At 46.7% G+C, this 72,089-nt stretch overlaps 2 protein-coding genes across 2 annotated transcripts; both read right to left on the minus strand.

The window, feature by feature from the left end:
- Positions 1-22,223: 22,223 nt before the first annotated feature.
- Sec3 (exocyst complex component Sec3) lies at positions 22,224-46,828 on the minus strand. Its single transcript, XM_050192474.3, has 7 exons — positions 46,360-46,828; positions 44,286-44,469; positions 40,224-40,421; positions 33,615-33,794; positions 30,858-31,811; positions 24,454-24,669; positions 22,224-23,035 (listed from the first exon to the last, which is right to left on the minus strand). The coding sequence occupies exons 1-7, from the start codon at positions 46,653-46,655 to the stop codon at positions 22,526-22,528; spliced, it is 2,538 nt and encodes an 845-aa protein (XP_050048431.1). The 5' UTR covers positions 46,656-46,828; the 3' UTR covers positions 22,224-22,525.
- A 5,437-nt stretch (positions 46,829-52,265) lies between these two features.
- Positions 52,266-53,895, minus strand: LOC126543677 (uncharacterized). Its single transcript, XM_050190785.2, has one exon. The coding sequence runs from the start codon at positions 53,868-53,870 to the stop codon at positions 52,680-52,682; it is 1,191 nt and encodes a 396-aa protein (XP_050046742.1). The 5' UTR covers positions 53,871-53,895; the 3' UTR covers positions 52,266-52,679.
- Between the last annotated feature and the right edge of the window lie 18,194 nt (positions 53,896-72,089).

Consider the following 72,089-nt stretch of genomic DNA (forward strand, 5'->3'; position numbering starts at 1 on the left):
TACCTTTTACTCCACGAAATCCAATGATCCTGTGTCCGTTTATTAGTCGTCTGAATTCGTGTGAGCGCGTGCCTTAGCAGGGAGGGTGAGGCTTGCACCGAAGCAACGCTAGTTTCCGGAGAAATGATTCTAGCTGTTTGGGCCCGAGTTCTAATGGGCATTAGGCTTACCATTTTTTTCACGCAAAACCCAATTATCGTATATCCGTTTATTCGTCGTTTAAATTCGCGTGAGCACGTGCATCAGGCTGGAGAGTGCTGCTTGCGCCGAACGAACGCTTTCCAGGGGAATGATTGTGGCTGGCTGGGCCGAAATTCTGATGGGCTATAGGCTTACCTTTTTTTTCCTTCGTTGAAGGCACTTCGTGCATATCAGTTTATTCATTCTGCAAATTGGCGGCACCGCGTGCATAAGTAGCGTTGGTGTTGCATGCGCCGACCCATTGCTCTCCAGAATGGGTGACTGCACTTGGCGCACCAACAGTGTACCAGGCTATATTGTTATCTTTTCATTTTTTTCACGAAAGCTAATTTGCCCATGTTCCTTCACATGATAATTGGATATGCATAAATAACTTTCGTGTAAAAAGAAAGATGAACCTGTAGACTGTTGCAAAGTCGGCGCGCCAGGGCCAGCCACTTCTCTTGTAATCGATGGTTTCGCGAATACATTCTAATGGATGGATGGATGCAAAACTTTAATGAAGGTCCTGAGGTACGCGACTCAGCGCGCTGCGGGCCGCTCCCACGTTGGGACAGTCAAGCCATGCCCGACCGCCGCATCGTGGGCCCTCTGGACAGCCCCGGCATCGGGGCTCTGGATAGCGGAGAGCCACTTGTCCTCATTGATTTGTTCTGTGCCTCGTAACGAGGGGCAACGCCAGAGCATATGGTCTAGGCTAGCGATGTCATTGCAGTGCCTGCAAGAACTAGTGGCATAGGTGTCGGGATAAAGCTTGCGGAATAAAGCCGGGCTGGGATACGAGCCTGTTTGCAATAATCTGAGGGTCAATGCCTGCAATCTATTTAACTTCTTGTGTGGAAGGGGAAAGTCTCTCCTGCCGAGATAGAAGTGCTGCGCAATTTCATTGTATGTGGTCGGTTGATCTCTGTTCTCCACCACTGCGGGCCGGCGTTGGAGTTCTCCATGGTCGCGGAAAGCGAGACCTCGCGCCTTGGAGTGGGCCAGCTCATTGAGGTTTGTGGGGCCTCCCATGATGGATCCCATGTGAGCCGGGAACCACGTGAGAGTGTGGGTGGCGATGCTTTTGCCGTCGAGGATGCGACAGGCTTCCTTGTACACAGCGCCAACGCTGAAGGCGCGGATGGCTGCCCTGGAGTCGCTGAAGATATTGGCATGTTTGTCGTCCAGGAGGGCCAAGGCAATGGCCACTTGCACGGCCGCACGCGACGACGTGCTTCGTACCAAAGCGGCGTTAACGGTCGAACCCCTGTGGTTGATCGACACTACCGCGAAATTGTTGCTGTTGCCATACTGGGCCGCGTCAACGAAGCAGCTGCCGCCAGGGAGTTCTGTCGCGCGGCGTAGGAGCGCCACCGCCCTGCCTTCCTTCTTTCTACGTTGCGCTGGGGATGCATATTGCGCGGGGCGGGCGATATGATGATGCTACTTTCTGCTCTTTCGGAAGGCCCTGATAGGCGTCTTCGGCAGTGGCCGGGGGGCTCTTTCTTGTGCTTCTTGTGCCCTTTCTTGTGCTTCTGCAATTTCTTCCAGGATATTATGAATACCCAACTGCAGGAGTCGGTCGGTGCGTGTGAAGTTTGGTAGTTCGAGCGCGCTCTTGATCCCTCTCCTTATCATGGCATTTAGCTTGTCTCGCTCGGCCCTCTTCCAGACGTGCATGGCCGCTACGTACGTGAAATGGCATAACAAGAAAGCGTGGACTAGCCTTATCACATTCTCTTCGCTCAAGCCTCTCCTTCTGTTAGCTACCCGCCTGATTAGACCGCTGACGCTATCGGTCTTCTTTGCCAGTTTGTGGATGGTGATGCTATTCGTGCCCACCCCCTCGAGTGTCATTCCCAAGATTTGAATGGACGCGACTTTCGGAATGGGATCTCCGCACTTGGCGTAGAGATTAGTGTCAATTTCAGTGGGGGTTTCCAGTTCTGTGGCTTGCGTCCCTTTCTAGTTGTGCTGTAGAGAAGGAGCTCCGATTTCTTTGGGGAGCACCGGAGTCCTGTGTCGGTTAGAAAGCGCTCCGTAGTGTCGACAGCTTCCTGGAGAGCGGCTTCAACTTGTGCGTCACTGCCACCTGCGCACCAGACAGTGATGTCGTCTGCGTAGATCATGTGACCAATGCCCTGGACCTTGCCTAGGTACCTTGAGAGGTCGACCATTGCGATGTTAAAGAGGAGTGGTGAGATGACTGACCCCTGAGGGGTGCCTCTTCTGCTCAGCTCCATTTTCTGCGGTTCCCAATCTCCAGCCTTGAGGATGGCGCATCGTTTGCTCAAGAAAGATCTGATGAAGGCATGGAAGGACGAGCCTAGGTCGAGTTTGGAGATGGCGTCGAGAACAAACTCGTGACGGATGTTATCAAAGGCCTTCTCCAGCTCCAAACCAAGGATGGCTCTCGTGTCCCGAGTGCAGCGTTCCAGGATTTGTATCTTGATAAGCTTCATGGCGTCCTGGGTGGAGAGGCCTGGCCTGAAGCCTATTATGTTGCGAGGGAAAAGGTCGTTGGTCTCGATATACTCGGCAATTCTGTTATGGATGGCGTGCTCGGCCACATTTCCTACACATGACGTCAGTGAGATGTGGCGAAGGTTGTCCAAGCTCGGCGGTTTACCGGGCTTTGGGATTAGTATGACCTTCGCCAACTTCCATTCTTCCGGTACAATTCCCTCCTCCCAAATCCGATTTATCTCATCTGTGAGAAACTCGATCGATGCGTCCTCTAGGTTTCTGAGAGCCTTGTTGTTAATGTGGTCCGGGCCGGGCGCTGACCTACCATTGAGGTCGTGTAGGGCGCGACGGATTTCACTGACTTTGAAAGGCTCGTCCACGCGGAGTTCGGCTTCCCTTTGTATACTGGGTATGCCGCATCATCAGCCACAGTTTTGAGCGGCAGGTCCTTCTTAGCTAGCATCTCCAGCACGTCCTTTTCCGAAGACGACTTGGCTTCGTGGAGCGCTTTAGCGAGGACACTTCTCTGGTTTGACTTGGTGCCGGAGTCGTCAAGCAAGTGTTTGAGAAGATTCCACTTGCCTCCCGTGCGCATCTGCCCGTCGATTGAATTGCAAATTTCGTCCCATTGCTGCCTAGACAGGCCTAGGCAGTGCTGGTCGATCTGCTTGTTGATCTCGGCTATCTTTTTTCTGAGCTTGCGATTTAAGCGTTGGCTTTTCCACCTCTCGAGAAGTGATTGCTTGGCCTCGAGAAGGTGGGCTAGCCTGCTACCCATTTTGTCTGTTTGTAGATCCGTCTCTATGGTTTTGGTGGTGGAGCATACATCTTTCAGAATTAATGCGCACCACTGGACGACTCTCCGGCTTTTCTCCACGGGCGGCGCGGGCCTTGCGAACCTCACGGAATTTGTCCCAGTGAGGGACCGAGAAGGCCTTCTTTCTTTTCTGCTCCACTTGTAAGCTGGTGACCGTGATGTAGTGATCGCTACGGAGGTCTATGAGCAGGTTCGACCACATGGCTGAGCCAGCGTTTTTAACAAAGGCGAGATCTGGGACAGAGTCCCTGGCCGAGGAGGCGCCACGTCTGGTGGGAAAGGCTGGGTCCGTCGATAGAGAGAGCCCCGCATCTCCCGCCTCCTGCCACAGGCTTCTGCCCTTGACCGTGTCGTGCGTGTAGTTCCACGCGTGAAAGGGGGCGTTGAAATCGCCGGCCACAACCAGTGGAGAGTTTCCGGCGAGTTTCGTTGCCCTAGTGATGATGGTGTTGAAACGTTGTCTGTGATCGCTCGGGCTGCTATATACATTAAGTATAAAAATGCTGGAGATGTTGGATTGACTTGGGATGACTTCTACTAGGGAGGACTCCGTCTTGATAAGCCGGACCCCTAGATCGTGTGCGACGAAAGTGAACTTGCTGCAGACTAATGTGCAGATTCCTCTGCCGTTCCCACGGAGAGCAAGAGCTTTGTATCCCTGGAGTGAAACCTGATCGGTCATTGTTTCTTGCAATAATATAACATGTGGCTTTTCTTTATGAGTGCGAACAAACTGTGTTGTGTGCGCGCGAAACCAAGCACGCGTGTTATCGCGTGCTGTCTGCGCATGCTCTCTGCTCGGCTATCTCTTATCGGGTAGCCCGTGCTGGTTTTAAAAGACCGCTCGCACGGGCCCACCGCGCGCAGTATGTAACCTGTTGGCTGCCTGCCAAGTAACAGGAATAAACGTTCTTTCGACGCTACGTCTACGCCGCCCAGTTCTTGGATGCCAGACATGACATATTGGCGACGAGGATGGGACCACCGCCGTACGGAATTCGCAGTGTGAAGAACCTGGCCTCTGTGTAAAAGCTTCCCGCCACGAAGATTTCCCTGCGGTGAAATTCCTGAAACTGGCATCACGGCAGCCGAAACTTCCAAGTGAGTCATGAGTCACATCGGCCACATTGAACCTTTCGACGAGACCACGAGTGACTGGCGCTCGTACGAGGAAAGGTTGAAAGCCTATCTTTTGGTCAACGATGTTCCAGTAGCAAAGAAGGTTCCTGCGTTCCTGAGTCTCATCGGCGCGAAGACCTACGCGCTGCTCAAGTCGCTGACGGCACCGGACGCACCGTCGTCACGAGATTTTGACAGTCTCCTGAAACTCCTGAGCGATCACCTGGCACCGCAGTCGTCTGTCATCGCAGAGCGTGCTAAATTTTACAAGCGGTCACAGCGAAGCGGTGAGTCCATTACCGAATTTGTCGCGGAACTTCGAAGGCTGGTGCAGAGTTGCGAATTTGGAAGTTTCTTGGATGAAGCGCTCCGGGACTGTTTCGTTTGCGGCCTGCTCCGCGAGGACATTCAGCGTGTGTTGTTCACGGAAGACAAAAAGCTAACCTTCCAAAAGGCCGTAGATAGAGCTCTTGCCATGGAAACTGCAACGATTAGCGCGGCGTTCACGCATAACAGCGCATCCCCGGCGTACGAAGTGAATAAGGTTCGAGGCGAAAAGCAGTCTGTGATGTCGGCAAGCTGCTTCCGTTGCGGGTCACCCAATCACTCTAGCGAAGCATGCCCTCATATCGGCGATACATGTTACAATTGTAACCGAAAAGGGCATATTCAACGCGCCTGCAGGAAAGGAAAAAAAGCTAGGGAGGCAAAGCTCCGGAAACGTGTGAAGATGCTCACGTCCGTCCGAAACGAGTCGTCTGTCTCACTTAAATCATTCAACGCAGACCCATTTACTGTACCCGTGAACGTTGACGGTGTCCTACTGACGATGGAGCTTGACACCGGCGCAGCCGTATCCGTCATATCATGGCGCGAATTCCAGAGGTTGTTTCCACGTAAGCGACTTCAGCCAGCATCGTTAAAGCTGCGCACGTATACTGGGGCCATAGTAAAACCGAAGGGTCTGGCGAAAGTCGTCGTGCGCCACAACGACCAGTGCGTGGAGCTTCCCCTGTACGTCGTGGACTCTACAGGACCGGCACTCCTCGGCAGAGAATGGTTGCAAGATATTCGTTTGGATTGGAAGAACCTAGTTTTTTTTAATCACCTGGGTCTCTCTCGAGAAATATCAAAGCACTGGCAAGAAAAGCTGGAAGCCATGCTAGAAAGCCATTCCGAACTTTTCAAGGATGAGCTAGGTACCATCACGGAAGAGCAGGCCGAGCTTGTCCTTCGCGAAGGGTCACAGCCGAAGTTTGTAAAGGCAAGAAGCGTTCCCTTTGCTCTGCAACGTGCAGTAGAAGCGGAACTTGTGAAAATGGAGAAGCTTGGCATCATAACGCCTGTTGCTACAAGCGAATACGCAACGCCCTTGGTACCGGTAGTGAAGAGGGATGGAAGCCTCCGACTGTGTGGCGATTATAAAACCACCGTCAATCCCTGTCTAGAAGTAGACCGCTACCCGCTACCTCGGATAGATGACCTTCTCGCAGCGCTTGCAGGAGGGGAGGAATTTTCGAAGATTGACCTGAGTAGGGCCTACCAGCAGGTAGTTATGGCGGAAGGCTCCCGGAAACTACTGACGATAAACACGCATAAGGGCTTGTATACTATGAACCGTCTGGCTTTCGGCATTTCGTCCGCCCCAAGCATATTTCAAAGAATTATGGACAACATGCTGAAAGGGTTGGAAGGAGTCAGTTGCTACCTTGACGACATCCTGGTCACAGGCAAGACCAAGCGAGAGCACTTCCGTAACTTGGAAGCCGTCTTGTCAAGATTGCAGGAACGCGGTGTGCGCATCCGGCGCGATAAGTGCTCGTTCTTTCAACGAGAGCTCCGTTATCTGGGCCACGTCATCAACGCCGAGGGTGTTTGCGCATCGCCTGAAAAGGTACTGGCACTACTAAATGCGCCTGCTCCAAAAGACAAGCAGCAACTGCAGTCATTCCTTGGGATGGTCAATTATTACGGCAAGTTTGTTCAGCGTCTCTCGACTTTGGCACAGCCGTTGTACAGGCTGCTAAAGCAAACAACGGAGTGGACGTGGGATGCGTCATGCCAGCTTGCTTTCACGGAGATAAAAGCAGCTATGGCTTCCCCTCCAGTTCTTGCCCATTATGATCCGAAGCGACCGCTTCAACTTGCCTGCGACGCATCTCAGTACGGTATAGGCGCAGTTCTTTCGCAGAAAATGATAAATGGATCAGTTCGACCGGTTGCCTACGCATCCCGTACCTTGTCAAGTGCCGAAAAGAACTACAGTCAGATCGAGAAAGAAGCCCTTGCCCTCGTATTCGGCGTAAAGAAGTTTCACTTCTACGTCTACGGTAGGTTCTTCACGCTTGTGACTGACCATAAACCACTGCAAACAATTCTCGGCCCGAAAACAGGCATTCCTGCGATGGCAGCTGCCCGCATGCAGCGTTGGGCGCTGACGCTGTCAGCCTACAACTATGCTCTTGAATTCAAGAAATCTTCCGATAATGCGGAAGCAGACTGTTTATCGCGCTTGCCGTTCGACAGCAGCGAAAAGCAATCAGAAGAAGAAAGCGAAATTTTTTATTCGCTTCGTTTGGAAACGCTGCCTGTCACAGGCCAAGACATCGCTCGTGAAACGAGGCGTGATCCATTACTAAGCAAGGTACTGAACTTCACAAGTGCTGGCTGGCCGTCGCATGTCGCTGAGAAGGAGTTGAAACATTTCTTCGACAAGCGTTTGGAGCTCACAGTTCATCAAGGGTGTTTAATGTACGGCATGAGAGTAGTTGTGCCTTCAAAACACCGAGCCTTCTTGCTTGAGGAACTTCATCAGGGTCATCCCGGTATCGTAAGATGCAAAGAACTCGCGAGGAGCTACGTCTGGTGGCCTGGTATCGACGCGGACCTAGAGCAACACGTGAAGAAATGTGAAGAGTGTCAACAGCAACGGAACGAACCAGCACCGGCTCCGCTTCATCCATGGTCATGGCCGACTTCGCCGTGGCAAAGAGTTCACTTGGATTTTGCTGGACCCATGAAAGACAAAATGTTCCTTGTTGCTGTGGACGCACACTCAAAATGGCCGGAAGTTTATGTCATGCAGAGGACTACGGCGTACCACACAATTCAGTGTCTCCAAGACCTGTTCTCGCGTTTTGGCGTACCCGAGACCATCGTGACCGACAACGGACCACAGTTCGTTTCCGAAGAATTCAAGAGCTTCGTCAAAGGCTTCGGTGGTCGTCATATCGTGAGTGCAGCGTACCATCCAAGCACGAATGGCCTTGCGGAGAGATTTGTACAGACAATGAAATCTGCGTTGCGGAAAGGACGACCACAAGACTCCTTGCAGGCAACCTTACAGACGTTCCTGGTGACGTACCGTAACACGCCGCATGCGACTACTAGAGAAACTCCAGCAAACCTTTTCATAGGTAGACGACTGCGCACGAGACTCGACGCAGTCAAGCCTTCTGTCGGGGGAAGAGTGGCTCAGCAACAGCTCTCCGATATGGTGCGACGCAAGGCACGTGAGCGACTTTTCAACATCAATGATGAGGTCCTCGTGAGGAATTACAGAGGTCCTGAGAAATGGGTCCCTGGCACTATCATTCAGCAGTCTGGCCCCGTTTCATACAAGGTTCGCGTTAGAACGAATCATGGGGTGCTCATTTGGCGTCGTCATCAAGACCAGCTACTGCTCAGCATCGACAGCTCAAAGCAGAGCATCACGGAAGATTTTATTCCAGACTTCAGGGATTCTGAGAGCGCCAACGAGCCATTTCCAGCTGCGGCCCCTGCGGCAACGACCGACCCTCCAGGGGAGCGACGCTATCCACAGAGGGACCGGCGACCTCCTGACAGATATCAGCCATAGCATTAGTTGCATTGTATAATGTGGCAAAAGGACTTTGTGCTCATTAGGAGGAAGGAGATGTTGTGTGCGCGCGAAACCAAGCACGCGTGTTATCGCGTGCTGTCTGCGCATGCTCTCTGCTCGGCTATCTCTTATCGGGTAGCCCGTGCTGGTTTTAAAAGACCGCTCGCACGGGCCCACCGCGCGCAGTATGTAACCTGTTGGCTGCCTGCCAAGTAACAGGAATAAACGTTCTTTCGACGCTACGTCTACGCCGCCCAGTTCTTGGATGCCAGACATGACAAACTGCTGCAGGGTACATCTTTTATGGTGGAGTCCCCTGCAGTTCCACTGCCAAATCCTAAATTGGGTGTGTGGCCCCATCACTGCTGTATAGAGCACCTTCCGGCGTTGCTACTAGGGTCTCGAGGGAGATGGTTCTATTAATCGGTCCGGGGATGTGCAGTGGTGGCGGCGTAGGTACCGACGCGCCATCCGGGAAGTAAACGGGATGTACGTGGGTCGACGTCCTGATGTCCGTTTCCTGCACCTTGGACTCTTCTCTGGCATTCTGTTTTCTAAGCATTGAATTTGGACGTTTTGCTCGTCTAACTTCTGATCCACGAACAAGAGTCGCTGATCCACTGCAGATAGTCGTTCATTAATCTTCTTGATCTCGAAGCAGATGGAATTCAACATTTCTCTGACTTCGGACTTGGCTTTAGCCTATACATTATCGGGCATGCTGGGAACGGCCTTTCGTTTCGCTGGGTTGCCCGAGTGGCTTGCATCCACGACCATGGAAACGTCTGCTGTTTGAGGAGAGGGGGCCCCCGAGGGGCATGAACTAGGGACTGGAATGGGTTGAGGTCCCCGAAGGGGATGGGGCGAGGGGGTACCTGAGGGGGTTGAACTAGGGACTGGAACGTGGTGAGGTTGATTAGCCTTTCTGAGCTCTGCTATTCCGGCTCGCATTAACTCGATTACGCTGCGCATCTCGGCATTTTCTTTCCTAAGCTGAGCTATTTCAGAGGAACCATGCTATGGCGCCGCACCCCCCGTTACCTTTTCGGCAGTTCTCGCTCCACTCCGCACCCTGTCTGCCCAGGTGGCGCCTTGTTTCCCAGGACCGGCTGTCTCCTCGAACCGGACCCTGTTCTGTGGGCCCCGGGACCTGGACCTAGAACGGCTCCTGGACCTGGACCGGGAACGGCTTCTGGACCTCGAGCGGCTTCTCGAGCGGGAGCGCCGGCTCGAAGATCTAGCCGGTTCGCTTCCGGCGCATGTCTGTGCTGGTGACGGGTCTAGATTCCTGGATTCCGCATTTCTTTCCCTTCTCCTCCGTCGAACGATGTACGGGAGTTGGAATCTTTGCTTGCAAATCTTGTCCGCTGTGGCGTGCGGGCCCCCGCAGAGGCCGCAAGTAGGCGAGCAGGTGTGGTTGTCGTCGGGGTTGTTGGCCCCACATTTCCTGCATAGTTTGTCCTCCGGCGTTGGGCAGACGTCGGCTCTGTGGCCTAGTCTACCGCAGGCATAGCAGCAGTCGTGCTGCCTGGGGTACAAGGAGCACTTGACTAGCGCCGAGCCGTAGAAAACGAAGTTAGGGACCTTGTAGCCGTCGAAAACGATGACTGCCGTTTCGCTATTCTTGATTCGCTTGGCTCCCAGGGCTAAGGGATTTCTCTCGTTGAGGATACTTCTGTCCAGGTCGGCCTGGCTCTCCGACACATCAATTTGACGTATGACACCCTTGCACATGGCGTGCGGCGCGGCTTCGTAAGTGCTGAGTTCGTATTGCTTGATTCCCAGAGGGATGCAATTAATTTTTAGATAAGCATCTGCGTTATCGCGAGACGCGGTGCTGAGGACGATAATATTTTGTGTTGCGTTGGGGCAGACGACGTCGTGGCTAGCTTGCTCGGACGCGAGTCCTGCCGCGGCGGCGACGGCCCGACCAAGCCTTGCGGAGCCCGTTTTCTGAACATCCAGACCACCCCTGGGGCGGGCGATAATCTTCCAGTGTTCCTTCGGGAGCTGAGGCATTCGCGACGACTTGATGATCTTGTGCTTTAGGCTAATGGGCTTCCTGCTGCCAGTGAGACGCTCGCGGTGCCCTTCGCTGCTTGCCGCTTCACGGGTGCTGTCGCGACGCGACACACACAGGACATTTTTCTAGGCAGCGGAGGAGCGCTAGCCATGCTCCGCACCAAATTCTTCCGGAGGAAGATCGTCTCCTTGCATTACAACAACCATTCCCTCTGTCATGACGAGGCGGTATTAACCCTGCCCGGCGAACGCTGGTTAGGCCTTGCCGTCAGACTGAGGGGAGCGCAATGTCACGGAAGCAGCTCGAAAAACCGAAGGCCACCCACCGTGGAAAAGTTCGTATTCGTGGGTTCCTCTTTTCCTTATGCATCCGCTGGTGCACAAATCATCGAGATTAAGATGAATTGTTCTCTGAAAATATCTAAGAAAGCAGGAGCCGATTTGGGCACGACCTTACTACTCGGCTTCTTCTTCCTCGGTTTTGATTGCGTAACGTGATCATTGCATACGTACAAAGGGGGCGCATGGTGCACATCGTTTTACTAGAATATGTGGTATAGAAGGCCATCTAGTCAAGTAGGGAAATCTGTGCCATGTGGTGCCACTTAGTTTGGGCAGACAGTCTATTTATGATGCGTGACGTGAATCCCTGAAAAATTTCTTCTTTGGGAATGTACGTGCAAAGCGGCTCCAAATGCAAGCAGAAAATAAGGGATGATGGACCACACGGGACAGCCTTGTGTTGGCGATAATAAAAGCAAAATCGAATCTGAGAGCAAGCCATTTACTATCAGCCTCGTCGAACTATTAGTGTAGCAGATTCTGACACCATGATGAAGCTGGGATCTAATATTAATGTGTTCTTGTACACTAAATAATCAGTGACTTACCTTGTCAAACAGCTTTGCCAAATTAAGCTGCACCACTGGCAGGAACGAAATCTGTCAATGTTCAGTCGCACTGAAGTTCGCGTGCTCTTAGTTGCCCATCTCACGTATGTACTGCAAGTGTTGCACTTGAGAAGAGGTTTATTGGCGGCTCCTAACGCAAAGGCGCAGCGACCGGGAACGGCGAGACAGCCCGAAGCACTGTCCAAAAAGACGACAGTAATTAACAGCGCGAGCAGAGGAGAGCCGCGCGTTGGCGATGCGGCTGTGCCGTCAGGCGCGTCTTCTTCTTCACAATCTCCCCCCGGACAAAAAGAGCCATCCTGGCGCCTTAAAAATCAGGAGGCAGAGGGTCGTGGTAGGGCTTGAGACGCGAGACGTGGACAATGTCACGTCCACGCCGGCGCAAGTCTTCAGGTGGTGACAGTGGCTCAATTAGAAAATTCACCGGAGATGTTTGCTCCAAAACTCGGTAAGGCCCTTCGAATTTTGGGACGAGTTTCGAGGATAACCCCGGAGTCTGGAAAGGGACAGACAACCACACAAGAACGCCTGGAGCGTAGGTCGTGTTTGGAAGCGTGTCGGTGCGGTTTTCTTTCTGGCGCTGCTGTTGCTCTGCCGTAAAGGAGCGCGCTAGCTGGCGGCATTCTTCGGCTTGCCGGGCGACGTCGGACACAGGTAAACACTCGGAGGCGTCAGAACGGTATGGAAAAAGCGTGTCGATGGTATGCGTAGGCTCGCGGCCATACAGGAGGAAGGAAGGTGAAAATCCCGTAGTGGCCTGGATCGCGGTGTTGTACGCGAACGTGATGAATGGAAGGATGCGGTCCCAGTTACCATGATCAGATGCCACGTACATCGACAGCATGTCACCAAGTGTGCGGTTAAATCGCTCTGTGAGCCCGTAAGTCTGGGGATGGTATGCCGTGCTTGTCCGATAAATAATACGGCATTCCGAGAGCAAACTTTCGACGACTTCGGAGAGGAAGGCGCGACCTCGATCGCTGAGGAGTTCTCGAGGTGCGCCGTGTCGAAGCACGAAGCGATGTAGGACGAAAAGGGCTTCATCCCGCGCTGTAGCACTTGGTAAAGCAGCAGTTTCGGCGTAGCGTGTCAAATGGTCAACAGCAACTACGATCCACCGATTGCCGTCTGGCGTCATAGGAAGCGGGCCGTATAGGTCGATGCCGACGCGATCGAAGGGTGTGGCAGGGCACGGGAGCGGCTGCAAGGCACCAGACGGGCGTAAAGGCGACGATTTGCGGCGTTGACAGAGTCAAGACAGCACCGAACAAACTTTTGTACAAAATTGTACATGCCGCGCCAGTAGTAGCGGTGGCGAATTCGTTCGTACGTCTTGAAGACTCCGGCGTGGCCACACTGCGGATCGTTGTGGAAAGCGGCACATATTTGTGACCTTAAGCTGCGGGGAATCACCAGAAGCCACCGCCGGCCTTCAGGAGAGTAATTGCGTCGGTGGAGCAGCTGGTCACGAATGGCAAAATGAACTGCTTGGCGTCGGAGGGTTCGGGATACAGGGACGGTCGATGATCCAGATAGATAGTCGAAAAGAGAAGCGATCCATGGGTCACGACGTTGTGCGGTGGCAAAGGAGTCCATGTCGAGAGATGACATGGAGTGTGCGGAAGTTGTTCCGCAGGCTGAGTCTAGAGGTAAAGGTGAACGAGACAGGGCGTGTGCATGGGAGTGTGTTCGCCCGCTGCGGCATACGACGCGAATATCATACTCCTGGATGCGTAATGCCCAACGGGCTAGGCGGCCAGAGGGACCTTTCAAGTTGGCAAGCCAACAAAGCGCGTGGTGATCTGTGACCAAGTTGAATGGGCGCCCGTACAGGTATGGTCGGAACTTGCCAAGTGCCCATACTAAGGCCAAGCACTCTTTTTCGGTCACGCTGTAATCGGCCTCAGGTTTCGTGAGCGTGCGATTCGCATAGGCGACTACGTATTCAGAGTAGCCGGGCTTTCGTTGGGCGAGGACGGCGCCGAGACCGACCCCGCTGGCATCTGTGTACCTCAGTTGCAGCTGACGGGTCGAAATGGCGAAGAATAGGAATAGGTGGGGAGGTGAGAAGACGACGTAGTGTAGCAAAGGCGGAGTCACATGCAGGGGACCAGGAGGAGAGGGTGGTGTCACCGCGCAGAAGCTGAGTCAATGGCGCCATGAGCGATGCGAAATTCCGAACAAAGCGCCGGAAATATGAGCATAGGCCCACAAAGCTTAGAAGTTCTTTGATGGTCTGAGGCTTCGGAAACTCAGCGAATGCTCGAAGTTTTGCAGGATCGGGTAGAACGCCGTGCTTGGACACAACGTGGCCTAAAATGGTGAGCTCTCGCGCGGCGAAGCGGCACTTCTTGAGGTTGAGTTGGAGGCCAGCTTTCGTTAGACAGGTCAAAACAAGTCTGAGGCGGAGCAGGTGAGTCGGAAAATCAGGCGAGAAAACCACGACATCGTCGAGGTAACACAGACATATAGACCACTTGAGGCCACGCAGCGTGTTGTCCATGAGTCGTTCAAAGGTGGCAGGGGCGTTACAAAGCCCGAACGGCATTACGTTAAATTCATATAAGCCGTCAGGCGTAATGAATGCGGTTTTCTGGCAATCGGCTGCGGCCATCGGTGCCTGCCAGTACCCTGAACGCAAGTCAAGGGACGAGAAGAATTCTGCTCCCTGAAGACTGTCGAGGGCGTCATCGATGCGCGGCAAAGGATAGACGTCTTTGCGCGTTACCTTATTTAGCCGACGGTAGTCGACGCAAAAGCGAATAGACCCGTCCTTCTTGCGAACGAGAACGACAGGAGATGCCCAGGGACTGTGCGAAGGTTGAATAACGTCACGGCGCAGCATATCTTCGACTTGGGTGGTAATGACACAACGCTCTTCGGCAGAGACGCGGTACGGTCGTTGACGTAACGGCTGATGTGAACCGGTGTCAATGTAGTGCTGCACTTCCGACGTGCGGCCCAAGTGAGGTTGGGAAACGTCGAATGAACTTCTAAAGTGGTGCAGGAGATCAAGAAGGTCGGCGCGTTCGGCAGGTGTGAGGGTATCGGCGATGGCACTCGAGAATGCATCCCTGGACGTCTCCTCAAGAGCGGAAATCGATGATGACTGGCCGGAGTCGACATCAAAAGAGTCTCCGGGGACGTCAACCAAAGACGAAGAGCCGAAGAGTTCCACGAAGCCAAGGCATTCACCAACGAGCAACGTAATAGGCGCATAGAGGGGATTGCAAAAGTATATATTGCTGCAGCCGCCGGCCATGTCAAGTGTTGCGAAGGGTAGTGGGAGAGATTTACGGCTCATGAAGACGTCGGACGGTGTGAAGAGGACCGTTGCATCAGTGATATGGCATCGCAAGAGACGGGTACGAGGGCGAAGGAGCCAGGTGGAATATCTGTGTCCTCGCTCACGGTAAGTTTAGTAGGGCGGTCACAATCTGCGTGCAAGGGTGCGTCACAAGGGGAAAATTCAACTTCGGCGCGTGCGCAGTCGATCAAGGCTTTATGACTGGATAAGAAGTCCCATCCGAGGATGACGTCATGTGAGCAGGTAGGAAGAACAATACACTCGACGATGTAAACAATGCCGTGAATAAGCACACGTACAGTACAGGCTGCATGCGGAGTGACGTGCTGCGCGCTTGCCGAAGAAGACGCGCCTCACGGCACAGCCGCATCGCCAACGCGCGGCTCGGCTCCGCTCGCGCTGTTGATTACTGTCGTCTTTTTGGACAGTGTTTCGGGCTGTCTCGCCGTTCCCGGTCGCTGCGCCTTTGCGTTAGGAGCCGCCAATAAACCTCTTCTCAATTGGTGGAGGTGCGGGGTACTCAAACCCCGTCGCTTGAAACCCTGGAGCTGCGATCAAGAACGCTATCGCCCGCCATGACTGACAGCTCATCCCAAACGGCGCCGACGCCTCAGTCCGTCACTTGCACCGGCGTTCCACGACAACGAGGCCCCCAGATCTTCAGCGGTGCAGACGACGAAAACGTAGAAGACTGGTTGGCGTCGTATGAACGGGTGAGCGCGCACAACAAGTGGGATGATCCAGCGAAGTTAACCCACGTCATCTTTTATCTGGCTGGTGTTGCCCAACTCTGGTTTCACCACCACGAAAGTGACCTACCCACATGGTCAATCTTCAAGACAACCTTTACGGAAGTGTTCGGCCGACCCGCTGTTGGCAAGCTGCGCGCTGAACAACGCTTGCGCGCCCGAGCACAGCAGACGACAGTAATCAACAGCGCGAGCGGAGCCGAGCCGCGCGTTGGCGATGCGGCTGTGCCGTGAGGCGTCTTCTTCTTCACACACTGCTCACTCCTGCGACCGCAAACACTGTGTCGTGTATTTGCAACACCGTGGATCAATGCGGCGCGATAATCTCTTCCTCCCCTTTGAACGAGGTGGCGAAAGATTAGTCCATCTCTTCGTCAGGCAAATTGTCTTTCTTTTTCTTGAGATGTGGATCACCCGTTCTTGTGCAAAATCTTGCAGCACCGATTAGTTATCTTCCTTATCTAGTAGTGTCATCAGCTCTCGATCTTCCAAAAGCTTCTTGGAGCTTTCTCAAGGAGGTTGTCGACACACTTTTCTTAAGGACCAGGTTCAGCCTAGAATACATTTTGACTGCGAGTCGCCAAGCGATTTCTGCTGCACAAGTGGGCGCACTTTTTCCGGATCCCTCGTGCTGAGCACCTTATATACGCAAGCCATACCAGGATGTGCTTAGGCAGTTTCAGAGAATGGATATATACCCTGGAATGAGAACCTTTTTCGACAAATCAGACTCAAACACTTTCTGTTAAAACCCGATTAAATTCGAGGGGCTGCTTTGTAAGGTGGTCAAGTGTCGACTATGTGTGCTGAAACCACAGATCACTGTTTTGCAGACTGTAGAGATGCTATATTTTTGGTGGACATTCTCTAATGAACAATTGGGACACATAGACATCATGCCTTACTTATTAGGGTTCTGCCATTTAGCAGTGCTGGTGGTCCTCCATATGAAATGTTCGTGCTTCTGGTTTATACAGTCTTCGGAGATTTAGACTATGCGATTGACATGCCAAAAGTCCGTGATATAGTACTAGATCCCCCTTCCTGAAACCGCGTCTCATGTAAGAAACGTCTATGCTGCACAAGAACTGCTTCTGGACTGACTGCAGTTATTAGACGCACATGTTCAACTGAGTTTTGATTGAGTGTGCAGCAATGACATCTTTGTAGCGTGTCATATTCTGTTTTGTTTCCAAGTGTAAAAAATGCAACTGTGGCCTAATGGTTGGGGCATTGAGCTGTTGCAGTGGGAGGCCGAGGTTCATATCCCGCTGCTGGAAGCACTGTATTCCGTTATCAAGTTAATACGAATCTACTCGCCGAGAACTCTGCCAGCAACCTACCGACCCAGGCAGAACTATAGATCAGTAGTAAAGAAAGCTTTTCATGAAAGAAACACCCCGTATACAAATAATATAACATTACCAATTAAGTAATCACAGCTATGTACGGATATTAGCACACCAATTTTCCACCCCTGAGCCCCCAATAACACAAGGGACAACCCTAACATCTGCTGTCAAAATATATTCATCACGTTAAGTTGCCTGTGTACACAAAATCGCGACCTTTGATATGTGTGTGCCTGCAAACAAAAAAAAAAGTACTTACAGCTTTTTTGCTTAAATACAAATTCTACACCTGTACACCCAGAAAAAAATTTTGGCAAGCTTGAAAATGCCTTAAATAATTCGCTATACTTTTTTACGAGACAGTTTCAGTTTTGTTTTCCAGCAAGTGTATGTGTCAACATGACATTTCAACGTTATGGCACTAGTGAGCTTGCTAGGGGTTTGTTATGCTGCCACATCGGGTTGCACAAAAAATACCAGCATAACAGATGATTGAGCAACCCAGAGTAAGTGCGAAAGATACAATTCCTGGGCATTGTTCGTATCATGTCCCAGAAGCTTGCAGATACATCCAGATATCTACAAATGCTTGTAAATATACGTAAACCTATGGGTCAGTAGATTGCCTGCAGATTCCCTCTATGACCTCTCAGTCACAAAAGTGTACCCAGGAAAATCTTCATGCTGTGGCTGTCCGACTATTCTTGGTGCATAAGTGTACAAAGTTGTGATTACTTGGTTCAGGGTGGACATTTCAAACTATATTGCAGTTTTGCTAAATGTGAGTAAATGTGACAGCTGGGATAGTTATGGAGTCCCTGCCACTGTAGACCTTCTTTCTTAACTTTGGATTTGTTTCATTCTGGAAGAGCTCTCAGAATAGCGGTCTCGTAAAAACAAAACTGCACAATATGCAACCCTTAAACCCACAATTAGGTGATCTTACAGGTGAAAACCAAGCAACACATTGAAATCTGCTTTCATTATGTAGATTTGGCCACTCCGCATTCTACATCGGAGCTGCACAAGAAGTCTGCAAGAAAGTCTTTATTACATCTTTGAAAAACCCTGCACAGACTTCTGTGTACAATACCCTTTTCTTTGGCAAGTACATGCTCGCTCAATATCTTTAACAAGATTACTGTGTCACTCCACAGAAAGTGGTACGAAATACAGGCTCACCAACTATTCTTTTTGGGCATCAGTAGGCCAACAGATGAGCCAACACTTTCCTATATTCCATAAAGAACATTGATTGCTGGTCTTACCAGCATATCCTGCAAAATAAAATTAATACTGTACTAGCCATTCACACAGGCACATACACAACGGTCTCCCTGGTCTCCATAATCCACAATGTACCACCTGCCGAGCGCCCCGGACCGATCTTTTCCACTGTTTGTGGAGCTGCCCCACGCCCCCATCGTGGTAGAGCCTATTCCCAACCCTTACTTTTTGTTGTGGGAGACCGCTCTTTGGGCCACTTGCTCGGATGACCAGCTCTGGCTGGTGGACCGTGCTTGCCTAGAGATGTCGGCCAGGGGGCTCCCGGATGTCTAGGGGCCCAAGCACATTTAAATAGATCCAATAAAGTTTTATCCATCCTACACAATGCATTAAAACTGTCACACTTTAATATACAAGTGCTGAAGATTATGGCTTACCAGCCTTATATTTAAGAGAACACCCCGACACAAAGTAGGCTCTGACTTTTCTATTCCAATACGATTTCATTGCATTTAAGAAAATAAAGTTCTACCAAATGCTAGAAGAATTTTCATTCAGGGTCCCGCATATTCTATCAAAACCTCAGAATATCAGCAAATAAAAAGACAATATGCATCAAGTTCTACAAACGTGTAAAGCTTCATTCAATACAGCTATTGGAAGTTCTATAAGTTGCATCTATTAGAGGTTAACAGCTTACATGCAATTGGTACTTCGTTTACAATAATTCTGCAGAAGTTCTACCAAGCAATTGCTGGTAAGACAATGACAGGTGACATATAATTTATGTCTGACACCTCAATAGATGCAGTTTGCATAACTCTGATATCTACCTTTGTCAATTTACAGTCATAAAATAAACTCATTTTCTTCCCAATTTTTAGCAACCTTCATAAAAACATTGGCCCAAGTAAAGAATATGATCGGAGCCATTGGTATATCTGAATTTTTGCTTTAAGCGCAACAAAATTATTCAAAATCAGCTCACTGGGTGCTAAGATCAATGACTTCTTTGTCCCTGTGCATTTCGATATTTAAAACCTACAGTAATGCTTTCCTTTAGGCTTAAATTGGTCAGTACCATGGGGGCCAGCACCCAGATGATTATTTGCAGCTTGTGATCAATCATGTGCCTCTTGACAATGCTGTTGGCCAAGCATTAGGGGCATTTCTAAAACAGCAATGAAATACTATCAGAATGAAACATCAATAGCAAGCAATATGCAACTGTATTGGCTATAAACCTTTAGTAGTAGGGGCAAGGTGTGTTAGGTGTAAGCAGTGCCCAAAATCCACTTTCACCCCATGATTTACTTTGACTGACTGCAGAGTCATGCAATTCTTCTTAAGCGGAAACTTTAGCTCGGGCGCATCAGTCTAAATACATGTAAAAGGAGAATTAATTTTTCTCAGCAACCAATGCACCAAATTTGGTGAAGTTTGTAGCATTTAAAAGAAAAACTTAATTTAGTGATTGTTGGTTTCGAATTTTTGATTTAGGCTGTCAATTTTTTATTAAAAAGTGGTAAATATCGGAAATTTTCAGTAAATGAAACTATCAAGTTTACAACTCTGCAACTCAGCAATGAAAAATGATATCACAATTATGTAAATTGCATCTAATAGTGTATCTAAAATGGCAAAATTGATATGTTGCACATGAATCTAAAAAAACTCAGTAATATGGAAACATAGCTTTTGCAGAACCCTTGCACACAATGTAACAAATTGACATACCCAATTTGTCCATTTTCAATGGTCTAGGAGAACCACGATATCTGTTTCTGATGCAGAGCTATTAATTTGTAAACTTCACGCTTCTATCTTTTTTTCGAACTTTCAAATTTTTGAAAATCTTTCTAGCAAAATTCAGGCCCTCAATCAATATTCCCCTTTCAACAGCCACTATATTTTAACTTTCTCTCTCAAATGCAACAAATTTAATTAAAATTGGTCCAGAGGTTATCTCAGAAAAACGTTTTTGCATTTTTCATGTATTTGAATAGGCCGCGTCGGAGTCGGGCCCGAGCTAAAGCTTCCTTTTAAGACAATGGCCTACTGTCAAATACCGCAATTACATGCAACAGAAAGATACAAGTCAGAATCTTGAATTTCATGTGACACATCTTGTACAATGACATAGCATTCAGCTTAAGCTATAGAAAGCACACACTCTCACACCCTCTAAAGAAGCACTTCAATTCCAGTTTTTGTAGTTGTTACAGCATATTTCCGAAGGCAGCTCTCAAGGTGGGACTTGAGCACAGAAGCCCACAACATGCAAAGGCCACCAGTGAAAGTAAGCCATACTCCACCTGACCTATTTCACACAGCATAGTGGAAGCTACAGAGTGCAGCAGAAAATCAGCAATGAAAATCTGCCTGCACGTCTTGGAGAAATGAGGACGACTTGCCCATTGTGTTAATTCAGCCAGCACCACAACAAATGAAGCAGCAGCAGCAGGCAACAATCGAGCCCCTCTTCTGCTGTTTCTAGATGGTTGCTGTAACCCATCACTTTCAGTGCATTTCTCAAAGTTGGTGAGTGACAGGGTATGACCAAAAAATGAGGTCAGGGTATTGTCCACTGTCAATTAAAAGGTCATGAACAGTTCTCAGCAGCAAGTTAAACTAGCAACTCAAGCAACTTGTGCTGATACATACTCTCATTCCACAATAAAGGCTTCGCAAACTAGCCATAGATTGCCGTTTTCATTCTATAGGTGCTTATAAACTTTGGGATACTTGGATTACTGAAGGCTGCAGCAAATGACTGTCTTTGCCATATTTGCTGTCAATCCTGCTCGGTTTCTGTCTGCACGCTGATAACTCTCACCCTTTACATGCCCTCAAGTTTCATGCGGTCCTTCATTAGATAAAAAAATCTGCATTTGAGCACTTGCCTCTTGCTGCACTATGCCACACTGCAATTGTAAACCAGCAACAGGGTCAAAGTTGCACAAAAGCTATCAATGATGCACAGCTGCTAAAATCGCAAAGGTTTCTATCCCCCTCCCTTTCTTTCCACCCTCTTGATGTACTTATGCATTACCTTACGAAGCTCTCAGTATATTATTGCGAGCTGGTAGCTTCAAAACCAAAGGTAGCTGAATAACTTTCATCTCTGACTGGCATCACCTACACAGGGGTATGCTCCCAGTGCAAACCGGGCCTTAGAAGAAATGCGTTTGCACGAGGCATTGTCCATGTCCCCTGTTGAGGTTTGTGGGCTGCTGGCATCCCGTAGGCCTCAAATCTCATCCCAAAAGATGCCACGGCTCAAGTAGCACAGGTAAACTGTTAAGCTGTGACTTGAAAAAAAATATGACCATAAGAGGCGTTGTCTACATCTTCTGTTGAGATACATCGGATCTTGAAATCTCCACATGACATCATGCCTCAAAGCGCGCCGGCTTGCTGTTATCTAGGAAGTGCTAGAGATCTAGCCTGCGTAACCACGCCATTACCCACTTTGCACTTGAGCTTTTAATGCATTCCAGCTTCACATTTCATATGGCCACACAAATTTCAATATGACAGAGTTATTATATGTAATGTTTCTTGTCTAAATATATTCCAAAGGATCGCCTTGTCTCTGGACAGTTCAGGAAGAACAGAACAGCCACACTGTGTTTAAGACTTCACAAGTATGCAAGAACTACTTCCAGTTCATTTGCATGCTAATGAACTGGTAACATGCAAAGTTCGTGGCAATGTTCTTGTGCCCCAATACTTAGGTATTCACAAAGTGTCAAAATATTTTCACTAAGCCATAGCCTCAATCGATCTGCTTCGAGATTATGATCACTTTCACAAGATTTCACACGACTTAGCACCAGATACATCAGTGCCTTCAGGTAATAGCATTTCTCACACTGCGAAAAGCACGCTGCAGCTAGTCTAGTCTAGCTAGTCTGCCAATGTGAATAGTGCCGAGCCACATGAACTGTCACAGATGTGCTCGGGTCCCCGAAAGTTATCGACTGAGAATACCGCTTCAGACGTCAGCCACGACAGTGCATCATTGAAGCACTCCTCCAGCAATACTCCTCTAGCAATACTTCGTCTAGTGCAACCTGGCTCTTGGAGCACCAAAACAATTCTATTTCACTAAAAAAGCCCCCCCCCCCCCCCCCCCCCCCCCCAGTGCAGGTAACACAGCAAACTTAACTTCACATGGCCATATCTCACCCTGTAATATACATAAATAAGGCTTAGTTCTTGTTTATTCAAAGCATCAAAAACTCATTTCTTATTGTCGCAGTAACCCAGTTCAACCTATCTTGCGGTGCCAGTGAAACATCATTCAATATCACAATTAGATGCAAACAATACGTACAATTCAATTTCAGCTTTCAATCGACACCTTTGGTACGAGGCAATAACAATTAGCTTAATGGCCATACATGCACTCTTTCATGCTTCCTCCACAGAAGTGTTCTAAATGAGCATGTCTCCCCCGTGGAAGTCCATTTAAAGTGCACAATCTTGTGTCACATTGAAAAGGCCATTAGTGGGAACGAGCAATGTCCGAAAAGAAAGCGAGGATGTCATCTATCGTGAACTCGAGGGTAATCATGGACCCCGGGTAGCAGCGCTGCACCAACGCCTCGAGTGACTTGTACTGGCGGATGAATTCGTCCTGCATCGAGTGCCACACCACTTGTAGCAGGCTGCTGCTCTCGTCTGAGAGGTGCTTCTCGACCTTGCGGTACAGGGCCTCCAGTCCGCGCTTCACCTCTTTTCCCGGGTACTCTTTGATCACTTTGCGCAGCTCCTGCTTGCTGAATGCCAGCTGGTATCCCACCTCCTCCTCCTTGACGCCCTGCGCCACTTTGCTCTGGACGCCCTCAAAGAACAGGTTCAGTTTCTCCAGGGGCCGGCCGAAGTAGTGCGTCACGTAGGCCTGCAGCGCCTCACTGTAGCGCTGCTTCGCCTCGCGACGCTCAGCCTCGAGGCAGCTAATCTTGAGTTGGTAGAGCAACGTGTACAGCTGGTGGAAGTTCTCTAGTCGAACAACCTGCAGAGATCGTACGTAACATAGCGCTCTTTGGGCAACTGCTTCAAGGTGCACTAAAAAGCACATTGAGTGAATCCTTTGTGCAAATGCAAATCATTTAATTAAGACGGCTTGCAGCCTAATAACTCACTTCGTATATATTTGCAATCGCGTTAAAACGATGTAGTTCTTTTTCTTTTTGCACAGTTTAGTGGGACAGTAGAGATTTGATGCAGCTTACAATATGCTGATTTAGGAAAAAACAGAAAAAATCAAGGTTGTTCCAGCTTAGAAGCCAAAATGGAAGACAGCACTGCAAGAAAAAAAATGGTTGTGCAGCTGGCAAGCCAGCCAGGTGGCAACCCTACCAATATATGATTACAATGTGTTAAGGCGTAAACCAAAGTGGAATACGACAAGAGCACTCTTTCCTGACCTCGTGATAATTCCCCTTGGTTCGCGTCTTAGCATATCGTAATAAAGTACAAGTAGCGATACAAAATATGATTGCAATGAAACAACTTATCGGGTTTTTGCTGTCTTTTCACAGAGCTTGCTCTTATGCTGTCAACTTTCTAAAGCCATTTTACATTCAAAATGACAAAATTGCCTTGCTAGCGCTCTGTCCTGTCCCACCCTTTTTTCCGTTTGACTTGTTTGTGCTATAACTATGTCACAGTATGAATTTTCCTACATCCAAACTGCAGTGCACAAAGCTGGGCTAGTTGGCATTGCATGACTCCTGAAGTGCAAGGTAGCGCAGCAGGACAAACCTATTACGGAGACAAAACAGTTCTTATATTGTTTCCCTGCTAGCCCTCGTCTTGCTGCACAATCTTGTACTTCTGAACACATACAAGCGCCAAGGGCCATATTCTGGGTCAGTCATTTTCAGGGATACTTTCACTTTTGCGTAACATGGGCTCTGATCTCACTGGTGTAACTGGCATTCTGTTCACTCGTTTAGCCAGTCAGCGTCAACTGAAAGTGAAATCCCTCAAAAGTGACTGAACCAGAACAGTGCCCTGGTCTACACTGCTTCCTTTATTTGTCAGCTTTCCTGAAGACTGCTCTGGAATAGTATTCCACAATGTGACATTTCCTGGACCTGCTTACGGTTCTAAACAAGAACTCCAACTGGCAAGCAATGTGACGCGCTGCTAAGAGTTACCTCACCTATGAAGCACAAAACTATTCTTTAAAGCACCACTTTTTTAGCCCAACAACAAAATAAGATCTTGGCACGCACTACTATATGCAAAGCACCTTTCTTGGAGACATTGGCCATTTCAAACACTATTTAGCGGATGATGGGAGATCATCTTTATCTTATCGATCAAAGTCAACAACTTGCAAGGAAGTAACCAAGCACACATGAAATTTAAGGCAGAGTTTTGGAGCTAGTTTGATTGATGGACTTTGGTGGTAAGCATCCTCACCTCAGGGGGCGTTCTTTGGTGCTCAAGGGCGATGCGGCCGATGGCGTCAAACATGGCACGAACCAGGCGTGTGTACCACTTGTCGAGGTCGGCACGACGCTCGGATTGGCGAAAGATGGCCTCTGCTTGCTTGGCGAATTCTTCAAAGTGGTTGAGGAAAGGCAGGAGGCCACACTTGGAGCGCTTCGGTGCCTTGGCCTCTTCTACTGCCCGCACCTGGACGACAAGGAAACGATGCAACAAGGCTACATGCGTCGACTGCTGCTGGAACCATCATAATCTCATCATACCATCATTCTGCTGGTTAACTACTGCAAAACTGTGACTTATTTACATACAAAGTTCTGTTAACCTGCCAGATTTGTCACAATGAAGTCAAATAGCCCCCGTGCATGTTTCATTAACATCTACTTAACAAACCCTGCTTTAAAAGGTGGCCTTACCTCAGCATCTCCTATCTAAATGCATGGGAATGAAGAAATTGCTTTTCTCGGCTACCACATCAATGAATTTCATGAATTTTTGTTGCTTTATCACCATCACTTTATTAACAAAGATGCTTAAAAACTGCGAAACTGAAGAAACTGACGTACCAAGTTTTCAGCTCTGTAAGTAAAACTGTTGCTGGGCTAGTTGGTTCATGCTTGAATTAGTAAAGGCAAGGCGCAGAAGACCAGGACTCAAGATGAAACACAAACGACAGGACCGGCACCCAGAGTGTCGCCGGTCCTGTCGTTTGTGTTTCATCTTGAGTCCTGGTCTTCTGCACCTTGCCTTTACTAATTCAGCTCTGTAACTTAGTAATCAATAATGATATCACAATTCTGCAAACTGCATCTACATATTAACACTTTGTTGAACAATGGGATATATCGGCCCACTTTTCAGGTCAAGTTCACTGCACCACAGTGGTGAAATGTATGAACTACCATTTAACTTCTCGATGGAGCTATGTTTTTGAAGCTCTTTAAAACATTATTTATGCATGTAGTATTTTCCTATCAATCAACAAGGCAGGACAAGTTTGCAGATTGTTCTCTTACTCTTCCTTTTCCACTCTGTTTAGTTATTACTTTAGCCTTTCTTCAAGCCACCACCGTCACAAATGAGGACTCGTTTGATCGAATTTAATTTCTTGCACTAGACTAGAGACATAGCAAAAGCCCAAGGCCATTTTTTCCCACATTCATTCAGTGAAAACAACTCAAGGCAAGCTTTCATGATAGATCTGTGCTATGATTTCGCTGAGGCTAGGCATCTGAATTTGCCATAACCACACCTACAAACTATCCAATAGACTATCCAATACAAGATATTAGAAACGTCAAGCAACATCTAACAACTTGTCACAAAGCACCATATGCCAGTTTGTTGACGTATGGCATGGCAAAATGAAATAGCTCACTTGACAGCAAAGCTACATCCATAGCTGCTTTCACCTTTGTTTTGTGGTGTCCTCCCACTGCCGTTTGCTGTCATACGTGAAGCAACTGACCCACGGCAGCTACCTAAGAATGTTTTTTTCAGAAGTGGGTGCAACAAAATGATCAAATCAAATCCGCATGCTAAGCAGTAGCCTACACTGCTGAGCAGGTTATGATGCTAGCACTTAACAGTACAGCACTTAACTCGCACCTCATTTCGTCATGTCTACTGCGACTAGCACAATGCACAAATGTATAGCCTTCAAGTTTTTCAAAGAAGTGCGTGTTTTCAAGAGCGATACTAGGAAGCCTTGAATGAGGATGCTAGTAGAAATTCAAGGCATAACAGCGCTACTTCCTGAACGAGGACAAAAAGGATGAAGAAGACAACAGAGGTAAGCTAAACCTTCTCTTAGGTGCCAGCTTTTTTTTTTTTTCATACATGTCTTGCTGCAGAGGTCTACATTTAAGGTTTAAATGTGAAATTCCAAGTTGCCACAGTGACATCTGCAACTACTTCATACCTAAGTCAGCTCAAGACCCACCCTTGAAAGTATTGAGCACTTTACCAATGACAAAAGTGGCCCAAATATGACAAAGCACCTTGACATCTGCAACATCACACTGACGTATGGTTGTGCACATCCCATCTAATACGACGATACAGGAGAAACTGCAACCTCAGAGGCGGACGCGTGAGAGTAGCTGCCAGCTCTCCTCATGACACCGTCCCTCTGTCAGGAAAAGAAAAGTGTTCTTTTGCTTCTGGAAAGTTCAGACTGGTTTTCAGACTCTCTCCTAGCCTCCTTTTTTTTTCCCTCACATTCACTCCCCCTCATTGTCCATTTTCTTTCCACCTCTTCCTGTCACTCGACCGCCACCTGCTTTTGACCCTGCCCCCCTCTCCGTTGCTGTCTCATTAGTCTCTCTTTCTTCACGTTTTCTATCAGCAGCGCGGCAGCAGCAGCAAGTGAAGGATCTTCGTGCTGTCTGTCACATCAAGGCAAATTGAGAGGTGACTTCGCTCCCATTGCCAGACGCGTATCACGTACACGACCAACAGTGTTTTCGGTGCTGTGCCAAGTTAACTATCTTCGTACGTGCCAAGAGCACTGTTGACCAGCATACTTCAATGCCTTCATTGCCAAGTCTTGCGAAAGTGAAACTATCTCCGAAAGAGATCACCTGAAAATACAGCCCTAATATGTATATGGAAAGCATGAAAGCATGCACAACAATCAAAATGATTAGCCACCAGAAGACATGCAGATCGCATTGGATATGCGCGTTCACGGATGCAGTTCGGAGCTTTGTTTGTGCACAAGCACACAAGACTTCTCACGCGTCTGTCAAGGGGTTTCAGGTAATGGGCTGGTCATAGTCTCATACCGACGCTACTGGCTGCCAGCTCAGACAAGGACGATGCCATAAATGCTGCTGTGTATGTGCCTACATTCACAGATGTGCTGCATAGAATCAATGAGATTCAAATATTTGTCTGTGCAAGCAACAAGGCCGTAGTTGGCCTTCTTGTGGATATTGCTGCACTTGAAACAGCTTTTGTTGCGTGGCTCAAAAGAGGCCTATAAAAATATCAACAAATTTTTTTAAAGTCTGTAAATGAAAAAAAAAAACATTTTGGCAAGCTGGAGGATGCAGATCATGGTAAACGGTATGCCAAAAACTTTTTCCAACAAAGCGTGATTGACACCTGCTATGCAGCATTCCTTTCACATTTACTTCTTTGGCAGCTTTGGTTTCAGAGTGCTGCAGAGTTATTAGCCTTTAGCTTAAAAAAGTCCTGAACAATCCTTCGGGCTTGGTGTAAAAACAGTCCACAGATATCAGTCACAGACACAGCTGTGAACATCTCAGCCAAATTTTGCAATTGCGTGTGGCACATGGAGCTATCAAGCACAGTGCGAGGTCACCTTTTATTAGGATACCAATTATATGGACACTCCAGGGGCCTTTTGCCCTCGGCGTCGCCATGATGTTCCGTATCAATTCCAAGAACGGTAACACTGTTGTCGCATGCTGTATGCTGTATCTGCGAGTGAAAGTGCACAAGGGGAGCTGCTGATTGCGGCTAAATCTGGCGTGTGCAAGGAAGAAAAGCTGAGGAGAAACACGCAGTCTTCTGTCTCACAAAAGGCCGTGGCGGGATGAGAGGAAGGGGAGAGGGTGGCGTTGTTCTCAGACAGCAACTGCGTATTTCACCAACGACTGCGGCTCAATCTCGCACGTGCGCAAGGGAGGAAAGTGGGGAGGCAGGAGGGAGGGGTGGCAGCATTATACTCCAGCAGCAACTACATACTTCGTGCGGCTGAACGCACCCTATCTTGAAAGCGACCTGCAGACTGCTCATACCTTAATGTGTGCCGTGTTCTCGTCGCTCAGTTTGTCTTGAAGTGATAAACAGCACGACGGTCATTTAACTCGCTCCTGCTGCGCACTTCCTCACGCCAGCATTTTGACAGCAAATGTCCGCGGTAATCAAGTGTGATGTGTTCATGTTTGCCTGTCCATGCTGACAACATGCTTGTTAATTTAGCTTGTAAGCTAATGTTTCCAAGTTTATACAGCCGATAAAACTACTATCTTTACTTCGTATATTTAGCTGACCGCTAGTTTGCTATCGCAACTGATGCTTCGCCTTTCGAGCAAAACTGACTTTTTTCATTGAAACAATTCGCTGCTATTAGCAATGGCACTGACTCCACCTTTGTAATTTTCGCCAATGGCTTCGAAGCTCGGAAAGTACAATGCACTGCATAAAGCATGGTCCCAAAAGTCAGCTTCGCCTCAATACAGCAGAATTACGCAGTGAAGCATATGCAAAGTATTATGGTGAGACTGACGCGTACCATGAGTGGGAAGGGCAATTGTCACGGGACATGGTATGTACTCCTTAATTAAACACACATGCATCCGCCATCTGCTATCATGGTATGAGCCCCAATATGGCTAATAAATGTACTGACAAGCCTTTAGAACTATTCCGGAAGTGCCTGTGGCAATTTGAATCCTTGAGGACAGCTAAAGGCATGCATTCATTTATTCGGACTGCACAAATTTTTGGGCGATTTTGCGGGCCCTAGGGAGTTTAATAAATAAGCTGAAGTAAGCTAAAATTTGCATTTCAAATTTCAATACTAGTTACGTTCTTCCGTTAGTATGACTATCATCTGCTAACGCTCGACTATGCCCGCACACGTAGGAATGAAGCCTTGGCCAAACTGCTTATCGATGTTATAGCCATTGGGTCTTGCTAATTTCTATTATTGTAGAACACGCAACTGGCCTCGAACTTTGTGAAACTTAAGGTCAGGGTACACTTTCCAGTGCATGCTCACTCCTGGTCACTCCTGGTCACTCCTGCCTAGACACCTTCGCAGACTTCACTTCATAGTGAGCTATTGTGCAAAGTGTGCAAGTGTGACGTGGATACTGTGCATCAGACAATCTTGTGCAGGACACAGCTCGTCTGCACCAAGTAACACGGCCAGACTGGAGCACATGAGTGCAAGCGTGCACTCCAGCCCTGTCGTGCACATAGTTAACCACTACAGTTGTATGTAGATGCACCTGCAGCATACTATGACCACCACAGAGTACCAAGATGGGCCCGCTCACTGAGAGAAACAGCGTGCTCTGATTGACATCTGTGGGTGACGTGACCAAAGACGCGAGCGCCAACACCTGATGAACAAGTCATCAGCTTCCCTACTTGCACACTCTCGAGGAGTGTCACCATCATGCTTGAAGTTTGTTACATTGGGAATCCTTTCAATGCGTGTATGAAGTGCGACATTCATCACATAGCTGATGTGTGCACTGCCGATCTACTTGCATGAGCAAACATGAAGATGAACTTTGTTCGACCCTCGGAAATTGTGTAATTGTCGTGGAGATAAGTGCAAGTGCAAAAGGAAACACTATTCCTGTCATTCAATGTCAGAACAGCCATGCATAGTTATCTAGTACACTGTAGCACAGGAAAGGGATGATGCACCGTGAACTCAACCATGAGCTGAGGGATAGCCTCTAAGCTTGGTCCGTCGTAGGCACCGAAATCAGAAGTAGTGGCATCTATGTGAACATCTAAACTCAAAATAGAAGCATTGTGGGCGCCGCCCCGCTCCAGCGTATCTTTCGCGATGCAAGAAATTGAAGAAAGACAGGGAATATCCTGTAGGGGATCAAAGGCAATCTTTGATTGCCAATTGCACTGCTTCTGCTGAAGACATTGAAGTACTTTTTGCAGCAATGTATTTCTAAAATGAGTGTATTTTGCCGTCAAATGCATTTCTCGATTTCGATAAAAAGTGGTTCAGGACTCCTTTAAATCAAAGCACCTCGCACCTCATACGCACAAAACGGTGTATTATAGGCATAATTTTTGTTGGGCTGCACATGCCCGTATGGTCCCCGAGAAACTTGCATAATCCAGGTTCCCCTTTACTTATAACCCTTTCTGTGTATGGCACTAACCTGCATGCGAAACCAAACGTGTGTAACTGCAACACACCATTTTCTATGCAAACACAACACTTTGTAATGTACAGTCCCTACCTTCTGCCACAGCAATCTTGCACTATTCACTCTGTGAAGATATTGTGAAATCCATGACGTTACTGATAGCTGTGATACTGCACTTAGGGTGCAAAATTCCAAAATAAATGCCCGGCATTTATTTTTTTCTACAAACAAACCGTTTTTTCTTTAGAAGTGCACATGCAGCCTTGAAGGTGCAATCTACAAGACTATAATAGTTTAGTGCTGTAGCAGCTTAGTTGAACTGAATATTGTTGGCCATTTAGTATGCTATCATGGAATGATGAAAAAGAAGAATGCATCTTTCTTGTTTGTTTTCTGTCAATCTGCAAAAGTATACTATAAGCCATGGCTGCTTGTGTCTGCTCTTTAGTTCGCTTCTTTCCAGGTCAGCAAACCACCACACATGCTCAGGGTACCTACCTTGTCAGCCATGTATCTGTCGAAGTTACGTTTGGCTTGCACTACCACGGTGCCGAAGGCCATGCTGAGGAAAGAACCGGTGTCCTGCGCCGACATGACATGCTGGTTGAGCCGCACCAGCAGGTGCATTGAGTACACCCCATCCAACTTGTCATACGTCTCAAGAAAGTTCTGCAGCTTGGCCTCCAGCGTCGGGAAGAGGGCTGACATCATGCGGCGGAGCTCCTCGTTGATCTGACGCTCCTTGCGGTGAACCGAAGCCAAGGCTTCGTCTGAGGCGGCCCGTACAGGCGTCGAGTACCCAATGCCCGCCGCTGCTGGCTGGCTGCTCACGGAGCCAGGAAGCCGCGCTGAGCCAAGCCCGAAGAAGGCCGCACAAAACTGCTGCTCGGCCAGGCAAACAGGCTCCAGCATGCTGAGCAGACGCTCCAGAACTGCATCGAAGCGATTCTCCATCGGTTCCGTTGTCTCCGCCTGCTGGATGCTTGATAACCGTCGGTCCAGCGTGCCCGTCATGGGCTTTGAGGTGAGCCTGTCCTTGGCCTGCTCAAAGAAGATGTGGAGCTCTCGTTCATAGAGCTTGCTCATAGTGTTGATGTAGTTCTTCTGGAGCTGTGCAAATCGCGTTGGGTCAGGCGCCCGCGAGAGCCATAGCATCAGCTCGCTGTAGGGTCGCAGTTCATTGTGGCAGCCCGTGTGCTTGACAAGTGTCACCTCACCGCACTGGCTTGTTTCCGAGGCTAACCTCAGGAACAGCTTGTTGAGGTGGTGTGACAGCGTGGTGCTGAACTTGTCCCGCAGCTTCTCCAGGAGCTTCGTCTGCTCCTGGACGGCAGCCATCTTGGACAGGCCTGGGCGGGTCTGTGCGCTGCAGGCCTCCTCGAGAGCCCGGGCAGCTGCAGTGCAGGCACGAATGCCATCCTGGCTGGACAAGTCTCCATTAAGAAGGGCTACCTGCAATGATGCCAAGTAATGTGCTGATCTAGCAATGCCGTATCTCGATCGTTTAGAGCAGGAATGACATTAGAAATAATGTGGCGAGATTAGCAGCATGAATGCACTCAGACCTAATGGCAGTTGTCATGCAGCGTTGCAAAGTAAAAAAAATTGGCAACTTTCTTAGCATCAGAATAGTCACAAATGATGCCAATGATTCATTTCTGAGGAAATTTACTCATTTACGAAGTTCGTTGCAATGAGACACCACAAGACCAAATTGTGTGGTCAGTACACAATTTCAAAACTGCTGAATATTCATTTTTGTTCTAATATAAGAGATGACAATACTTGTTGGAGGCTCAAGCAGAGAGACTGACGCAAGTGAGGATTGTTCCGAATCATTCTGCTGCAGGAAAGGTCTAGTTCTTTCACAATGGCAGGAGTTTCTGAGCAAAATTACAGGGCAAATACCTTCTGCTTAATAATTTCCAGTAATCCGATAATGATTCCTCGCTCTGAGGTAGCCCACATACAATTTTTTTTAACCTCAATTCAGGCAAAGCAATTTACTATTTTCTCAGTGTGATCACATCTGCATCCCCTTAAAAGATTGTGTAGTGTCACAGTATCATACTTTTCTTCGATGAGCGCAACACTCGCATACATCTGGTAATGTGCTGCTCCCTCCTTTGGCTATAGTCATTGTCACGGCACAATAGACAACTGAAAGCAGTCATTTCAAGTTTCAAGCTCCTCAGCTCCACCCAGTTGTAAAAATTGGAGGATGCTTAAGCTTCGACTTTAAGAGTGGAATGCAAAAGCATTCAATGATCCCTAGCTGCTTCTCACGCCTCCTGACAACTGCAGCTTATGTGACCATAATGTTCACCTGGAAACGCTGGTGGCGAACGCTATGCACGAAGGCAAGCTTTAAGGTTCTTTCTTTTTTCTTCTTCTCTGCCTCTGCGTGGAGGCAAGCACCAAAAAGATGGTGGTGCAAGGAACTGAGCAGGGCATGTCACTTTATGAACGGTAGAAACGCTGGAAAAGGGGTTTGTGTTTGAGTTTCCGCGTAACAGAATTATGTTTTCTCCTTTATTAAAATTACAATCCGATGCGATAATTTCTGTGGGTTGTGTGCAAGTTGTACTTTACAATTTTTCAGGCGCATTTTACATTGAAAAATTCAATTAGTTCAGCAACGTCTGTGTGCCTGCATGGCTCTGTAGGCATGGGTTGGAATGATTTTTCCCTCATGAGCCGCCCGAGTCGGTGCCGGCCGTGAACACTGGATTTTTTGCAAGATGGGGCCTTAAAAGCTATCGCATTCAAAGTATTACATGCACATATCAAATGCAACCAAACTTCAATATAAAAAACACAGTCATAACAAATTATCAGGTATAAGTAAGGTACCCTTACGTCAGCTGTGACTTCGCTACAACAAGGTTCAATGGCTAATCTATTAAATAACCCCTCTTTCATCACCAACCGGACCTCACACAACTTTTAGAAGCGAATATAGCTTTATTTGGCTTTTTCAGCCATTGTTGTAGTCAGCTAGTGGTGAACCTCAGAAGGAATGATGTTAGGTCATTAGTTTGCTTGTTCATTCGTTTGTTTGGGCTATTTCTTTACATTACAGTCAATGGTTCCTGCATAATTTTCTTTTTGGCTTTGTTTAGAAAAAAATACTCAATATTCAATTCAATATCCTCATATCATTTTTCGCAAATATATGTATTCAATTCCATTCGAAAAGTTCACTATTCAAACACCCTTAGTAAACCATCAATCATGAGAGGTCGCTGCTCTGACCTGGTGCGCATGCGGCAGGTCGAGCTGATTAACGAGAGTCTCCAGCTCGTGCAGGAGGCGGACGTTGTTCTCGTTCTGCACGTGCAGCAGGGCATCCTTCTCCTCCATTCGCAGCACGCTGTCACGGACAGTGCGCAGCAGATGCTCGTATGCATCCAGACGGCGTTCAAGGCGGCACACCTGTCAAGGAAGACATGCGCGTGATAAGCGCACAACGCAAGTCTAATGTAGTTACTGCTACGGATGTGGTGAATGTCCTCAAGCGCCAGGGCTGCATTCTATGGGGCTCTGGAGTCTAGGCAGCACGTGCTCGGCATTGTCTGCAAGCAGCGCACAAGACCCTAAGAATGCAACGGCCGTATGTTCCGCTATCTAAGCTCTGCACCAGCATACAAGCATTGCGCGCGTTGACTCAGCTATTGTTCACTTGGCGCATTCACAGTCAATTCAGCGTCTGCATTCTCCCTCTCAGCTAACTTGCAAAACTGTCTAATTCTTTTAAAGGGTCCCTAAAAGTACCTAACTATAGTGCCTAGATATAGAGTTCTGTTTAAACGGATACTACAGTGAAACATCAAATCAGTTTAGAATTATGAATTATTGTTTCAAAACCCCATTATCATTAATTTTGCTGTAACAGACTGACTACGGCGTAGTAGAGAACACAATGATCAAAGTCCCACTTTTTTACTTTCATGGCAAAATCATAACAACATGACATAGTCGACACCAAAGCGTCTTTTCGCATCTTGGGCCATTGCAGCTCAATGAAATTTCTTAAATTGGTAAGAGCAGTCTCAGCCTCATTTTTATTACAGTGAAGTTAGTTCATCTTTGCCAATAAATACTTAAGTAGGCAAGTGCAGTTTACTGAACAAATATCACCTAAACTCACAATGTGACAGCAACCTCTTGCAGGGAATTGCAAAGCAGCAGCGGCACCTGCATTTCGTATTTGTGCTTTCCTGGCTAGCTAAGCCGCTTGTCACAGAAAGAGTGGCTTGTATTTCACCACGAAAAGTAAACTTGCATACATACCGTACGTGGTAGGGAAGGCGGGAAAATAGCTGTGCAACTACAGCTTGACTAGCCCCCTAGAAACCAGGTTAACAACATGGCAACATACACATAATACAAAATGTGGGATTACATAACATAATCGCAGCAAATTCCAAATAAAAAAAACTGTCAAACAAAACAGATCCAATGGAAGAACATCATCAATAACGCATTCTTTGATTATGTGGCATAAAACTATATGCATTAGTTTATACTTAGTAAGTGTGTTTGAAGGACAGTAAGCCAATAGACAGGTTTAGTTTAGCGTACGCTATACCACTGCGTATGCTATAATATAGCGGGTCATTACTGCGCATGCACAGAACGCTAAACGACCCATAGCATACGCACGCTATTTTTCAGATTTAGCGTTAGCGTCTTTTCATGGTATGAGTAGTATGCGGGAAACATGGCGGCAGTCCCAGCTGCCCGCTTCGAAATGAATTCGTTGTTGCTTTTGTAAAATGCACTTCGTTCGTAGCAAATGACTGTAAACAGCTTTCGCTTAGTCTCAGGCCGCTTCGACGACAGAGTTTTATGGATAACCTTGTGGAGTATTCGAGATCACTTCTCGTTTCGAACAAGTCAAAGCCTAACAAAAGAAACCTTCAAGATGACAGTGCCATCTATCGGTAAAGTCGGGAGATAGACGCGACCACAACATAAGGCCTCAAAGATTGGAAGATCTCACAAGCCAACTAAAATTGTAATAAATCTGCACTTCTTAGTATACGCTGTACTACAGCATATAGCATATGCAAATATAGCGCACACTATACTATTATATAAAGTTTATCTATACTATTATGTAAAGTTTATCTTATAAAGTTTATCGTAAGGACTGGCGCTCTAGGGGTGGTGGTGTAGCGATTTTAATTAAAGATAGCGTTCAGGATGTTTTGCTGGATGACATTATCGACCTCAAATGCCTGCGTGTCAAAGTCTCTTACTGGGGTCGCAATCTGACATTATACGCTTTTTATAGACCTCCGTATGCCTCACCAGATATATTAGAGAGACTGAATATAGAAATGTCCATGCATGAAAGAAACAAAATTATTCCGCTTGGTTATTTTAACTTGCCGGGAGTAGATTGGGAACGCCTTATTGCCAGTAGTCAACATAGCAAACATGTGAACATTATGTTTGAAATTATGTTACGACACAACTTGATGCAAGTAGTCCATGAACTAACTCGTGTACAAAATGCATCCAGCTCGGTGTTAGACTTGGTATCTCTCAGTCAAGATTTCTTTGATTATAATGTGCAAGTCGAGCAAGGGCTCTCCGATCACCATATCGTAAACATATCGCTACCGCTAGTACCTCTAGATAAGTATAAACAGCCGTCTGTGCTCTACTTTAAAGATTTTTCTAATGCCAATGACACAAGGGTTGTCGAATACATGCAAACCTGTTTGGTTGATTTCGATAGCAGCAATATTCAATTACTTTGGAACAAGTTCAAGAAAATGTGTCGTTATTGTCTGGTTAACTTCGTCCCAGACAAACTAAAGAAAGTTAACAAACAAACGCCTTGGATGAATCGGAAAATCATCCATTTGAAATGCAGAATAAAAAGATTTAAAAGGAAGCATGTGGGGCAGTGCAACAAATTACGAGAGATGCAAGACAATCTTGCATGTGCACTTCACACCGCGAAAGATTATTATTTCAAGATATCACTTCCTAACTTCATAAAGAATGATCCTGGTAAGTCTGGCAGTACATAAAAGAAATGAAGCCAGTTTCGCAAATATCAGTTGACGGGAAGGCGATTACAGATCGGAGCGCTATTTCTCAGCACTTCAACAATTACTTTCAAAGTGTGTTCTCTGGTTCTACGGTGAGCGCACGATGTCACACTGCATGCTGATGTAAATTGTCATACTGATGTCCATTTAATGGATGTAAATTTTATATCTTATGCTGGTGTATTTAATATGCTGCTTAACTTGAAAACAAAGAGCTCATGTGGTCTGGACGAAATTCCTAACGTATTTCTCAAGCGATATGCTGAAATTCTTGCCAAATTTCTTGTGATTTTATTCCGTGTCTCACTCATGACAGCGCAATTGCCAAATGACTGGAAGACTGCCCGGGTTGTTCCTGTGTTTAAGAAAAGCAACCGGTTACTTATGCAGAATTATCAACCGATATCACCAACCTCCCTTTGCTGCAAACTTGTAGAACATATAATTGCAAATTGTATGCAGTTGCTGACTGATTTTCCGGACTCCAAAAATTCAGACATGCTCGATTATTCGTACTGCTTCGCGGCACCACCATTCTCCCCATGGACCATAATGGATAACAACTGCCAAAAGTTCAGACACCTTGCAACCTCCCGTCTGATTTTTTGGACACTCCTTGAGCCAACTCAATCGAGAGCACCATGCACCGACTCTGACCGGTGCATAGTTCGATTTGCTGTACGCCATTTTTGTTTTGAACGGAGCCTCCTTGCTCCCCCACGAAGTGGCGCTACTGCAAATCCCCGCTCATCATCATTGTTTCTGCCTGGTTCAATAGAGTGGCTCTACAGCAGTTCCGGTTTCAGCTTAGTAAGCCATGTCAAGACAATCCAGCAGCTGATTTGTTTCTTCGCGCACGATGCTGCGAATCGGGCACATTTTTCGTTTGTGCTACTGCTGTCAGCATGGTGGTGTTTGCTTTGTGTGCTGTGTCAAGGTTGCGGTGATGCAACGCAGCATACGGAAACATCGCGTCAAGTGTCTAATGGCGCCGACAGTGCCCGTACAGACTGTGCTGGGGAATGCCGGCAAGCGGGTGCCGGGAGGCCTAAGATTTGTCACCTTCTGATGTGCTCCCTACTGACACAGAAAATGTTCTGCCGAGACCTGCACAGTGGTTGCATTGCGATTCCGGACACCGTCTCATTTGACAGTTTCACAGGTGGTGACACTGCTGTACTGACATGCGCAGAACTCGACGACGGCGAGATCATTCGTCAGGCTTCTGCTGCACCTCCGGACGATGACTCCAAGTGAGAAGATGACGCACCATGTGCTACGCTGCCGTCGCATGCGAAGCATGCACAAGCAGTGACTGTGCTTTCAGCCGCCTATAGTGACCGTACGACCCTCCCCGAGATTCAGGCTTATCTGGTCGCATGTTAACGGAACAGCGTGCAACAGCGCATTCACGATTTCTTCAAGCCTACTGCCGAGCCCGAATAAGTGAGTGGAAATAAAAAATTTCATTTTTTTTTGTTTTCTTAATCTGCTTTTTCGGACACCTGTTTATTCGGACATTTCCGCAGTCCCTGTGAAGTCCGAATAAACAGTCGGCGAATGTACACAAATTTTTGGAAAATAATGCTGCATTAACCGAGTACCAACACGGCTTCCGAAAAGGGTATTCTACGGTAACCCAACTGATAACGGTAGTTCACTCATTCGCTTTATCTCTTGATCGTAACGGCCAAATAGACGTAATATTTCTTGACTTTAGTAAAGCTTTTGATAAGGTCCCGCATGATAAACTAATTTTAAAGCTTAGAATCCTTGGCATCCCTGAAATCTCGTCAACTGGATTTCCGCGTACCTGACTAACAGGATGCAACACACTGACACTGGAGGACAGCTTCCTGGCAGTCTCCCAGTCCCGTCAGGGGTACCACAGGGTAGTGTAATGGGCCCCCTGCTCTTCTTGGTTTATATTAACGATATTGTAAATGTAATAACTCCTGGTGTGCCAATCCAGCTGTTTGCAGATAACTGCGTTTTGTTCAAAGAAATTTTTTGTTCCGATGATCAGATTGAGCTCAATAACAACCTGAATAATATATTGAAGTGGTGCAAAGATTGGGGGATGGTTGTTAACACCGACAAAACTGTTTTCCTCCCTATAACACGTAAAAACACACCTCTGCCTTTTACTTACAGACTTGGCCCGTCGTCACTGAAAAAAGTCGACAATTACAAATACTTAGGTGTTACATTAACAACAAATTTATCCTGGAATATACATGTTAGCAATATTTGTTCCTCTGCCTTTCGAAAGCTCTGCTTCCTGAAACATAACTTCAAACCACCCCAAGCAATGTTAAACTACTGTTATAATTCCTTAATCAGACCCAAATTAGAATATGCCAGTGCAGTATGGGACCTGTATACTCAAATAAACATTAAGTGTCTTGAAAGAATACAGAAGAAAGCAGTCCGGTTTATTTATAACAAATTCTCACGAACTAACTCTCCATCCGAAATAATGATAGCCAATGACATTCCCCTTCTTAAAATGCGTCGAAAACAGTTCCGAATCGACTTCCTTTCACTACTTCTTAACCATAATCTTGCGATAGATCCATCACCGTATCTATCACCCTTACTAACCAGACCCACAAGGTACCATCAGCCTAACTCTTTAACACCTTATTTTGCTAGAACTGACATTTATAAGTATTCCTATTTTCTGCGCATAGTCTTAGATTGGAATGAATTAATCCAGACATCTTCTTAGTCTCTCCTACCGCACCGAAGTATCACTGTTGCACCATTTCACATCTGTTATTGTAGCACTATTATTACACTAATCTTTAAACAGATTCCATTGTTGACATTTTGTGTTTTACTATCTCTGTTATTTCTTCAAACAGTTTGTACGGTCGTTTTTTGTATTGTGACTGTTTTTTTAAAACTACCCTCCTGCTTGGACCCAAGGGTCTGCAGTATGTAAAAAATAAATAAATAAATAAATAACTGTGTAATGTTTGAAACCAGTAATTGGTACATTACAGAATAAAGTAGTTTTCAGTGTGCCAGTAGAGGCTGGACATGGTATAGTGGCACAAGTTGGAAACATTTTGTAATTATTTGAAATGACATTTTGGGGTTCTACGTGCCAAGTTGACAATACGATTATGAGGCATAGCATACTGGGAGGCTATGAATTATTTTTGGCCACGCACGTTTCTTTAACCCCTTCTTTGTCTTGGACGAGTTGGGTTCATCCATAGGTTTCTGGTAAGAAATGGCCAAAGACGAGCTCACCTCATCTGTGGCACTTCGCATTTTTTTAGCAATACCATGGACAAGCCTATCTTTGTCTCAGTGATTAATCGGGATTTGGGTACATGGCAGCACATAATCCATCAGACAGGGCAAGTAAATTTATTTTTTTCAGAGGAGGTAGAACATGTAACTGGTGCTTCTAAAAAATATTTTGGCCATTTTTGGTCACAACTGGGATAACAGCACAGCAAAGAAGGAGTTAATGTGCACCTGAATCTAAGTACAAGAGCATCGTTGCATTTTTTCCCAAATCAAAATGTGGCCACTGTGGCCGGAATCAAACCCATGGCATCGCGTTCAGGAGTGCAATGCCATAGCCACTAAGTTACCACGGCGGGTAACATTTTGTAGAAAAGTAATTTATTCGGCACTTCATTTTTTGAAAGATATTAGGTAAGTTACAAATGCAGCTGTAATTGTTTTAGCTTTTCTCTTTAATGTCCCTCTAGGCCACATGGTGCAATTGTGACTCCTTTGAGCGCACAGCCCTAAGTTGGCAGTAGTGGTAACCCACCTCGTCTAGCGCCACCTGTGTCATCTCCATGAGCTTCTGTACCCGCCGTTCAGACTCCATGATGGTATGCACGTTGGAGGCGTCCAGCGCAGCCAGTTCACGAGCAAGCTGCTCGGTGAACTCTTCAGCATTGTGAATGGCAAACTCATACTTGGCCATCAGGCACTCCAGGTCAGCCTCCTCGCGTGCTGTCAGCGCCTGATGATCGTGGGGGCATCCAAAAACTTTCAGTCATCTCTCATTAAACCAAATAGGAAGGCATTTAATTCAATCTTTCAATCCAAACAAAGCTTGTCCATGTGAACAAGCCGGCAGGCACAATGCTGGCAAAAAAAGTTGATGCGTTTTTAGTGCATGACAAACACTGACAGAGCATAACTGTAGACAGCTTAAAATTTTGCTTACACATTTAAACTAAAGCGAACAGTAAATTTTCCCTATGCTTTCCTGGACTTAATGTCCATTGGCTAAATGTTCCAGATCTGTCAACATGACTCTGAGTGGCACTGCCTAAAATTCCCAGGGCTGAATCTTGCACACATATTTAAATACGTAAGAAAGCAGACGGGGACAGGCAGCATCGTATCTCAAATTTGAAGAGCACCCCACATGCAATGCAGGTAATGTGGGCAAAGCTCTCACCGCAGCAAGTTGTCTTTCTGTCCACTGTCATCCTCATTTTCCTGAATAGTCCTACGTTTAACATAAAAACAAGTTAACTTCCCCTCTGTTTTACTTGGCCTCATTGTCTGCTGGTTTCATGTGGTTGACATAACATTAAAGTGGCGCATCTTACAGGTATATAAGAAAGTGCAACGTTGTGTTGAGATCACCATAATGTCTACAGCTTGTGAGTAAAGTTCATTGCAATACCTCAACGCGCTTGTGGCAACGGTTGATGAAACAGTGGAGTTATAAGTGCTTAAGATATGGCTCGGCTACAAGACACACTGTTTTCACAGCTAATTAATGAGGTATTAGAACATTTGTAAACCACACCCGTTATGTAGCACCCCCAGTGAGGGGTCTTAAAGTTAATAAAAGTGAAGCTATGTCACACTGATGCTATGATAAGAACTCAATATGACCACTAAGTTCTTCTGCATGCCCTGAAATCTTGCTCTGCACTCATTTATTTATTCAGTATACCTTCAAACACAAAAGCATTGTAGAGGGGAGTGGGTTATAGATCCTGAAGAGTAAAGGCAAAATTGCAGCAAGTTATACAATAGGCAGATAAATTAGAGCAAAATTACACATACAAACCTTATCAAAAGGCAAAATAGAAGAAAACATGTCCAAGCCAGTTATTAGAAAAATCAAATAAAAGCAACTAAATATAAGAGCAAGAAAAGGCAGTTATGTGGTATAATCAATTATGACGAAAAAAAAGGCAACAGAATAATTCACGATGGAAGCAATTTTAGAGGGCAGGTGGCTCCAGTTTCGTTACAAGTGTTGAATGAAAGAATACAAAATAAAGGCTGCTGATATTTTGAAAACCTTGTCAGCTTATGTTCACAGCGCAATATCCTACATAGCCTCTCCATCTGGCTATTTGGTACCCAAGGTAAAAAAAGAATAGTATGCTGAAACCATTTCCTGGCTGGAGTTATGCGATTTTTACATTTGGAAGGGTAACTGCAGATGGAACACTGCTCCTTGGGCTCTGCCTCATAGCAGAAACTGCTGACAACATCTGTGGAAGTTTAGTTTGTGACTTCAACATCTATCTATCCACTCACATCCAAATTCCAAAAATCTGGACAAACACAGAACAAACCACACTTTCGTTCTCATACATGTTCTTAAGGTGACAATAGAGATCACTTATAACATTATAATTAGAGCTAAATGAACGCTAAAGATAAATGTTAGAGGGACTAATAACTGATCTTTATTATACTAATGGCACAATGGGAAGCTTACTGTTCAAAATGCCAAAGCCTGCAACATTTACACTGAGAACATCATGGAACCTTTTTTAAAATTTTTCAGTCTGTCATTACAATAGTATTTATGTAGCCCTATGCTGAAAACATTAAACAGTGATAAGTGGCCACAATAGCAGCAACCAACAACTACAACCTTATTCGCAAGAATTTCATCATAATGTGTGAAATAGATGCTCAAAAACCACAGAAAGAAGACAAGGCAGAAAAGGGTGTCACTAGCAACTAACTTTATTCACAGAAAATCAGCATGACATAGCAGTTCTACGCAAACCACATCTCTTCAAACGCTCATCAAATTACACAAGATAAGGGGATTCCCAGAAACTCTCTAATCTAGTAAACATTGAAAAAAACATTTGTATTTGCTGCCGTTTAGAACCACAGATGCGTCACTGATACACATCTCTTTTCCTTCGAATCTAGTATGGCAATTCAGTTCTGCAGAATTCCGCAAGTTGGAGGAAGGCTCATGAAAGGAAAAATTGACATCCACTCATATGTAGCAGGAAGCTACAAAAGACACTCACGTGGGCTTCCCAGAAACAAAGCTTTGTAGTCGAAGAAAAATTAATCTTGGTCCGGGATTCGAACCAAGGCCCAACGAGTTTTTCGGGCAATTACTCTACCATCTGAGCTGACGACGAGGCCAGCTGACCGCAGTGCAAGGGCGAACTAATCGACAACACAAAGCACTAAGACAAAGAATAAGGCAAATCAATTCTGCAGAATTCCGCAAAGTGAAAGAAGGTTCATTAAAGGAAAAATTTACATTCACCCATAGGTAGTGTGAAGCTACAAAGAAAACCCACATGGGTTTCTCAGAAACGAAGCTTCATAACTGAATAAAAATTTGTTCTGGTCCAGTGCAGCAATTCCAGCAACTTGTTCCACTGAGTTTTTCGTAGTTCTGTGTGCTCGAATGGTGGCAGACCACATATACTTCCATTATCTCTTTTCTTTCTTGTCTTCCTTCCGTGGTTCTTGGCATCTATTTCATGCCAGTTATCATATACCAATTAGCCCAGCAGTGAATTTTACTAAGAAATTCATGTTCTATTTAAAAGGCAACTCTTACCTGCCCTATACTGTTCAGGACTGTTAAGCTAATTCCATGATAACATATTATACATGTTATTGCTACTTCCTGTCAGATTGTCTTGAACATTTCCAGCCCATTTCAAGCCAAGCAAAATTCAAATCCACCAGTAGTTGTTTTCTGACAGTGCTGATACACCTTCAAAGCATTACGAGTCATCGGCATTTTGTATCCTAGGAGTGTGACCACAGAACATTGGACAACGCACTAAACCAGGAATGTAAAAGAGCGCTTCTGCAAACCATCATACAGTGATGGTCACTACAGTTATGCCTTAAACACTGCACTGCTTGTTCCTGTGAACTTCCTTTGCACCACATAAGCATTGAAAAGGGTGCACATAAACAAACACTGCACTGCTTGTTCCTGTGAACTTCCTTTGCACCACATAAGCATTGAAAAGGGTGCATATAAACATGCAACTATGCGCTGCCATCGAGAAATCCCATTTCATTGGGTGAAAATTACATTGATGCTACAGTTAACATGCTGCCTCCCAAACTGAATGATATTTCTTGTCTACGTGATGAGCTCGGGCCACCTGCCATGGCTTCTTACAACAACAGTGCATGAGCCGAAATTTGGAATCCAATGTCTCGGCAATGAATCACAGCAGTTTCTTCAAGACTGTTATGTCTGTGTTGCTTAGCATTTTATTTCTGCAAAATGGAAGCTTGGGACAGTCGGTTAGACATTATGAATAGTAAAGGAATGTGAAAGATGTGGCATTCATCTTACATCTTCCTTGCGTCCATGTCTTCCATGCTGTTTTACAATTCATAATCATTTCTGTGTTCACTTGCTCAACCAACTGGCCCAAGCTTCTATCCTTCATTGTGGTGGCACAAATCAAGACACTACTTTCGTGTGGTTTTGTTGCCCAGAAAAGCCTCATTCGCAACGCTGGACGTATTGCAGCACTAATTTATCACTGTAGCCTCACTTAATACTTCCTTCTAGTGGTATCAATTTTAGGAAGGGCCAAAAGCTTGTTCCTGCAAGCGCACTTACCTGATAGTCATCGACCTCGTCCGCGACCACCTTCTCCAAAAGCAGAGCCCGGCCATCGTCTTCCAGCAGCGTCTTGGGCACATTCTCGAAACGGGGACGTTGCTGCTGTGGCGCATAGTGGACGCACAAGCGGTATAGGCAGCGCAAAAAATCATTGCGCTCCTGTATGTTCCTGGCTTGCCACCTGAAAAAAAAAGAAAAAGTGGATGGGATGTTACTAAGCCCTTCAAACGCGACCAGCACCAGTTCAAATGGGCAATGCTGCCTCGCACAAACCAGTCAATTTGTCAGACCAATGTCACAGTTTACCACACAGCACGAGGCTCACCATCGCATCAGTCACTTTCAGCCACACTATGTATTTCAGAAACCTCGTTCAACTATAAGCGAAGTGTACTGCCGGGTAGTAGTAGATGCTCTGGTTGTTTAAGTCGAGATCTTTCTGCCACAGATCTTTGTGCGACAGACAGTGCAATTGTCTGTATTATTTGTGTTTGCATTACCAGATGGTGTGCCTTGAGTCTCGGAGGCGGGATGCGAGACGGCAGTGCTGCTGCCAAGGCGATCATGACTGAGAGAAAGTGGCATAGCTTGTGGTGGCAGTACAGGATCATTTAAGCTGTGCATCATAGTAGCAACTGACTCCACTGATGTTGCATTATGACAACCATTTCGCCTAAATGCTCAACTAATACACAATGTGAAATTCATGCTGATGAAAAGAGTCGTCATGCACATCATTCATTTCATTGCATCTGCTCTTCGTATAGATTTAAAATGTTATACACGCTCTGATGCAGTCGCACATCGTAGCCAGCTGGAACACTAGTTTAATTTAGCAAGATAAAAAAAAATTTGAGTGCAGGTTTAGAGTGAAGTGACCGAATTACTCGGCACTGTCTCGAAAATGATGTCGCAGTGAGCCGACACGCTCAGTCGAGCTGAACCTCCCATTTTTATCATCCGACAAGATAAGAAACATTACTTCGTAGCAAATATTTGGGTCCCCTAGCAGCACAGAAACCTTGAAAGCAGCGGCAGCATTGACCAAACTGCTTCAGCTGCATTGTTTCTTAAGGATTTATTATAGAAATGGACAGTTTTGGATTGTGTCAGACCCTATCTGAAACATCCGAGGTGGTTTAAAAGATAGGATATTTAGCGCCAGCAAACAAAGACGGAAGGGAGACGACACCACAATGCACATTGTGGTGTCGTCTCCCTTCCGTCCTTGTTTGCTGGCGCTAAATATGCTTTCAGTTTACCAACACGCCCAACAAATGGCAAGGTTTAAAAGATGTTCTGAGTGGAGATGACGTCTTGAAAGTGAAGCCAGGCCACCGCCATCTTATTCAAGGCACGAAGAGACATCAGGGAATGCCTTCTTTCCACCTGCTTCGCATTTCAAATTGCTTATTTCGCAGTACGGTAACAAGTGAATAATTTTGTTTCACTGGTTTTAGGAGGAGAAACCTGAATGCCAAGCCACATTTCTTTCTTTTTTACATTTCTTGATATCAATACTTAATATCAAGCCAAGCATATTTTAGCTAGCGCTTTTATTTTCCCAATTACCCTAGCGTTTACATTTGCAATTAAAACAAAGGCACTTAAGTTGTGAGCAGACTGCAGGGCAAGAGGTGAAGTCGGGGCAAACACTGGCTTCACCTAAGCACCTCACCTAAGCAGTAGCGAGCGCTGCCACTCTAAATTGGAAAAAAGAAAGCTTCTTAAAAAAAAAAAAAAAAACCTTCTTGGAAACGTCCTACCACCTAGAATATTTTTTATCTCATTTGATACTTTGTGCCTATTTACGCAACACTGTTTTGTAACACGATGAAACGCAACAGCGTCACCTATCTTATATAACCATGGGTTATCGATTGCAGTCTGGGAGCTTACCGTGAAGCGAATAGAAAGTAGTGCGAAAGCGCGATATACGCGCTGCCGGGATACGTCTGGCTAAACGAAAGTAACGTACTACCTGCGACAGCTTCACTCAAGCGTCATATCATTCGAAGACAAGTCAACGACGTGCCAGTTGACGAGGCGACAGGGCATGCCCTACACCAACCTGTAAACTTTATCGAAGTGCAAATCGAACTCGGCGCTGTCCGCTTTCCGGCCGTCCACGAGGCGTAGGTCGCGCAAAGACCAGCTGTGTTTCTTCTTGTAGAGATCCTTGTCGGTGCTCTTCACTTGGCATAAACTGACGCGCACGGGCTTGTCCGTGCTCACCACGGCGCACAGAAGGCTCATTTTCTTGCGTTTCGTCGCCTCGACGACGTTGACGACGTCGACAAGACGCTCGTCGTTCGGTCGGAACAGCTCGCACTGCAGCGAGTGTCGGGTCGCCGCCATCGCTGCCATTGCCGCCGCGCCGAGCCGGCCTTGCCCGCCGTCGTTTTCGTTCGCCGGAGTGCGATCACCGACCCCGAAAGTATTGTCGCTTCGTTGACAGAATCAAAAGAGTCGAGAAGGCGGGTGTGTTCCGAAACTCTGACCGCATTCGGTGGGCGAGACTTGCCCGACTCGCCGACGGGCCCTTACGACGTGAAAATTATACGATATCAATTGTGACGTCTATGCTGTGTTGGACCTGAGAATATTATACGAGCAATTACGACGTCTGCATTTCAACTTTCGCTTTTCTTTTGCAGCGGGAAACTTGAAATTTAGTTTGATGCGGGGCGAACAAATATTGTTGTTTCAACAGGATGAGGCAAGTGTCCGATGCAGCAAAATCCAGAGACGACTCGTAATAGAATGCCAGTTAATGCGTATATTCACCCTGCAATATCCCTAGGCAACGTCCACCTTCTAGAAACCCTGGGATTCAAAGCGAATGGAAGCAATAACTGGTAAACTAAGTGGTAAGGATAAGTAAATAAGAGACGTTTAAAGTGTTGGGGGAGAAGAATCAAGAAAGATTCATGGAGCCGGAATCGTTACTGCTATATGCAACGACACAATATGAACATAAATGTTTTAATGAAGAAATAAATAAAAGAGCTAGGAGAGATAGGCAAAATATGCTAGGCTACAATAGATGCGTATAATACCTTATTAGCTCAAGCAGACTAGGGGGCTATTCGTCGACGCCCCGTTTCAAATGGAATGTCAATATAGATCATCATCAGACGCACTGCACTGAATAACTATCCTCTGCCAAAGCAAGAAGTAACTGCTGTATGTGTAAGGTGTAGGTGTTTAAACTGTTATTTACGTATATCCCTAAATACATGTAATTACACGTTTGAATTTACAACAGTTCATTGCATGTGTAGAATTAGCCTTCCTTTTCTTCATAGTAGGACTGAAAAAATAGATTATATAAAGACTGGAAACAAGGCATACTGCGCTAGCTTCTGCATTAAATAGCAGTAGCAAACTACTTTATTTCGGAAGACCGTCGGTTTCCTACGTAGCTGTCAAGGCCGTACCCTGGTCGCCACCTCCTCCGCGCGCTTGCCCGTAGCTGGGCGTCCAGGCTTGTAGCGTTAGGGTTCTGTCCCAGGCTTCACTCGCCGGTGACTGTCCTACAGGAGGTCTGGTGGGGGAGGTGCCTGGCTGCATCCTCAGGTAATGTGGTTCAGGGTCGCGGACTGTGTCTTCCAGAGGGTGTATGTCGATGTGAAGAGGGCTCATTCCCTTCCCTGTATTAAATAGAGACTGCAGGGACGCGTGCGTGATCTGTGCAGCGTGTAAAACTGTTTTGAATGAAGTGATTTCTGTGCATCACTCTACGCGTGTGAGATTTAAAAAAAATTATCAGTTTACTGCTCAGAGTTGCGACGCATACAAAACTGTAGAAATAAAGTTTGTACCGATGTGCTGATTTAGTAACTTCAGCGGAGATCTAGATACTAGAGGAAGTAGCTGCATGGTACATGGCGTTGTGAGATTAAACCGTAGAGTTTGATGTCTAGTGGTTCCAGGCGGAAACTTCCTGTTAAAACTGAAGGGGCATCATTTTTCGCAGGCGCTGTGCAAAGTCATCACTTTAATGACGCTGCCTTGCCGCCAACAAGCTAGCTGCTAAATCGCTAGATATTACTCAGATTTATGTGACGACGTCAGCTGCAAGAAAAACGTCCTGGAGAACGGTCCGTAATCGTAATCCACACACGCACGCATTATATATATATATATCAAGAAGAAAAGAGTGGTGATGGCAACAGCGGCAGCAAAAGAAAAGGCAAAGAATCAAGGAAATAAGCAAGCAATTTGGGGTCTCGCTGTCATATGTGCGAAAGTCATGATTCTAACTACAAATCACAGTTGTCCGAAAGAAATGATAAGCGTTCGGTGTACATATATAAAAGCCGTACTTGTTCCACCAAAATCTTTCATGCATTTTCTTCATTGGCGAAACTACAGTGGATTCTAAATGCTATACTGAAAAATATCACTGAAAAAAGTAGTCCAAGGACGAAGTTTGCGTGAGATAACATCAGCCATGATTTGTAGAACACCGGCTCCATAAGCAATGCACCTGTCGAAGTGATGAATGAGTGAGGACTCGGACACTACTTCGCAAGCGTGCCATGTATACAATGTTTCGTACTTTGGATGCGCACGTATAGGAATTAGGGCGCATGATCGTGTGTATATATTCACGCGGCAGTTCGTGTCGCAGAAAAGCCGGTGTCGTCGGCGTCCGCGGCGTTGGCCGTGAGCGATAAATCCCGGCAGGCACTTCATGAATAAAAAACAACTTGCAAGATGGGCTGGGTGGGAATCGAACCAGGGTCTCCGGAGTGTGAGAAGGAGACGTTACCACTCAGCCACGAGTTTTTTTTTTTTTTCTTTATTGCCTTTTCACAAACGCAAACAAGAAGATCAAATACACGACATGTACATATTCTAAAAACACCAGCCACAGCTCGGCCAGTGTAAGGTGTTCAAAAGGGCTTCACAGAAGCCAATTGGTCTAGTACAGGAAGCCATTCCGGGGGTTCACATAGTTCTCTGAACAAGTCGCGTGTGTATATAATGCTCTCAACAAAATAGTGTCTTGCTGAGTGAGCCTGTATATGACAATGCCTGATGTCCATTCTCGTCTTCCACACGCTGTGCATGCAAAGCAGCATTAGCATATCACTCGGCGCTTCCCCTGTTTCAGCACGTGGAAGAAACCGGATTCCAAAAGGGCTTATCGGCAGTTCTTTTTTAAGTGTTCTTTGTAGGACGTCCCACAGAAAAACGGCGTCATGGCAGTCAATAAAAATATGCTCGATTGATTCTGGCTTATTACAGATTAAGCAGTTTACCGACCAAGGTACAAAAAGACCTTTGCTTTGTAACCATGGCTTTACAGGGAGAGTGTCGGTATGTAATTGAAAAAAGAACGTTTTAGCAGAGGGTCTCACTGGCATTTTTTTAACGCGCTTTAGCACATCGCGCTCAGGACCTAGCCTGTAGGCAGCTCGGTAAACCGGTAATGGTAAAAATACATCGAGAATATCAGAATACAAACGCTTTTTCGTGACATCACACAAGTATTCATATGAGAACCTTGCCTTGAGCAGGCGTACAGAAGTAACCACTTCACGCAAATAAGGACTGAGCGGTCCAGCTCCGAAAGAAACAGATGACACGACAAAGTCAGATAGATAATCATGCAATCGTGCTTGGATCACAGTTCTCAAAAACACATCAGTTTGGTCCCGCACAAAGAAGAATCTGCTTACCAGCTGCTTGAAAAACAGGTGTGAGAGCCCTAGCCCACCATTTTTCACCTTGTGAAACAAATTGCACCGGCTTGTGCGCTCCCATTGCGATCCCCAAATAAAGGTCGCAAACACTCGGTGGATTTTTTGAACCGAAGTTCTTGCCATGGCCATCACTTGCAACACGTAGAACACTTTTGCAATTAAGAACATATTACAAACGGAAGCTCTTGCGAACATTGAAAAGTTATGGCCACCCCATTTATCGGTAGCATTTTTGACGCGTTTATTTTCCTCAGACCAATATTCATCAGCATTGAGGTAGTTATTTAGCGGGACACCGAGGTACTTTCCGGGGGAGACAGTCCAATTCATATTACAGTACACCTCGGGTGTGCTCTGCCAGTTGCCATGCCAAAATCCAAGGCATTTGGGCCAACTAATCACGCTACCAGTTGCTGTGCAGAACACCTTAGCAACACTGACAACTTCCTGCACGCTTCTAGCATCAGTGCAAAACACGGCTATGTCGTCCGCGTACGCTAAGACCTTAACTTCACTGCTGAAAAAAGTGAAGCCTCGAATACATGGTGTTGCAAACAAACGTAAACAAAACGGCTCCAAGTATATCGCAAAAAGTAGAGGGGACAGCGCACATCCTTGTTTCACACTCGACCGCACAGGAATCGACATACTTAATTCTTTGTTGATCACTAATTTGGCTGTGCAATCATGATACACCATTTTAACACCTTCAGTAATTACAGATCCAACATTTACGTGCTCCAGCAATAAAAACAGAACTTCATGTACAACTTTGTCGAACGCTTTATGTAAATCTAGCTGAATCATAGCTACGCGGTCATGCATTGCGTCACAACATTCCAGAATACTTCTTGCTATGTGTATGTTTGTAAAAATTGTTCTACCTTTAATGCCACAGGTTTGATGCGGGCCAACGAGGGACTTAACGTTTTGGAGCCTTCTAGCTAACACTTTCATGTATATTTTATAATCTGTATTGGTCAAACTAATGGGACGGTAGGACTCAACTGAAAGTAATTTTGCAGGATCGTCAGTTTTGGGGATCATTACTACGTGCGCTGTCCTGAACGAGAGAGGCGCTTGCTTTTTTTCATAGCATTCAGCGATCACTCGGTGTAAAGCCACTGCCATTTCTGCCTTAAAAAATTTGTATACGGCTGCACCCAGTCCATCTGGCCCAGGTGACTTGCCATTACCCAAGTCATCGATTGCCGCTTCAATTTCGGCCACGGTAATTTCAGATTCCAGTGATTCTCTAACCGTGTCCTCTAATCTTGGCATAAGAGTTAGAAAGTGGGCTTTGAAGTACTCGGGGTCATAAATTCTTCCTCCAAGAAGTTCGGTATAAAATTCAACAAATGCATGTTTTATCTCTTCGCTTTCTCGTGTAATTTTGTTGTAATATCGAATTTCATTTATCTCCTTATTTGCAGCATGCTTCTTTTCTTCACTTAGCACACGCTTAGTGGGCGTTTCGCCCAGCCATAACTTTTCAGTGCGCGCCCTTATCATTGCGCCGCGGTACTTATCTTCGTCGATCAACTCGAGTTTCGCTTTCACCTCTCGTATTTCTTTTTTAAACGCTCCAGGCACTTCATGTTCTACCCCTAACATGTACACCAGTTCGCTGTGTAACTGTTTCTCTTGTTGCCTTTCCTTGTGACGCAATACGCATGCTCTATCGATGGCAGCAATTTTAATGTCGCATTTAAACCGCTCCCACACTGATATGAAACAGTTGGTTTCCGTATGCGGGGCATTTGAAAGATACTCCTTGGCTCTCGTGACAAACAATTCATCTTGCAGCAGTTTTTCATTGAACTTCCACAGGAACCAATTAAACTTGACGCTCTTTCGTTTTTCGCCAATCGTAATCGAGACCAAACTATGATCGCTAAAACTGAGATATTGTGTTTCATAAGAGGAACACAGTGGTACAAACTTCGCCGGTACGTATATTCTATCAAGCCTCGCATGCGAATCACCTTGAAAGTGCGTATACCGTACTTGGCCATCTCGCGTCATTGCATAACCAATGTCCTCAAGCTCTCTCTCAATTACTATCGCGTTCAATAGTTCAGCGCTTCTATCGCGTACTTTGAGGCTCGTCGTTTTATCTTCAGCTGTACAGACGCAGTTGAAATCCCCAAGAAACACAACATGTCGTTCTGTTTTCAAAAATCCTTCAGCATACTTAAAAAAAATTTCGCGTTCATGAATTTTGTTCGGTGCATAGATGCACACAGCGCACCACAGTAGACCAGCAAAAATAAAATCACATGCGACAAGTCTCCCACTTTCGCAGGTGGACACTTTTTCTACAACCGATATGCTATTGCGAATAAAAATGACGCAGCCTCCTGACCGTCCAACAGCATGGCACACACATACACTGTATCTAGATCGAAAAACTTGAACCATCTGTTCTGTTTGCTCCTCACTCTCAATTTTTGTTTCTTGTACAGCCAGAAGGTCAACGTCATTCTCTAAAAGCATGCGACTAATCTGGCACTGCCGCCTGCGCGAACACATTCCTCGCACATTCAATGTCGCAACGCGTAGGCTAGATTTAAAGTTAGACGCCATCTCATGGGGTTGCTTGGCCAAGCGTCCTACTCACATCGAAGCTGTGGCGTTCTTGTGGTCATCGTTGAAGGCTACTGGAACGGGTCCTCCGCTAGGGCGGAGGCGTTTTAGGGGCCACCCTACTGCCAGGCGGCACGTTCGACTTCGGTTTAAGCATAGACCGCCGCGTAGTCGATGCCTTCGTTGGAGGTTCGCCGGTGCCTGACGCAGTAGTTATTCCTGTATTGCCAGTGTCTTCGTGAGCACGCTTTGCAGCGATGCTTCCGGTCATAAGCATCTCGACGTCCATTGCTTCCTGGCCGACTTCTTGCGGCAGAGACGATGACGCGCTTGCTGCCTTCACGCCTGCGTCGCATGTTGTAGTCTCTGGCTTCGTTTCCGGGGCTGCAGCCAAGGGCTCACCCCCCAGGTTCGCTTCCTGGACAGCTCCTGGGGAGGGTTCAAGGGGCTTTGCAGGAGTCTTCGCCACGTCGTTGTCCTCCCTGCTAGCTTCTTCGGCATCTGCGGCGTCCATCATGTGTTCGGATACTACGTCCCTTTGGAGTGGGCCTGTAACGCTGGCATAAGAGCGCACACATTGGGAATCATCGTGGCCGAAGCGACGACAGACCCCACATCGTGGAACGCGGCACTCTCGCCGGATGTGTCCGATGCCACGGCATCGGAGGCAGAGCGGCGCCCTGCCAGGAACGAAGACGAGCGCCATATCCTCAGCAACACGCAGTTGGTGTGGTAGGTCGTCCACAGTGAGGCCCACATTTAATTTCAGCGTCACCGAGCGGGTGGTTGATCCTTTGTCAATGCAGCCCTTGACCTTCCACTTGTCTCTGCTAATTTCCGTCACTTTTCCAAACGGCGCCAAAGCCACTCGCACGTCTTCGTCCGGTACGCCATGAAGCAGCCAGTATAGCTTCAGTCGGACACCTCGGTCGCGCGGGTCGATGACCATGCAGCGGTGGTCTTTAACGTTGAACGCTTCAGCTTCTAATATCTTCCTCTTGCCTTCCTCATCCTTAAACGTCACTGCCCACAGGTGATTCATTTGGTATGCCCCGAGGGCAACCACTTCCGGCAGCAACGAAAGACGTGCAAGGCTATCTCGGACATGCTCCACTCGATATGGCCTGGCTTTCACATCGGCATGCAAAAAAACGGTGTTTAAAACAGAAGCACCTGTGGGCAGATGAGGCAGAACAACCTGGTAGTCTTCAGCCGGCTTTTCAGTACACCTGATACCACGGCCCACACGGGCCGCTGAAACCGCCCCTACAAGGGAGCACATGATAGCACGTCCTTCCACTTCGGTAGCCAAGACGCCACGAGTTCGATGCTTCAAAGCGGTGCAAAAGCGCCTCTAGTGAATGCGGTGTTGCCTTAGAAACGAGCCGTAGAAAGTTATACTGCGGTGTATATCGGTAATTATGAACATGTAACTTACAGAAGTCGCAGTTACACGAGTAGCGAAGTGCGTTTCCGCTACATTTCTTCAGCGCTTTCCGCACACGGAGAGCCATCTTGCGGCAAACACAGAAGACCCCCTCCTCTCAATGTACGGCGCTGCCCCGACAGGTGGCGCGCCACGCGCGCATTGGGGTTGTGCGGGGACAGGTGCGAGGAGCGTCGCGTCCCGGACTCCTCTCCCCTGACGACGTTTCTCCTTGCTCCCTCACGGGTTTTGTTAATGAATGACGACTCGGACACGTCGGCACTGCACGTATAGAAATTACGGCGAATGATTGTGTGCATATATTCTTAGTGAGTGAGGACTCGGACACTACTTTGAAAATGTGCCGTGTATACAATGTTTCGTACTTTGTGTATGCACGTATAGGAATTGGGGCGAATGATCGTGTGTATTATTGTTAGACAGTGAGGGCTCGGACAATACTTTGAAAACGTGCCGCGTATGCAACACTTCGTACTTTGTATATGATATAGCCCTGGTAGAATTGTGCCGTGATTGTGACTCACTAGTGTTCGTATCGTCTCTTGTTGAAATAAACTTTTTCTAAACACGTTGTCACAATTGGGTTATGTGTAACTGTGCGTTTCGGAATTGTGCAATTATTGTCACTCATCGTCTTTTGTTGAAATAAAGTTTTTTCCAGCGAAGCGGTTAAGGGCTAGTTCCCCCAGGATCGTATCCGTGTGTAGACACAAAAAGTCCCTATACGTGGACCGATCCCGAAGATAGTGAAATGCCGGGCCGACCCGCGGCGGAAGTGAATCAGGCGTTGAGTGGTGTTGCGGAGACCATGTCTGGAGGCGGCGCTCACCCCATCGGTCACTATCATGTTCGGCCACAACACCTCCGTGCACCATTCGGGGATAATTGCCCATATAAACGCGAAAGCTAAGTGCTCCGTAGCTCAGTTCTGTAGAACGGAACAAGCTCGAAATCATTATTAGGAAAAGTGTCAAGGTCGCGCTCGGACTCCCCCCGAACACGCCCACCGGCAAACTTATGAAGCTGGGTGTGTCGAACACTCTCGAGGAACTGATTGAGGCTGCCGTTACCGCGCAGCACCAAAGGCTACTTGGATCTAAAACAGGCAGGAAAATTTTAGAGAAATTAGGCTACGAGCCCAAACATGAGCAAGTGCGCTCAGGAGACATACCCAGACATATCAGGGACAAGATAAAAATACCTCCGCTACCCAGAAACATGAGCCCTGCCTTTCACGACGGCAGGCGTAAAGACAGGGCAGAGGCATTACAAGCTAGATACACTTGTCGACAGGACGTCATATATATATACGGACGCTGCGGAATATGAAAGCAAAGCGGCACACGCGGCCGTGGCGGTTAGAGAAGACGGAACACCGGTGGCGTGCTGCACAGTCAGTGGCGTCGAGACGGTTGAAGCTGAGGAAGTAGCCATAGCCTTGGCCCTCAGCCAAAGGGGGGTAAATGTGGTCATCAGCGACTCCAAAAACGCTGTGAGAAATTACGAATCGGGGAGGGTGACGGAAACTGCCATCCGTATATTAAACAGGGAAGGAGGACCCAGGCAGCTTGTTCTGCTCGTTTGGGCACCAGCTCACCAGGGACTTAGAGGGAACGAGGAGGCTCATTCGGTCGCCCGAGGTCTCACTTACCGGTCGACCCCCGGAAGCTCCCAAACCACCGAAACTATAAACAGAAGAGAGGATATGCGCGCATACCAGGAAATCATAGCATACTACAGACTAAATCGCCAAATTTACCCGGGAGCGGACAGAACGCTCAGCAAGAAAGATGAGGTTATGTGGAGGAAATTACAGATGGGGGTTTTTCCAAACCCCGTACTCTACAGCAAGTGGCATCCAGGAGTATTCAGGTCAAAGTGCAAATTCTGTGATGAGGCAGCAAATCTGGTTCACATGGTGTGGACATGTCCGGCTAAGAATGATAGCTCGCGCACTCTAGAATCCTGGGAGGCTTTGCTCCGCAGCTCAGACCCCAACGTCAGCGGGACCTCATCGGTCAAGCCCTTGCTGCTGCTGTGTCTCAAGGTATTCCGGCCGACGGCTAGGGGCGAAGGGGGAGAAGCATTTCTCTCCTGACGTTCATTGACTGGTGTTTTTAATAAAGTTCTTCCTCCTCCTCCTCCTCCTCCGTGTCGCAGAAAATCCGGTGTCGGCGTCCGGCGTCGGACGTCGCTTCGGCAATAGAATATCCAACTACGCAGACCCAATCACTCTTCTACCACCAAAATTGCTCATACCTGTCTTTCATTTTTTACAAAGTTATTCGTCGGAATTTTGGGAACGGCAGCCCACAAAAAAATATAATGAACAAAAAAGCAACGACAGCGCACATATTTTATGTTAGCTCTTGTCAGATTGAAGAATCGAAAGTGAGAAACAAAACCAGAAGATCGGCCCACACTAGAGGCCGCGTTTGTGCATAGATTTCGCCGCCAGCGTTTCAGATGGTTTCAGCGTGAGAAGCAGTCAGGAATCTTTCAACGCTATCGCGCTCCACTCGAAGCTTAAGCGTCCTCCAAATTTCTTCCTCCAAACTTCCGGTCGCTTTTTACTAATCTCGTAAATTACTTTCCCCTCCTCTCGCAGAACCCCAAGGTACGCTGTAACGAAGGGTTTCAAGGAGGCCCCTGGTTGGGTAGCGTCCCTGTATATGAGCATTGTGCTTGGGATGACCGTGCTTGGGACGCTTGGATAAAGCCCCTAATGCTTATACTTATGCTTGGATAGTGTTCCTGTATATGCTCCCGCAGGGAGCGGAGTTGCGCATACCTTTTCCGGCGCCGCTCGCACCGCTATTGGCCGAGCGCGAAAAATGACGTCAAATGATCCGCGCCGCTGCGAAGCCAACTTTACGGGCGCATCGCCGACTCATACGAACTCGTCGTTTCCGTCAGTACCATCGCCATTGCAATCAGTGGACCGTCGATCGTGAGTTCAGAGGAGCAGCTAGAAGCTCTTGCATCTTGAATCTTTTTCTATTTGCAGATTTGGTGCTACTAAATAGTAAGCACTACTAAATAGTAAGTACTACTAAATAGTAATAGTAAATAAAAGTAAGCTTTGCTTAAAATGTGCACATGTCAACATTTGAAATGCGCTTAAATCTGTGTCTGCACCGCATGTATCGAAAACGTGCAGCTGTTGTGAACGATGGTTAGTGATAAATGGCGCTCTGTTAACGGTCACTGACATAACTGCAGGCACGATAGCTCTCTTGGCGACGGTCATTAATCGGCTGGTTTCGGCAGCCAAAATGCGCTAAGTGTCCACCTTACGTGTGTGAAGTTTTAAACACTCTTTAAAACATTTCTTGCTTTCTGGCCATGATAAGACAACTTCATATGCATGCTGAAAATCATTGCACCGCTGTTTGTGGCAACGTACTGCGCGTTTGCGAGCGAACTTTGGAGCTGTTCGAGCCACGGGAGTATATTATTTTGGGGAATCGAAGGCGGTCCCACCCCATATTTGTACGTTCGTGTGTGTGTTTGTATATGCGTGTTTACATAGGTACATACAAATTTTCGGTTGGTTGGAAGCCCACCCCCTCCGGCTGCACGAATGACTCGTTCGAGCGTAGCCTGTATTAACAAGTGCCCTTTGCTAAGCGCCTGCGAACAATTAGCGCTTGTAGCTCGCGACCACCAGAGAAAAAGGCGGAACACCGCGTGGCATTTGGCTCCTGCGCGCGCGAGGAGTGGCTTCGCTGCAGAGCTGGATCACGGCGGCGGAACTATGCGCAACTCTGCTCCCTGCGGGAGCATATACGGGAACACATGCTTGGAAACACGCCAGCGCCATCTGTTATGATGCGCCAGAAACCGCATGTTTCCTCCTCGATTGGCGTCACACCATCACGCTTCCTGAGCACGTTGGCGCGGGCGAAGATGTTCTTTTCCTGAATATTAATTGCTCCGTGGCTATTTTTCTGCATGCTGTGTTTGTACAACTACTATTTTCTCCGAGCCACCGCGCAACAACGGTCAGGCAATCTCGGAGGCCACGCTACACTGACGAACATTTTAGCTCCCGAACGCGAGGTAGCAGCACAGACTCAATGAGTTCTAGATTCGTTTGAAGAATAACTTCGGCTACGCGAGGACCATCGATCCCGACTGTTGGGCGTAATGGGTCTCATCCGAGCGGCCAGTATACTTCATCTCACCTGAAATGGACTTACCCACTTACCTTTAAGCCACCTTTAAGCCATACGCATTCCTATTTTAATAAATATTTTTGACTTACTGTCCGATTCGGTAGCTGCGTATGGTAGCACTGGTATGGTAGCGCTGGTTTGCTAACTACTTCGCGATCTTGGTGGGGTTGGGGACCATGCACATATGTTGAGGCCACATATTGTACGTTCTTTTTTTTCCCTTCCGATATTATTCTGCTACCATGTCACCCGCCACCTCGAGTTGCCAATCTCGACTATAACGGTGGCATGGCATACGGGAAACGAAAAAAAAAAGGCCTTAAAATAAGGGCAGCTACAATGATCTGCTACGATGAAAATTAACAAGTTTGCCGATGAAAGCGACTGGGATGTCGATCCGTGTGCGGATCAAAATTCACTATTCTCTAACAGCACTTCCGCAATTTGTTATAGTAAATATATTTTACAGCAAAAATATGCGTATATTACGCGTGCTTGTTACTGAAGTTTACGACACATCTCTACTGGCACCAAAAATTTTTTCTGGTGCAAATATTGTTGAGACACGAAGTGATAATTATTTCTGTTTTGTCCTTTTAGTCTTTCTTTCCCGTGTTAAGAAGAGTAGCCGGCGCCAATAATGGTGCCAACCGCTCCATAAACTTGGCGGTTTTAATGCTATTCGCAATCGATCTTATGGTTTGTGGGTAATTGTTGGTCATATAGGTTTCATATAATGATCATTGTGAAAGACGACCTCTACCCAGTCACACATAGCCAGTAACCCAAGCTGGCACCAGAGATGTGTATTGAAGAGCGTAACGAGGCCCAGTGCGCCTAGTTATATAGCGTGAAAGAGGGTCAAAGAGGAACACATACCCAGTGGCGCATACCAAGTTACCCAAATCGGCATCAAACAGGTTTATTGAGGGGCGCCATATATGCCCTGGATTAACCCACTGACTCAAGCTGGCGTGAAAGAGATTCACTGAGAAGCGGCTCATACCAAGTGGCGCACAGCCTATGATCGAACTTGACCTCAGAGAGAGCCAGGGAAAAGCACCGCGCACATACACGTAGTTATGTACCAAGTGACTCAAATTGATCCGACGGTTGGCTTTAAACCCGGTTCCCCCGGCTTTGAACACGGACTACCTAGTGACCCAAGTTGAATGGAAAAATGTTATGTGTGGGTATAGATACATAAGAGACACACCGCAAACTGGGGTAAGTTCCCAAAGAATGCTAATAGCATTAAAACACGGATGCTTGCTCCAATGTATTTCGCCACGTTACGTCTCAACGATATTTGTGCCAGCAAAATTTTATCGGCTCCAGTAGAGCATGTCGTAAGCCTTGGTAACGCGCACGCGTAAATGCTTTCACGAACACCGTGTTCATGACAAAGCTATCGCTTACGCGTCACATGTATGCTGCATTGCAGACATGTACTTGCATTATAGTGCATTACACTGCATTATTGCTTGCGGCAAATTGTGACTGTTAAATTGCTTATCTGCTTCTTTTTTAGTTTTTTTTTTGGAGGGGGGAGGAGGAAGATGCTTCTGTGCACGTTTCCACCATTCTAAAATTCTCTGTGTAAATTGCAACGTATATGCTTAAATGAAAAGAATATGCCGCATCCAGCAAATATCTAGGCTTGATTACAATATCTATCTCATCAATAGATCAATATCAATTAATGTCTGCAGCAAATATCTAATTTACAGACCGATAAAAAGTGGTTGAAGAGTGTACGGCAAGCATTACCAACTCATGGCTGCTGTCATATATGTATGGGCTGAGCAATGGAACGAAAAATTTTAGGCGTAACGTTAGGAACAGAGCGGGGTGGATTAGAGAGCAAGCGGGGTGGTCGATGTTCAAGTTGAGCTTGGGAGGAAGAAATGGACCTAGGTATAGTCCATGTGATCAGTAGAACAGACAACTGGTGTTCTGTTGTAGTTACAGCACGTATGCCAAGGGAAGGGAAGCGCAGTCGAGGACGGCAGAAAGTTAGGTGGAGTGGCGAAGTGAGGAAATTCGCAAGCATAAGAGGCATCCAGCTGTCACAAGACGCGGGCGATTGCAGATCGCGGGGGAAGGCCTTCGTCCTGGTTGATGATGATGATCTAGTACGTTTAAATTTCTATAAATTCGTGCAGTATCGGTATTGGTTGCATCAAGAATTCGTGGCAGCGCGGACGAAAAAAAAATAATGGTTTTGCAGAAACAACGGTTTATTCCTTCCTCCACTTTTCTACCTACGCTGTATTTCACTTCTTGCCGCTGGCTTAAATGGCTCAACTGGTCACTAATTGGAGAACAGCAGTAAGTTTGTATAGACTAGCGAAAGACCGGATCCGCACTGATTTGACTGAAATAACGTCTATATGTATAGCACATAAGATGATTTGATGGCCAACGTTAACTATATTTGAATATCACACTCAAGACGCGGCATCGCTATAGGTCAACGTGACTTCACGAATTTCAGGGCATTTCTTTTGGCCCTTAGAAACTTACGAAGCTCTCAGTTTATGACAGGGCTATTGATTTGCCTCAGAAATGCCGCAGCACTTATATTGTCACGTAGTAGTAACGGTGAGGAAGGCAGCAAAACTGTGATTAACGAAACTAGCGTTTTATTGGGCGAACTTGTGCCCTCAAAAGCAGGCTACGCTCAAAGAACAACGATAGCGGCGAACACACTCGGCGATCGTCGAAAATCTTACGAGCGGGTCAAGCACGTCGGCTTTTATATGTCAGTCATCGAACGTTCCAGAGTAATCGCTGGGAACCGCATGATCCACACTGTTCGCGTCGCACATACATGTAATCAGATTACACAAGGTTCGGTGACAGACAGCGGATGGAACCACCGATAACATTCCAGAAACTTCCGATACATGCAGGCGCATCCTGCGCCGTGCGATAACATCTGTTAGGCGGTGAAAGATGAACAATTGCACGTGTCAATATGACCTGCGAGAATTCCGTCCCAGTATCATCACAACGTTTCGAGAACCACCTTTTCAGGCTGGAACAGTTCGAAACTGTTAATTTGCACGAGAAATGCCGCAGCACTTATATGACCTGCGAGAATTCCGTCACAGTATCACCACGACGTATCCAGGACCACGTTTTCAGGCCGGAACAGTTCGAAACTATTCAGCTGTAGAGACTACAACCCAAGGGCGGGGTTTGCGAAGCCTCTCCCATACGCACGCCCCAGAAGGAAAGCCAGGCGCCAGGCCGGGGTCACGTCTAGCTGTACCCGTTTTCTTGACCGGCTGGGTCTCCGGCGGCTGGTTTCAAACGAACCATCTCCAGCAGCCGAGGTGGACGCCCTAACACTAAACCACGGCTGTGGGCGTACGTCAGAATAGCAAAATCATAAACCATTATGCCCCTACTTACCAAAGTAAGTCGATCGAGACAAAAAGGAAGAAAAATAACATTTGGGACTCTCATTACACAATTTGACTAAGCAAGAAATGATGGTTTTCGCATATATATTGTAGAATGTGTATACATTGAGAACCTGATGCATCATTACTACACACTCAAATAAAGCGAACTATGCAAAGTGGAAATCAAATGGAGCAATCGCTACTGTGGTTGTAATAACTATAAAGATGAGCTTTTGAGTGTGTTATCGTAATTGGGTGATTTTGGCCTGGGAATAGTACTCGAAACTTAACAAGTTGGATGTTATTAAGATGAAGTCCCTCTTTACCGATGAGCATTTTCCGTAGGCGCTGTAAGTGTACGCTGTCAAAATCAATCAAAGCTATGAAGTCAGTGCAAGCTGCTGGAGGAAATTCAGTGCGGCGCCGGCGCATCCTCTCCCCTTATAACCCCCCTTGTTTAGTGCTTGTTTTCTGCACACTAATTCGAAACGACTGTGCACTAAGTCGCAATTTAACCAACCTGTCATTGTAAGGACTCGATTGAAAGTAAGAAAAGATCTTCATACAATCGATGCTTCTTCTTTTACAACGAAGCTGTCTATGGCCAAGATCTGGAAAAGAATGTGTTGGAGATGTTGACAAAAAGCAAATCATCATGCGGGCCGATCCTGATGATAGTGCAGAAAGGGTCCAAGCTCAACGGCACCTATCCCCTGTGGGCTCGCTATCAGTGTATATGTATAAAGGGAAAAAAAGTGAAAAATAGAAGGAAAAAGGAACGAGAGAAAAGGAAAGTTGCATATATGTCAAGTAAAAAATACTAACAAAAAGCAGAAAGAAATAAAAAATAAAGAACACGAAAAAAGACAAAACAAACAACGAATTAAGTTATCTCTTTCTGTCTTTATTCAACCAATGGAGCATAACCCCCACATAGAAATTAATATAGCTATTGAGGTATACAGCTTCGCTTGTCTTCCGTCTTCACATAGTGGGAGGGCTCGGAATTTTCTTTCTTTTTTTTTCAAGAGAGTCTGCCGCATCTTGCAATAAAATTATTCGAGTTTGACACTTTTCATGAGAGGGTGCCGTAATTAGGTACTGAAGGAGGTAAGCTTAGCCTGGGAATGCTAGACTGGCGTCCCTGGCATTCACTGTGTTCCAATTGTGGCCAGCATCGGAGGCAGTCTTAAGTTGACAAATAAAAAGGCAGCCTCGAGCCGTAGTAGCAAACGGAACGCATATGGAAATCGCCTCTGCGACTTGACGCTATATACCTCGCACCGACAAGAAAAAGCTAATAGAAGCCCACGTTATCGGTACTTTCTAAAGTTTTTGCGAAGACAAAATACAACGTAATTAACTAAGAAAACCTAACGTGCATATGAAAGCGTGATTGTACGATTTCTTGTGTGCAGACTACCTTCCCATTGAGTTCGCAACTGTTCAGCCGTCACAATGTTCTGTGAGCAAAATAGCCTGCATCATTTTGTTTTTACTTTGATGATGTCTTTGCGAAGCAGTCTCGTTTGCCAACTTCGTCACGATTGAAACGAGACTCAAGATGTCCGCTCTCCGCTTAGCTGTCGGGATTGGAACACAGCCACTGTTGTGATGATGATGATTATGGTGGTGGTGATGGTGGTGGTGCTGGTGGTGATGGTAAAATATGTTTTGGCTGCGCTCGCATATAGCAGTGGTGTCGCGTGTCGAAGGAATGGAACGAACTACATGATGTCATGAAGGGTCCACCCCTGGTTAACCGAAACTGCTTCGTATAGAAGCAAATATTGTCGCAAGTTATTTAAGATTGTCTGACGTTTATCAGTGTATTCTTGAAGGCTGTAGATTATTTGAACCTTTATTTAATGAAAAACAAACATTGCAAATAGCTTAGTACGCCTTATTACTCTTATAACCGGAGTGTCGAACCAACAAGATTTGGGAATTGATTCGGGTTCGGTTCGGATACAGGTTCAGGCTTCCGGATATTTACTTATTCGGTTCAGCTCCAAAGCAAGCACATAATGGTTCGAACCGGTATGAGCCGGTTCATACTGCTTCATAACGGTTCAGAATTAAGAAGTAAATGTTTTAGAAAACTGCATTTTCCAGCCTCACTCAAGAATTTATTTGAGTGAAAGATAATTTATTTCTACTTTTACCTGACGCGGACGATGGACGAAGCCCGTCTCGAAAGTTCATGCAGCGAGTCTGCAAAAGAAGGGAGATTCGAATAGTAAAAAAATGCGGCGATGGCAGCAGCGGCAGAAGGAGATAAAAAGAAAGATAAAGATCCAAAGAAACAAACAAGCAAGTAAGCAATTTGGGGTCTCCGTATCATAAGTGCGAAGGTCGTGATCTTACAGCGAAGGTGTCTATGCTAAAGAATCCCGGTATTTCTTCGTGCTGTAACTTCAACGGAAAACTATCATAATCTATAGCTCATACCCACATATTCAATGGTTCATACCCTCGTAAGACAGAGGGTGCAAGCACCCAGTAATGTGAAGCGAACAGTGAATACATACAACATGCAGAACAGCATACGTTTCAATAAAGAACATGCTCAAAACAAGCAGCCGAACCACGTAATTGTTGATAAGGTGCTCTTGCGTCTACATGCAAAACGAAGCACGTAGCCCTGCCTGTTGCGCAATTGCCCCGGCGACGGCAGCTTGACTTAAGCTGACGAAGCAGGGAGTGACGTAACTACAGTTTCGTACGTAAAAGAGGAACGCGCCTAGGAAGTGACTTGTGTTGTGACAGTGTGATATGGGCAGGCCACGTATAGTGAGGACTCCCGAAGAGCAGCGTGCGTACGAGGAGTGGCGAGTTTCTTCTCTCTCTGGTCCGCCCTTTGTAGGTGCCCGAAGCAGCGGCGCAAGCCAAGTAGTCGCAGGCCATCGAAACGTCTTGGGATAATAATTAGGTAAAGTGCATGAGGATGCCGCCGCGTGAATAATGTTAGCCTACGTCGCAATGGGCAATCGTCCTTGTTATCGTTTAGAGCTTCGCTGTCCAACCATGCACCGTCACAGCGTGGATTGGAGACCATATTTTTAACTACAAATAAAAGTTCCTTGAAAGAAAGTAATAAGCGTTCAGTGTATTTATATAAAAGACTTATTCGCTCCGCGAAACGCTTTTGCATGTTTTCTTTATCGGCAAGTCTGCTCTGCATCTGAATGTTATTACTGAAAAATATCATTTAAAAAAGCAGTCCGAGGACGGTGTTTGCTTGTGATAACATAAGCCATAAGATATAAAGCTTCGGCTCGAGCACAAGTTTGACAGTTGCGTATGCTTGGATTGGGCGACTTTGGGTGCTATGATTTCTGCAACGCCTTCCCAAACCATTACAGTACTTCAGCATACGTGCAAGGTCTGTCCTAAATGTTAATGCAGTAACAGAAAAAGAAGTGGGAGAGGATGCAGCGGCGCCGCTCTCTCCACTAGAAAAAACCCGGCTGTCCTCTACTACATGGCGGACTGCTGTATGACAAGGCACAATACTACGGCCCCTTATAAAAGCAGAGTGGTTAAAGGAGAATAAATTATGGGTGTTAAGAAAGCGAAGCACAAATAGTCTAACATGTTATTTCGATACTCAAAGAAATAGTTAAATGTGTTGCTATTGCGCGGCAGTTCTCAACTCGGTGTTTGGCGGTCATTTTCCATCAGGTGCATTTAGTAAGTGCAGATTTTTTTTTTTTTTTTGCCTCCGACCGGCGTTGCTCATCGTGCCAGCGTTGTGAGACGCCTGGTATCTGTCAGGGTGCTGTTTCTGCTACAGACACAGACTCACGTGCTGCGTCGCAGAGACATGCCGCCCTCGCGTATTGTTAGAACACTGTCCGAGGAGCTCTAGCGCAAAGCTAAACTTGCGCTGCCCCTTGGGCGAAACTGCCATGTTTTTTTAAAGCCTGAAGTGCTTTCGGCTCCCGTTGTCGGCGACCTTCAAGTGACCTTGCGCCGCCCCGCCACTGGAGAATCGTGTGTTCTCGTGTTCGCGCTTTCTTTCTGAACAATGAGCGACCCAACCGGTCGAAATGCTTGGCCTGCCGCTGCTGCTCAGTGAGCGGCCCGAGCATGAAGCTCAGGACCGCCGCCGAGAGGACCCTGTCGGCCACAGTATATCGCGAATTGAAAACGCCTAAACAGTTGCGCTCAATATTTGCACGAGGTAGTATCGTAATCGTTGGTGCATTTTTTTTACAAAACACATCCGTTTGTAAATTAATTGGAATTCGTAGTGGAATGATTGCGACATGAAACTAGCACGTAATTTGCATTTCTTGGGACAATCTGAAGAATTGCAGCTGCTAACGGCCAAGAATTGAGTTTGATCAGCCAAGAAGTTCTGATCCATGCGACTGCATTCTGATCATGCTTTAGTTTACTTATCTTGAAACAGTTATTGATGCGAAACAAGATTCAAAATAAGCTTCGGGAAATTAAAAAAAATATATGCAATTTTTAAATAGGCCATTCTCTAATGCCGAGAAAAGCAAATGCGTAGAGAAAGTAAGCCATTTTTCCCCCATGAGAAATGTCTGCAAAATCTATGTTAATAAGGGGGAAGGATGAGTTAGGGTTGAAAAATAATTGTGCAGATCCCGCGCACTGTGGCAATCGATGTTACGCGAAGCATTTCACAGGTAGCTAGTTGTCTATAGTGCTGGTTGTGCACTGTGATTTCGTATCGGCTTCGTGATCGGCGCAGGTTGATCACACTTTATCAATTCTTCGCCGGAGTACAAATGCGCTCGTCGTTTTAACGTAAACCACATGATACATACATGTATGTGCGCACGAGTTTGTAACAATTCGTTGCAATAGACGTCGCAACTCGCGTTTCTCTCACTAACGGCCGTTCAGTATAGCTATGCGGAACCCAGTAATCGCCACGTATAAATTCGCGTCGAACGGTCGGAATACAGATCATGCCGTACCCATCATACCTTCGTTATGAGCGTGGTCATCGTCTTGCTTCTATCGTCACAGTGTCCACCTGGCGTTGGCTGCTACGAAGACCGTACTGAAGGATGTACATGGGCTGATCTTGCAGGGATTGCGAAGTCCAACGAAGCCCCCAAAGCGCGAGCTATCTCAAGGAAGGAAGACGAGGAAGTGGCACAGGACGCAAGTGCCATATGTAGCCAAGAGCTGTAGTCGGGTTTGGCACGAGAGTGGTCAGATCATTGGGCTGCTCTGCTCGAAGGCCGATGTTCGATTCCTCCGTAAGCCATGCATTTTATAGCGAAGAATTTCTTGCCTCATGCTCGGCACATTGCGGCAGGAAGGTAGGTTATATAGCTAAGTAGGTTCCTATCGCAATTCGCTTTAATAACAATATTGTGTGACCGACGGTGGCATCGAACTTCTGCCGTTGAGTACAGCAGCCGGGTGTTCTATCCATTAAGCCACGATAGCTTTCTTTATTTCAATGTTGTACATTCTCAACCAGCTGTAATGATAATCGTTTTTACAACTGTTTCCTATGTAACAAAGGTTCCATGCAGGGTACCCTATCGGATACACACTTTCACATCTTATACTATTTCTAGAAATGATATGTGTGACTCGCGAAGGTAATCTTAGCAGCACGAGCATTGTATAGTCAGCTTGGCGAACAGCCATATACGTGATGTGCAAGTACTATCATCATCCTCATCATCAGCCTATTTTATGTCCACTGCAGAACGAAGGCTTCTCCTAGCGATATACAATTGCCCCAGTTTTGCACTATAGCTGATTCGATCAATTTTGAGCATGCCAATTTCTTAATTTCATCGCTCCACCGAATTTGCTGTCGTCCTCTACTGCACATGCCTTTTTTTTTTTTTTGGCACCCATTCTGTAACAGACTGTATAGGCTAACTGGCGATCATGAATTTTTGTTCTCTTGCCAGGCTCTTGAACATTACCTCTGCCTTCTGCGTATTAATCTTCAACTCCACTTTTCCAATTTCTCGATTAGAGTCCTTAATCCTTTGTTGCAATTCATCCCCAGTGCTGCTGAACAGAAAAATGCATTTGCAAACCGAAGGCTGCTGAGATACTCACCGTTGATCCTCATTCCTAAGCCTCCCCGCTCTAATAGCCTGAATATGCGTGCAGTGAATATGAATAAGCATGCAGTGAATATCATTGGAGATATTGTGTCTCCATACCTAACCCCTTTCTCGATAGGCTATTTTCTATCTTTCTTGTGGAGGACTAAGGTAGCTGTAGAACCACTGTGGATAATTTCCGAGATATCCGCGTTTACCTCCTTTGCTCCTTGATTACGCAATGCAGAAATACTATGCAGAGCCAATAACATTGTAATATCATATGGAAAGTCATTCTCAGTATCAACCATTAGGTACCTTATTCCCTGTAAGGCCACGATTGCACGCGTAGCTGTCACTTTTAAACACTCGCTGCTTGCGCCCTGTGCCACTTCCTCGCCTTCTTCCCTTGGGACAGCTCGTGCTCCGAGACCCCGTGTTGGCTGCTTTATCACCGGGACCGGTCCACTTTCCTCGGCAGTTTGTTCGTAGCAGGCTACGTAGAAATTGTGCGTCGTTGTAGCGACGTCATGATCGCCCAAGTTACTTCCGCTTTAACATTTCTTCGCTGGAGTACAAATGCCCGTCGTCGTTTCACATATATGCACCGCATGACTGAGCCATAGATGCATACGATTGCGTAACAAGTACTCGCTGATGACGTCAATATTTACGATTTCCCTCGTTTACGCTCGTCCGCTATACCCATGCAGAGACCAACGAACGCATGTCGTAAGCTCGCATCGAACGGCTGGCATAGGAATCGTGCCTTTGCCGCCATACGATTTTCTTCAACTCAGTCGTGGTCGCGCTGCTGTCGTCAGAGACACGGCCGCCCTAGACCCACACACACAGCTACTCAATTTACGCAAACACGTTAGTCTACCTGGTACCCTTTTGTGAAACCCCATACAATGCTATACAGCCAGATATATGCAGAATGCTTCGCGTAACATTGATCTCCACAGTGAGTGGGATCTGCTGTCATAATAAGCCGACAAGCAACGACACCCAGGACAACATAGGGGAAATTACACTCACTTATTAACTGAATTAAATAAATGATAAATGGATGGAAATGAAAGCGGATGAAAAAAAAAGAAGACAACTGGCCGCAGGTGGGGCACGAACCAACGTATTCGCATTACGCGTAATCTTACTAACTGAGCTACCGCGGAGCCGTTTTCCGATGCACTTTCCAAGTACATTTATGTTTACCTGCTAGAACTAAACCTGGGAATGTTAGCCGGCGCCACACCTCACGGCCTTGACGGCGCATGTGGAACATCCTTTTTCTTTTATTGTCGCAGGCGTCACGTGTACGTGATCTTTCTGGGTGGAGGCAACTGGTTAATAAACCCACACATGCCACCTAAAGGCACCCATGCTGCCTGATTCGAGGCCCCGCTATATGCAATGAACGAGAACAAAGAAAACCGAGGGCCCAATTTTTCTTAGTCATATATAAGACGCCAACAAACAACGACAGGAAGGACAGCTAACACAGGCAAAATTAAATGCACTTAATAATTGAATTAAAGAAATTATCAATAAATGGAAATGAATGAGTTCTAGAGGATGGGAAAACGGCACCGCGGTAGCTGAATAGGTAAGAGCATCGCACGCGTAATCCGATGACGTAGGTACGAACCCACCTGCGGCCAGTTGTTTTTCATATACTATATATATATATATATATACAAGCGAGAGAAAAGGCGAGCCAAGGGGCTTGACTGTGTTGATCATTACCATATAAACCCAACAGACAAAAAAGCCAAGAAAGCATCGGGAAAATTAGCTGTACTTGAAATTGAAATGTAGAAAATAACAAAGGGAAATGCGAAATGAAAGTGGACGAGTAGATAACGTGTCGCCAGTGGGAGCCCAACCGAGAACCTCCGCATTACGCATGTGTTGCACATACCTATTGCGCTACGGCGACGGCTATCAAAAAACCGTCCTCTAACTTGGGCATTTATATTTACTAGATCTAGCCCTAGGAGTGTTAGCCAGAGCCACTCAGAGGCGAAATGGGCGGATGTGGAACATCTTTTTTTTTTTTACCCGATGGCGTCACGTAACACGTGGTCTTAGGAGAGTGGACACGTGCCTAATAAATTCTCGCACGCTGGCTGATCCCGTCAAGGCTGCCAGATTCAAGATTCTCGCAATGAATAAACGAGAGTAAATGTAAAGGGGGAACCAAGGAGCACGACTGTGTTAATCATTATCGATTTTGGTACGCTATATATATATATATATATATATAGAGAGAGAGAGAGAGAGAGAGAGAGAGAGAGAGTTTTGTCCACAGTATTACATGTATTTACACAGTGCCCACCCTTTGAAAGAGTCCCCGTGCTGTGTTTGATCGCCACACGTTTCGCTGTACGTCGCTCGGGCCAGCTGCCGAAGAGCGCGCGGTCACGCACCGACTAGCGATGCATGGGCCGCAGGCGCTCGTCTCCGCTGAGTTCGTGCCTTATCAGAAGCGGGACGGGTGGCGGCGGCTCGGAGAAAGCCGTCCCGAAACGACGCTTATCGGAGACGCCGGGTATACGTCGTGTAATGTAGGAGTGCGTTTGCACCCCCCCCCCTCCCCTTGATACTTTGTATGGGGAAGCCGCGCTCAGCTCTTTCAATCACCGCGGCGCGTCAATTCTATGCTGCCGTCGTTGCAGCGGAGCTGGGTGTCACGCGTTATACATCCGTGCGCTTTCTGTATTTTCCTTGCGGCTGCAAAGCGAATGCCCTTCTTTGGCTTTTGCGCCCGTTTTCGCGGTTATTGGTGAAGGGCGGTGGTCGGACTCTGACCGCCGATGCAAGGGGGTGCGTTCCTCAACGAACGCATTATAACGCTTCGAGATGCGCGTGCTGTTGCCCAAATGCTTTGGGCCGTCTGAATGTATAGACGCTGTTCCTGTGACACAGTGGCGTCACTTCCGGCGAGCGGTGATGGAGGTGTTTTATTAAAGCTGAGCTCTCAGGCACCCGTTCCTGCGGCAAGCGTCGGCGGCGTCGGCGTAACCGAGCTAACGAGCACGGCGAAGAATGAAAGAGTGAACGCGGAGCGCAGTGGGGGACGAAAGACGCGAGGAGGAAAGCGGAGGAGGAGGGTGCAGTGGAACCACGAGGCGGGAAGTGGAGGAGGAGGAGGGTTTGGGGAAAGGGTGGCGCCAGGGTAAAAAGTGAAAAGATGGCGCCAGAGTAGCGCGCATCGTCTGGGAGGCTCGTCGGCAGCGACTGCTGTGAAACGCGCCATCGCGTCACCCCCGCGAATTCAATATTAGCAAGGCAGTCGCACCACACTTCGGCCCAACGTGCCGCACGAGGCAGATTGTCTGCGCCAGCCAATATAGCGCGAAAGAAAAAACACGTGTAGAGCTGCACTCAAATTTTGCATTAGGGAGTATCGTAATCGTCGGTGAACGTTTTTCTGTTTCGATATCAAAAACCACATTTGCGAGCTTTTCCTGAAGCCTCCATTCGTATTTCAAACGACAAGTTTTCCACGGAGGTAATTCCTTCATATCTGCACTATTCACTTAATTTGAACCAAAAGAAACCAACTGCACATGGTTTGACGTGATGTGGCGCTCCTTAGAGCATATTTTGTATTCCATTTAATTATATAATTAACTAAAATCAATTGTGTGCAGTTTTTAGTATTCACTTTAGGGCCAAGTGCGTTTTGTTACGTTGTAGAGGGGATTGAGAATCGACCAATCCAATTTCTTGCGGCAACGCACGTGCTGCGGGGAGATTTTTTCGACGTTTAAGGAAAGCCCACGTAATACGAAATAAAACCACGGGACTGCACCCATGCGCTGTCGTACTGAAGCACTCAACCATGTTTCAAGCGAAAGAACCGTGCGCGCGAACCGTGGTGATGTAGCGGCCGCGGCTCTAGACGTCGGTTTCACAGTGCGTCAACATTTTTGATGGTGGCACACAGAAAGAAAGCGCCGTCATCACTGATAAGCGATATACTTATCACTCTTAACAAACGTTGTTTTGTGCATTCAAACACAAAAGTAACTGGAACGCCAACGCATTTCTCTTCAAATTTTCAGAATTAATGTCTCGAAATTGGTGTCATCCTGTGAACTAGTTCCAAGTGGATGCGCCTTGCGAACTCCACGGCTAGAATTTGTAAATTGCGATATGGGCATTAAGGTAATTAGCTAAAAGGCTAATTAGGGAATTTTTGTGAATTAGTCGTGTATGCATGTCAATTTTATTTTTGCAAGCAGTGTATACCGCTTTGAGCGGACCACCTCATGAACAAGAATTGTGCTATTTGCCACAGACAACCTTTAAAAATTTTTGAAAGTGATCACTGAAACACCCGACTTGAACGTTAAGAGACAGGAATATGGTGGTGTGGATTAGCGAGCAAACGGGGTA

This window comes from Dermacentor andersoni, chromosome 10, assembly GCF_023375885.2.
Source record: "Dermacentor andersoni chromosome 10, qqDerAnde1_hic_scaffold, whole genome shotgun sequence".
NCBI lineage: Eukaryota > Metazoa > Arthropoda > Arachnida > Ixodida > Ixodidae > Dermacentor > Dermacentor andersoni.

What these genes read in the sequence shown, in the direction of transcription:
- Sec3 (XM_050192474.3), bottom strand. Translation starts at nt 46,655, where the DNA reads ATGGCAGCGATGGCGGCGACCCGACACTCGCTGCAGTGCGAGCTGTTC. An exon ending in ACCTGCCGCATGCGCACCAG is followed by an intron (nt 31,812 to 33,614) that starts GTCAGAGCAGCG and finishes GCATCATTGCAG; the next exon opens with GTAGCCCTTCTTAATGGAGA. An exon ending in ACAGATACATGGCTGACAAG is followed by an intron (nt 24,670 to 30,857) that starts GTAGGTACCCTG and finishes CTTGTCGTCCAG; the next exon opens with GTGCGGGCAGTAGAAGAGGC.
- LOC126543677 (XM_050190785.2), bottom strand. Translation starts at nt 53,870, where the DNA reads ATGTGCTCCCTTGTAGGGGCGGTTTCAGCGGCCCGTGTGGGCCGTGGT.